This window comes from Balaenoptera acutorostrata, chromosome 16 (assembly GCF_949987535.1).
Source record: "Balaenoptera acutorostrata chromosome 16, mBalAcu1.1, whole genome shotgun sequence".
Taxonomy (NCBI): domain Eukaryota; kingdom Metazoa; phylum Chordata; class Mammalia; order Artiodactyla; family Balaenopteridae; genus Balaenoptera; species Balaenoptera acutorostrata.
Genome location: NC_080079.1, coordinates 13,194,608 through 13,266,696, shown reverse-complemented (window position 1 = coordinate 13,266,696; position 72,089 = coordinate 13,194,608). Strand labels below are relative to the sequence as shown.

The window sequence follows — 72,089 nt, the reverse complement described above, 5'->3', positions numbered from 1 at the left end:
CATCTGACCAGTAGGCACAGTGACTCTTGCCCTCCCCATCCCATATGGTCATTATGAGGATCAAGTGAGATGGGTGAGATAACAAGTGATAGTTGCAAAGCTTTAGCATCATTGTTAATAATAATGTATGAACTAGCAAATTTCTGTTTCAATGTCGTTTAAAATAAACTGTGGCTTTGTTGAGTAATTTTCTTGTCCAAGTGTGCTCAGTTGTATCTTACTATATCTAAAGAATGATTTTTCTCTCCCTAAGCCACACAAGCAAAAATGTTTTTAAAACCTGATATATTATCTGCTTAGAAAGCGACTGCAAAAGTTGACTGCACCATTGACCAGTCTGGTGGCAGCTCCCAAGGAGGGCATTTTCTAACCAAAGGAATAATACATTTCTGTAATAAAATGACCAATTTTACAAGTCCCAGGCACTGCTTTAAAAATGGTTATATTAGGATCAAAAGCTTCAGGGCCACCTGGGACCAATAAGTGGTCTGTTTCCTTCAGAAATATCATCTACTTTAGCCCCAATCCTATGGCTCTGGCTCAGTGAAATTAAGAAGCATGAAAAACACAAGGTAAGCCCAAAGAGTTCGTAGAAGAATTATGTAGGTAAAATTCAATATTATGGGTAGGGAATTTTCCTCCAAGTTTGTCACAGAAAGGAGCCCAGGTTATAGCTACAATCAGCGTGCCTTCTACCAGCGACACACTTCCAAAGCTGGATTCAAGCGCTCAGCAGCAAAATCTACAAGTGGCCTGGCTAAACGCCACTGAACTTGGTTGTTCAGTCATGCTGTCCTCCCTCATTTTTCATTGCTGATACTGTTGGGGACATGAGTTCCAAGCAGTGTCCGTTTCATCAGGCGTATCATTACCACCACTTAGGGAAAACCTCCTTAATGACAAAAGATAATTAAACTGCCACATCAGGACATCAGGTGGATGGAACGTATCTCCTGGCACTTTCTTTGGGTACACTGGGCTCGGCTGTTCTGTTGGCTTTCAAAGAAATGAAAAACTTAGACGTCCAGGTGTGTTGACATCACAGCACAGTGATTAAATCTCTGAGAAGTTTTATGCGTGGTTTAGTCAATGGGATCAAGGTGGGACACTGGAGATGGTTCTGAGCTTAATGTGCTTGGAACATAGTATGATCACCATGGAAGGGTAAGCAGTAACACGGGTGGTGTATCCTCATTACCAAACTATTATGTTGATTGTCTACCATATGCAATGAGTTTATCTAGGGTCCTGGGGAAAGACGCAAGAAAGCTGCTGGCTTGCAAGCTGCATTAGGCAAAGACCATGTCAGTCTCGTTAACTTATTTATCCATAGCGAGAAACATAGGGCCCAAAATGTACTGTTTTCAATGAATGCTTTATAAATAGAAGAATGAACAAACGACTGATGTTTAAGATATTAGGGGTAGGCCTCCAATAAGATGATGGAGTAAGTACAGATGTCTAACCACACTCTCCCAAATCCAATCATCAAAAAATATGAAAAGAAGTAAACTTACTTCTGGAAGCTAAGAAGGGTGTCATTTCCTTACCAAACATTTCGAGGTCCCTTTCACATAGATAATTATGTCTTTGCAAGAAGACTCTGTAAATGTGCTCATTCAGTATGTAACCTTTCGAGATTGGCTTTTTCACTCAGTATAATTATCTGGAGATTTCTTCAGGTTGTTGTGTGTATCAATAACCCATTCCTTTTATTGCTGAGCAGTGGTCCATTGTATGGATACACCAGCATTTTTTAACCATTCACCTGTTAAAGGACATCACAGTTGTTTCCAGTTTGGGAAATTACAAATAAAGCTGCTATAAATATTCACGTACAGGTTTTTACGCAAACATACACTTTTATTTCACTTATTTTTTTATCCTAGAACCAAAGACTTGAGATTACCTTATGGAACCAGCTTAGGCACATGCCTTCTTTAGAACCAGTCACTGTGGGGAGAGTAGAAGGAGAAGAAAATAAGTGTTGATTGGCTTCACCTGCATCAGGAGCTCCACCTTGGGGTAGGAGGCTGGGGTCAGCTTCCCAAGAATCATAGGAAACCCCAAACTGCATATGGATGGTCAGGAAGACGGCAACGTGGAGAACTGACCACGGTAACATCACTCAGTGTGGATTCTATGCTGTGAGCAGCTCACTCTCCCCGTGAAGGTCTAATCTCAACTTCAGCCTTTGCTCCAAATTTCTGCACATGAAATCTGAGAGCACGTGGAGACCAGTCCCCTCTTGTTCTCCTTCTCCTCCTTCCCACGACTACCTTCCTCAGCACACACTGAACTGTCCTTGATCCTTCGTTCCTGTCCCATAACCTGTGTTCAATGGTCCATCAGGGTGAACCTGCTCCCACCCCGTCTCCTTCTGCTTCCCACCCCAGACACTATCCTTTTGCCTCTGCATGACTGCATATTCCATCGTCTGCAGGGGCAGACTGTTCCAGAGGGCTGCCAGCCTCTGCCTTGTGGATCTCAAGGTGCATTTCCTTAGAGAAAGAAGGAGCAAGAAGGAATGGGGAAAACCAGACCATCACCAACAGAAACTCTACTAAGAGCCCCGCCCCAGGCTTCTTGGGGACAACAGCCCATCCTTACCTTACTCTGACTCGGTCTCCATTCCTCCTGCCTCCCATCAACCGGGTCCCTTCCATACCAGCAGCTGACATTTACCAAGACTACATCTCATGTCCTTTGCTAGGTGTATCACATATATTTCATTCTCACAATGACCAATTGCTCCACTTTAAAGATGAGAAAACTGAAGCTCTGAGAAACTCACTGACTGCTCAAGGCCACACAGCTAGGAAGCATCAGAGTCAGGATGCAAATCCAGGCCGTCCAGCTCCGGAGCCCATGTTCTTAACCACTATGCTGGCTTCTCCATCATTCGGAGTTACCATGGCTCATCACTTTCACTCAGATTTTGGGGAGCTAACCAACTCAGTAACTTCCCTCAGTAATGCAATTAATGATGAGAGAAGATAACAAAAGCCGGCAGTCATGGAGCACATACTCTGTGCTATAGGCTCTACACTAAGCACGTTGACTATAAAGCTGCTCGTGTCACACAGAAATACTGTGGGGAAATGAGGCTTAGAGAATGTAAGTAACAAGTTCAAGGTCAATTCAACTAGTTAGTAGGGGAGCCTGGGCTTGAACCCAGGTCTTTTGATGCCAGACCCCATAACCTTGGCCACTGGCCTGTGGAGGGGCTGCACTTCGGTCCCTTGGTCAGGCTTAGGTCCAGGGGGATCAGAGTTTCTCTCTCAGGAGGATTTTCATTACCCACAACCCCAGGAGTTCATGACACCAAAGCAGGGCCCTGGTTGCTCAACACTTCCCCAAACGGACACACCAAGTTGTCGATTTATTTGAAGTCCAGTGTTTTAGATGGCGCCACCAAACAGACTGGATTAATTCTGAGTTCAGCTCCTTAAGGGCAGGGCTCATGTTTATTTTATTCATTAGTTTATGCTCAATTATTAGCACAGTGCCTAGCATATAATAGCAGCTCAATAAATACTCAACAAATGAATAAATGAGTATTATTATAGCCAAAGGGTTAGCATTCTCTTTTTTTTAAAAAAAAAAACTTCTTCCCAGGTTATGTGGCAGGTCTGCACCTTGCTGAAAATACATGTCACAGACCAAAGCAGGAGAGTATGGAGTCATAATCCATTTAGCTCAGTGATTAGACCTTAACGTGACTAAATTCAGCTGATGGAGACTAGGTGTTTAGTAATGCTAACGCTACCTTGATGCTTTTGCAAATGATGAAACCACTGAGAAAAATAAAATAGGAGGAAAGCCAAGGAGAAAGAGATGCATACAGGAGAAGCCGCAAGAGCAGAAAACTCAGGTCAGAAGTTCAGGAGGAAAGAAAAGACTAAGACCAATAAAACAGAAAACACAGAGTAATCCCAGGCAAGGGGGTATCCGGAAGAAGCTCACAATGCTGGGGCCAAAGCAAAGATTACAGAGAAACTTTGGAAAAGCAAAAGGTCAGAAGAAAAGCAAAAGTCAAATAAATAATGAAACCTGCATGAATAAAACCTGCGCTGGGGCCCTGATAAATGTAACTTGTCACATACAAAGGAAAGGTAAGCAAAGGAGGGTGCTAAGGAGATAGCAGAGATAACCTGGGGAAGAGTTTTGCTTTCAGGATTTGATTTGCTTACTCATTTTTTAAAAGGAAGGTGAGCACAGATGTTCAATGACATCAATTTCCCAGGAGTGGCTGGCTCCTGTTTGCATACCCACAAATAAAAATAAAGAAAACTAGCTACATTCCTGGCCTATTTTACTGTGGTTTTTAAGACAGAGCAAAAGATGGGCTTTCACTGAGTATTGATGGCTTAGAAGGTCCCATCAAACACGTTGATATTTGCCTTTGAAATATTCGTACCTGTTCTCTGATGGATGTGGGGTTGTCAGGGTTGTCTCTGTGGTCCAGAAATGGGTTCCGTGAAACCCATACAGGGGCCTGGCTACTGTGCATTGATAACAACTTATCTCTAAGAAGGAATTTGCCCAAGGTCACCTGGAGGGTTCACTGCAAGATGTGGCCCATCTTGCCCCCCACCAAGCAGTCTGGCACAATCAAACCTCATGTCTTCACTGCCTTTGATGAGCCTTTGGGGTTACTTTGCTTCATTGATAAGCAACCAACAACACTGTGTTGTAGCGCCACCTGAAAAAAGCGTCTGTCGTTTTAAGGGGTATTTTTCAAAGGAGGATATTCCCTAGGAAGGTGTGGGGTTAAGTCAAACCCCACTATCCACTCAAACCACACCTTTCCCCTCTTCCCGCTGGGATTACCCTGATAAGATGCAGCCATAAGAAGACCAAGAATGACTTTGAGAAACAAATGCAGTTACCAATGGCAATCTGGGATGAAAGGTGTGGGTGTGAGCTCCTTCTCTCCAAATGGCTGTCTTTATGAGTCTCCACCAATCGCCTTCACCCTAGCCAAAGCACTGAATGAAAAGATTCGTCAAACTCTTTTTCTGCCCTTCGCCTTCACACGTGCTGTTCCGTCCGCCCTTCCCCCATCACTGGGCTCAGTCTTCCGTCTTAGGACCCACATAGAGGTCACCGCCCCAGGGAAGCCCTGTCAGATTCCTGGTCTTAAGTAGATTCCCTGACTTTACAGACTCACAGAGGTCCATTCTTTCCTTCCCAGACGTACTACTACTTGTAATCGCGAGCTGGGTTATCTGATTGTGTGTTCAGTGCCAGCCCCGGCGTCCCCCCCGGACTGGAAGCCCCATGAGAACAAGGGCTTTGCGCTCATCTCTACCACTGGATCCTCAGAGCCCGGCAGCATGCCTGGAGCATGTAGTGGGCCCATCGCACATAGTGGGTCTCCAGACACTTGCTTCACAAATGCTTGCACAATCCTAGAAATGACACTACTCACAGATGTATCCGTGACTCTGTGAAGCATTCATAAAGCTGACAAAGCAAAGCAGCTTTCAATTAAGAAAATTGTAAGTTTAAAATATAGAAAACTACACATTCACTCTAAAGAACAAATTCATCAAGGATTTACTATCAAGGATCTATGACAACATCTTACGCAACCCTTTTGTACTTGTTTATAAAGTACTTGTAATAATGTCCAGCTCACACAGCCATCGAGGGGCAGAACTGGTTTTGAACCCAGTAGTGTGGTTCCAAGACCCACTAACCTAAGATTCATAGAGTAATCCTAATTAAAACACTCAGTCTGGATTTAACCTAAAATTGAGGTACACCTGTATTTTGAGGATGGGAGGGAGGGCGCGAGGAGAATGGAAGTAAGTGTAAGATAAAATTGACCTCATCCTGCACAAGAGAAAAGTAATCGAAAATGCCTAAAAATCATGATCTGATGGAGTGCACTATACATTTAATAGAGAGAAATGGAGATCCATGTCGGAAGAAAGAAATAGAAGAGGCCTCTAGCTAAAGTAGGATTCGACAGTGGGCAAAGAGGGCATGGAACTATTATTTTTAACTTTTTCCCTTTTAGCAATTTTTGACATTTTAAAATTATTTGCGGGCTTCCCTGGTGGCGCAGTGGTTGAGAATCTGCCTGCCAATGCAGGGGACACGGGTTCGAGCCCTGGTCTGGGAAGATCCCACATGGCGCGGAGCAACTAGGCCCGTGAGCCACAATTGCTGAGCCTGCGCGTCTGGAGCCTGTGCTCCGCAACAAGAGAGGCCACGATAGTGAGAGGCCCGCGCACCGCGATGAAGAGTGGCCCCCACTTGCCGCAACTAGAGAAAGCCCTCGCACAGAAACGAAGACCCAACACAGCCATAAATAAATAAATAAATAAATAAATAAATAAATAAACCCAAAGTTTAAAAAAAAAAAAAAAAAGCAAGAGCAGCCATTTGAGAAGATAACATACCCAGATTTAGGGGTCTGGAACACAAGATTTTTAAAAAAAAAAATTATTTGCATTTATTACTTTGACAAAAATGTATTTGAGGGAAGAAAAGAAAAAAAAACTTGCACCAGCAATAAAAGACATGTTGAGTGACCTGGTTCTTAGTTTGCTGAGAATAAAACAAAGAATAATTTTGTTATTATGTGCTGTGTTTGTTTGTTTACTTATTTGTTTGTTTATTTATTTAAAGGAATTGGCTCAAGAGATTGTAGAGGCAGACAAGTCCTCCAGTCTGCTGTTGGCAAGCTGGAGACCCAAGAGTGCTGGAGGTGTAGCCCAAGTCCAAGTCTGAAGGCCTGGGAACAAGGGGCGCTGATGGTGTAAATTCTAATCTGTGGGCAGGACCAATGTCCCGGCTCAGATAGTCAGGCAGGTGAAGTTCCCTCTTACTCAGTGCTTTTGTTCTATTCAGGCCTTCAATGAAGTGGTTGATGTCCACCCGCATTAGGGAAGGGGCGATCTGCTTTACTAAGTCTACCCCTTCAAATGTTCATCTCATCCAGAAACACCCTCACCAACAGACCCAGAATAATGTTTGAACAAATATCTGGGCCTCCCGTGGCCCAGTGAAACTGACACATAGAATTAACCATCACACATGCCATTAAGAGTTTACATCTACTTTATACACAGATTGCTGTAGTTGAACTACTATACAGATTTCCAATATTCCCAAGTTCATCTGCACTTGCACTAAAACTGCTCAGCATCATATTTATTTTTAAAAATCTTTTTAAAAATCATAAAAATAAAAGAACATTAGAGATCGTTACAGTTCCATGGTTCCCCTCCCCTGCCCCACTCTCCCTGGTCCCTCTCAAAAGGCTATGCCTCATAGATTCATGAAAAAATACGTTGCATTGTTTTGCATATTCTTTTCAATAAACATGAATATTCTTTTCATAGTCATCAACAGTACCATACTACACAGGCCATTCTGCAGCATGCATTTTGCACTTAACGTGATTTTTTTGAGCTCTATCCAATTGACTATTGCTCTAGGAAAAATAGAAAAGTATGCTGCCAGGGAATTCTCCTAAATTTTCATATTTCATTCACATTCCCCCTCTCAACAGAGATTATTTCATACCTCCTTGTTTTCTTTTTTTTTTTTTTAAACCTCCCTCCCCCTCTCTATTTCTGCAGTTTCCTTGGGTCATCTCATCCAGTCCCAGAACTTTAAATACCACATTTCTGTTGATGGTGCCCATTCGTTTTCCTCCAGCTTTGACCTCTCACCTCTCCCTAGAACTCCCCATTCACACAGCCACTGTTTATTTAACTGTGCCATCTGGATTTCCTAAGGGCATCTGAAACATCTCCTGATGAAAAGTGGGGGGGGGGCCTCTTGAATTTCCCCTCAAGCCTGATCCTACCTGGGTCTCCTTCATTTCAGGGAAAGGCCCACACCCGCCCAACATGCTTTAACCAGTTTTAGGAGTTATCCCTGTTCCTCCCTTTCCTTCACTTGGTCTGGTTGAACCAAACCTCTGAGAGGACATGGCAGGAAAAAGGACGTGGAAGGCAGCTGACATCTATGTCAGGCAGCACCAGCTCAAGGCCCAGGTAGGAAACAGAACGGGAGAAGCGTCTGGTTTAGCACATAATGCAAAGGTGATTGGGAGCTGACCCTCATCCTCTGTCAGGGATGCGGTGGGGTGAGGGCTGTGATGGCCTGGAGACTGCAAGCTTATTTTAGATGGGGCAGTTGCCGGGCACAACTGGGGACTGAGACCCTCAGCCCAAGCTGGCTGGATCTTTTAAGAGTAGTTGAAAAGCTGGATTTTAAGTCTTAGTAACTAATCCAAACCATTTTTATGTATTGCATAGGCCAAACAAAATATATCCGAGGCCCTGATTTGGCCCATACGTCACCACCGGGCAATCCTGTGTGTGTGTGTGTGTGTGTGTGTGTGTGTGTGTGTGAGAGAGAGAGAGAGCTGGCGGAGAGGCGGTACTTGAAATGCAGAGGTCTGAGCTCATCATCCTCAGCTCATAGTACACCATTACACCATACGGTATTTATTGTTCCATGCGTGACCCCCTTTTTCATATTTTTTAATTACACTGTTTATTTATTCTTTATTCCCTACTCCTACTGCCCACCCCTACCATATGGAATCACTCCAATTGACTCGAAACTTTTGTTTGTATGTGTTCTTGTAACATGAATACTGTTTTGCATGTATTTTTAATTTACATAAGTAGTGTTGTTATATAGATCTTACTCTGTTTCTTGATTTTGTCAGGACTATGTTTCCAAGTTGACCCATGTTGCATTGTAGATATCTATTCTGTTATTTCCAATTGCTGCAGGGCATCTGTGATATGCCTCTCCTCCTCTCCACCCCCCACCTCCCACCATGCCCACTCTTCCCAGCTGCTTCCAAGTCCCACTATGAGAAACAATGCTGCAATGAACGTCCTTGTACCATTCCTGGAGAAACCTGTATGAGCATCTGCTTGGGACATACCTTGAAAGGCAGAATTGCTGAGTCATAAGGCACTCGTGCTTACTGTGCACGGCACTGCCTTCTGGTCTCACAGGTGGGTTAGGAAGATGCAGAGATTCCTACATCCTCACCAACACTTGGCATCGTCCAACTTTCTTCTTCCCAGCCTAGTGGAAAGTGATACTTCGTTGCTCTGAGTCCAATGAGTGCTTCCAGAATTAACACAATCATTTTTCTTGGGGACCTCAACAGACTTTAAAAACTCTTTGTGTTCATCCTCAGACCTGAAAGGTAGGTGATTCTCCCCATTTGATAGTTGACTCACTACACACCAAAAGTCAAAGCCAAAATCTTATTATACCTCTTAAATTGTGAATTCCACCTACTGGCAAGGTGGGATGGGTGAGAGCTGCCTTTCTAGCCATTGTATTCCTCCATCTATTCAGCTCAGTATTCCAATCACTAGACTGTACTTTCTGCTATGATGTTTTGTCAAATTCAAAGAAAAATGAGTTACATAAGTATTGAGTTGGCCAAAAAGTGCCTTCGGTTTTTAAGTAAAAATAACAAGAGACGTTTTTCATTTTCACCAAGAACTTTATTTAACAACGTATTCACCCTTTTGTTCCACTACCTTCTGCCATTTTCAGGCAACTTCATAATTCCATCTTCCCAAAACTTTTTATCTTTTTGAGCAAAGAACTGTTCCAGGTGCCTTTTACAGTATTCCAGGGAATTGAATTTTCTTCCATTAAGAGAATTTTGTAAAGACCGAAATAAATGGAAATCCGAAGGTGCAATGTCTGGTGAATACGGTGGATGAATCAGAACTTCCCAGCCAAGCTGTAACAGTTTTTGCCTGGTCATCAAAGAAACATGCGATCTTGCGTTATCCTGATGGAAGATTATGTGTTTTCTGTTGACTAATTCTGGAGGCTTTTCGTCGAGTGCCACTTTCAGTTGGTCTAATTGGGAGCAGTACTTGTTAGAATTAATCGTTTGGTTTTCTGGAAGGAGCTCATTATCGATGACTCCCTTCCAATCTCACCATATACACAACATCACCTTCTTTGGATGAAGACCAGCCTTTGGTGTGGTTGGTGGGGGTTCATTTCACTTGCCCCACAATCTCTTCCATTCCACATTATTGTACAGTATCCTCTTTTCATTGCCTGTCACAATTTGTTTTAAAAACGGAATGTTTTCATTACGTTTCAGTAGAGAATCACATGCGGAAATACGGTCAAGAAGATTTTTTTCACTTAACTTATGTGGAACCCAAACACCAAAGCGATTAACATAACCAAGCTGGTGCAAATGATTTTCAGCACTTGATTTGGATATTTTAGGTATGTCAGCTCTCTCCCGCGTGGTATAACGTTGATTGTTCTCAGTTATTGTTTCGATTTGATCACTATCGACTTCAACTGGTCTACCCGACCGTGGAGCATCGTCCAGCGAGAAATCTCCAGCACGAAACTTCACAAACCACTTTTGACACGTTTGATCTGTCACAGCACCTTCTCCATACACTGCACAAATCTTTTTTTGCGTTTCAGTTGCAAAACGCAGTTGCAACTTTTTCAGTTCCGTTTTTACCTTTCTTGAAATAATAAAGCATAATATGCCAAAAATGTTGATTTTTTTCTTCCATCTTCAATTTTTAAAAATGGCTACACAAAACTTCACCAATTTTGATGTCTCTTTTTAAATGCACGCTGATATGACAGCTGTCACATACAATCTAACAAAATTGTTTCGAATGAAGTTAAAGACAACTAAGTGCTACTAGAGCCATCTTACGGAAAAAAACGAACAAACCTTTTGGCCAACCCAATAGAAATCCAAAGCATAGTCTGTAAAGTGAACTTTTTCAAGTGACTTAAAAAAAAAGTCACAGTCCCAATTTGAGGTGAAATACACCCTGGACACAGAGAGGTTACTCTAATAAGAGCATATTATGATTATCTGGTCCGGAGTCTTTACTGATGTTGCCTTGTCATTACAGAAGTTGTTTTTTTCCTATTCAGTATGGCATAATATAATCCCCCAATACTTAGAACTTAAAAAATGTTTTCCCTAAAGCAGCAGGGGTGATTATCATGAATGACCAGTAAATTTGTCAGCATTAACGCACCAAAGTAACTTGCATCAATCTACATGAGACTTGTCAGAAGGCTGGAAGGGCATTGCTGACACACAGGCTGTCAGCGCTGGAGCAGGGCTGCTTGGGTGTGTGCTGTGTTTTGTTTTCCATTCTGCCATTGCAAGAATATTATGGGTAATTTAATATTTTCTAAAATATTGAAAATCCTTTTAATTGAATAAATTTACTGAAAAGCTTCATAGATTTAAATGGTCTTATGAGTCATTTACTAGGAAAGATTGATTTCTTTAAGAGGATCCAGCTGTAACTCGCCTGGAGCATTGTACAAATTCTTTAGGGGAACTGACGACTTTTTTCTTGTCAGTCTAGTTGAAAATGATGCTCAATAGTTCTATTTATCAGTGGGGAAAACTTGTTTAAACACATTCAGAATGCTGCTCCTGTTTTTACTGAATCTAATCCTTCTGTTTCCCTCATTAAGAACATTTAAATATAAACACAATCAAATTTGTTCTCTGTGAGCTGTTAAAACCCAAGTGTAATACAAAGAGGACCAAAATAGCTCTGCCGTAATTCACATTAGAAACGCAACGCCGTTTACTTATTTATAGGACACAATGATAACACCCAAAGAGATAAAAACAAACAAACAAAAAAAAGAGTGAGGAAGAACCCCATCCACAATAAACCTAATGAAATTGAATTTCATAATCCTAGACTGCAGATTTCTCAGGACAAAGACCAAGTGTTAGCCTTCTGTATAGACTCAGTTCCTGGAAATGAACCTGGCTCCCTGTAGGTACCTATTGAAATTGCAGCGACCACAATAAATAACACCCCCTTCTTCCCTGCCTGAGATACACAGAGGAGTCAGACAACTGGAGACCAAAAAATCAGCTTTATTCAAGATAAAGCTAAATTAGAGGGCATGGCGGCACTGTGAATACAGAGTGGGCTTCTGAATCCTTCACCCTGAATTAGATGGAGTTGGCCCCCCAGTCATAGGCAGCTCTGGCCAACTGGAAGTCCCCCTACAGATGTGAGTCTGTGAGCTCACTGCGTGACCTAACGCCCCAGAAGGCAGGCTGCCTGCGGCCAAGCTGCCTCGGAGCCAAGGACGCGCACCTCCCTTCCCAAACCTGTCAATCAGGTAAGCCACGCCCCCTCTTGGCGGGGGACGGGGGCGGAGAGAAGCTGGAAGCTTCCAAAGGCTTTTTCCTTCTGGAAGCAGCGTGGGAATTGTTGCCTTTCTATAGAGACATACACCCCTGGAGGTGAATGCTTAGTAAAATAGAGGGAATGTGGTGTTAAAATACCGGCTTCACTAGGGCTAGAATTCTCAACTCTATTCTTATTGTGGTAACCAGAATATGTGTTAGCAAATACCCCTCCAAACTTAAAATTCACCTCATTCCTTAGATCCATGTTTTAAATCTGCCTTCTATTTAGATTAAATTATGTAATTGTCAGAGGAATTACTTGGTCATACTTTTCTTTCTACCTTTTCATTTTACTTCTGCTCTGTTTCATGACTTAGTATACTCTTTCTGTAACCTGTTGCTGGGGAAACTCAGTAATTCTAAGCATAGGCAGCTATTTGAATCAGGACAGTGCTCCTTAATGACCTTAACAGACTAGAAAGAAAACTCCTTGTTATACTGCTTTCTGTTTTGGGTTTTAGAATTTCCGGATGTGTGACAATTTTAAACAAACGATCACTCTGATTTGGGATTTCGGGCTCAGATCAAAGTCACCATCGTCAAACACTTAGGGAGAGGTGATGAAACCAGGCAGGGCTCTGTGGTGTAGAATGCAGACATGCAGTCATGAGGGTCCAAGGGTGTTTGCAGAGTCGCTCCCCTGAGCTTCCCATCAATAAGGAAGACACCTGGGTGTCGATGCTCTGCAGGTTTCTCCCACACACTGTGGTCTTTGATTTTCACAGGGTTCCTTTTGTATCATCTTAGCCCTGGGTTCAGATCAGGGTTGACTGCTCAAAACTGAGCTTCTCAAATTACAAAAAACAGTAAGACCTCCTCTCCATGTTTAAAAGGCACTTTGTAAAAAATAGAGGGGAAGAATGTAAAACTGCAGACATGGACTTTTAAGTCTGGGGGAGACTTTGGAGATCATCAAATCTACCAGCCCTCCAACCCACTTCCTCTTTTTATGAAATGGGGAAACAGAAGAAATCAAGTTTAGGAACTTGAACAAAATTGCAAAGCTCATCAGTGGTCAGGTCAGGGCTAGAACTCAGGTTTTCGGATCCTCCATCCATCTTTATTCATCTCTGTTTCTCAACTGTTGGAAACTTTAGGGAGGAATATCCAAGAGTCAAGAGAAGAAGGCAGTGTGACTGCTACCTCGTTACCTGTAGCTGTGTTTACTGCTCATTTGCTAAGTATTTCACTAAGGTCAGCAATAAGTTGTAGATTGCACGTTCTGGCCCAAAGCATGACTGTCTCTTGGTCCCCATAATTTTCCAGCCTTCATTTCTCTTCACAATACACTTTATACTATAGTCACCGTACTAAGGGTCCAACCCCATCGGCCAGATCACAGCTCAAATCTGGGAAATCCAGGTAAGAATTGATCCATGAGTTGGCTTCCTTGCTTGAATGGACCCAGAACGTAAATCATTAAATTAGCCTTGACTGTTTAAGATTTATTTGTTTTGGGTGTTGTTTTGGGGGTCCTGGGGATTCCAGTGGAATGACAGGAAAGCTTTTGGCATTAAATTTCAAAGTGTGAAAGTGAAAAGGTCAACACCAGGGTGAGAAGGGGCAGGAGGGCCCCCAGGGAGGAAGAGGCAAAGGCACCCCTTCCAGCCACATAGGCTGACACACACACACACACACACACACACACACACACACACGTGCCCCAGCTCGAGCAGTCAACCTAACGGGCACCCATGTTTGGCATCTGTGTCTGCAAAGGCGTGGAGGCTGTCCCAATCGGGTCTTCCTGGTTCTGAAAAGGCCATCAGCAATTTCCATCACAGCTAAGAACCGGACACCTGGGGCAGTCACAGGGCCAGCTTGCGGGGAAGGGAGGGCAGGAAAGGCCAAAGATGCTGACAAGAAATTCATGACAGCCCCCGAGGGGGAAAAAGGGAAAACCCACCCAAAGAGGCCCAGGAAGGAAGACTTGGCCAGGTGGCACCACTTCAGTTTAATTAGGCAAAGGCAGGAGGAGGGGGAGAGGTCTGAAAGAAGAGACACCTGGGGAGCCAAGGGGGTCGGGGGCAAAGGTTGAGAAAAACAAGCCACCTGGGACCCTGATAGACACACTCTCCACTGGGATGAGGTGTAAAGGAAGCAGGTCAAGGAGCCTGGCAGAAACCAGAGTGCAGAAATGGAGGCCACGGAGGGGTGGGGGCTGCCCATTGGGCAGAACAGGCCAAAGGAACTAGGAGTGGCAGGGACGTTACCAAGAGAACGTCCTCACCTGGTGACAATAAGGGATAAATGTCAAATCAGGAGGATGGCACAAAGAAGCCTAACCTAAAAAAGTCTTCTTTCTTCTTTTATTTTATTTTTTTGCTATAACTGTTTAGGAACAGTATGATTTTTTTAAATTGAAGTATAGTTGATTTACAATGTTGTGTTAATTTTACAGCAAAATGACTTAGTTTTATATATACACATTCTTTTTTATACTTTTTTCCATTATGGTTTATCACAGGGTATATTGAATACAGTTCCCTGTGCTATGCAGTAGGACTTGTTGTTTACCCATTCTATATATATAATAGTTTGCATCTGCTACCCCCAAGCTCCCACTCCAGCCCTCCCCAACCTGTCCTCCCCCTTGGCAACCACTAGTCTGTTCTCTGTGAGTCTGTTTCTCGAACGGTATGATTTTATGAGTCAAATTAGATTTTTTCTCTCCACTTTTTTCATTTAAAAATTTCAAACTTTCTTAGAAGAGTTGAAGGAAAAATACAGTTTACACCCATATATCCTTCATCTAGATTTACAAATTGTCAACATTTTGTTAACATTTGCTGTAGCTTTCTAGCTGTAACCTTTCCCCCGAGCCATTTGAAAACAAGTTGCAAACACCAAAATGCTTCATTTCTAAATATTTTAACATGCATTTCCTAATAATAAGGCTATAACCATCACATACCTGGGAAAATTAATATTAATTTTATTTAATAATATATAGTTCATATTTAATTTTCTCAATTGTCCCCCAAATATCTTTTTTTGGCCTCTTGTTCCTAATCCAGAGTCTAATATTTGGGCAATAATATTGACCAATACATTTGGTTGTACCTCAGGAAACTATTTTAATTTGTAGCAACCTTTTTTTTTGTTGTCTATTGTTTTTCATGGCATTGAGGTTTTATAAGATAACTGACTAGAATAAACTAGGTTCTGGATTTGTCTGATTGCTTTCTCATGATTAGATTCAAATTAATTTATCTTTGGCAAGAATACTATGCAGGAAATACTGTCTTTCCTAGAAGGAAAACATGCCTTAAAGGTTTCATCTCACCTACAGCACAGAAGAGGTTCTAGTCAGAGTAGCATTAAACCTGTTCTTTTCTTTACACTTTACACTGATGTCATGGTTTCTCCAAAAAAAGATTTTCAATAAATACCTTGGTCATAAGCAGATCATTAAAATAGTTATCAAAAAGCCAGTTATGAATTGAACACTGATTTTGATGCTAAGATTCTAGGCAAAGAAAGCAATGTGGTAAAGAAAGTCAATTCTAGAACTTCACTGTCCAACTCCTATAGAAAATTACAAAAGAAATTCCTGGGCTGAATTCTACCAGAAATGTATCATAAGAAACATGATGGGCAGCACCTTCCACTGTGGTTCTCCAGCAGAAGCAGCATCAATCTTCATGGAGAGCCTGGGTCATGGGGATTCTGTTTTCTAACGGGAAGGGCCCCACGTGTTCTGGATGCCAGATGTGTGAGTGGGAAAGCTGGCAGTTTTGCAAATGGAGGAGCCTGGCTCGTCTTCTTGACCACATGGTGAACCACTCACCTCAGCAGGGCAGTGGTTTACTTGAGGCTCTGATACAGACCCCCAAATCATATAAGGGTGGCTGAAGTCTAAAATCAGGCTAAAAGTCAAATATTCCTAAATTAATCAAAAGATGTGTCTTATTTAATTCTGAAAATGGCACAAGAATATGATGAAAGACTAAAACAAACCAAAAGGAATTTATGAGAAACTAATTTGTCTCCTCTGCAAACCCAGCATATTCTTCAGAAATAACCACCATCTCAATATTCTTCCAGCAATGTTCCTACAAATGCATACATACCCATACGTATTTTAAAATGCAGATTACTGGGGCTTCCCTGGTGGTGCAGTGGTTGGGAATCTGCCTGCCAATGCAGGGGACACGGGTTCGAGCCCTGGTCTGGGAAGATCCCACATGCCGCGGAGCGACTAGGCCCGTGAGCCACAATTGCTGAGCCTGAGCATCTGGAGCCTGTGCTCCGCAACAAGAGAGGCCACGATAGTGAGAGGCCTGCGCACCGCGATGAAGAGTGGCCCCCACTTGCCGCAACTAGAGAAAGCCCTCGCACAGAAACGAAGACCCAACACAGCCATAAATACATAAATAAATAAAATTTTAAAAATAAAATAAAATGCAAATTACTAGAGCACTCTATCTGTATTTTTCTGTTGCCTTTTTCTACCCCCTTAACAAAGTAATTGGGTATTTTGGCATACCAGCTTATGCATGGATCTTGTGCTTTTTACTTGCTTCATACTATTCCATTAGACAACATAAAGTGTTTGACTAGTGGCCAATTTCTAGTATTTTGTTACTATCAACAGTGTTGCAGTCAACATCCTGACAAATACATGTTTGTGTACACTTTCCAGAATATTTGTAAGATAAATTCCTGGAATAAAATCGCTGGATTAAAAGGGATGCACATTTAAGATATTCATAGATATTATAAAATTGCCCTCCAAAGAACTTGCTTCAAGTTACACCCCAAATGACCTAGTATCCGTGTCCCCTTTTCCTGGCAAGCCTGTGCTTTAACACAACTGAGCAACCTGATGGGTAAAACATGGCATCTTCTTTGTCTATTCTAATTTGCAGATGTTCATAAGGCTATTTGGATTTTTCTTCTGTCTGCCTTCTGAGTATTTTCCTAGTGGTCTTTTTCTTATGGGTATATGAGGGCTTTTTATATTATAGAGAAATCAGACCTTGTCTGTCATTTGTGCTGCTATCTATTCCCCTTTTTGCCATTTGCCTTTTGATTTTGTTTATTGGATTTTTGGGTGGTGTTCAAATGTTTTAAAAGTTGTCTGTGGTCAAATATATCTATCTTTTCCTTTATAGCTTTAGGTTTTGTGACTTGAATAGAGAGATCTTCTCTGCTGTAAACCAAACAAAACAGAACAAAACTCCCACATTGTTTTGATACATCTCATATTTTATGTTTAAAATTTTAATCCATATAGAATTAATTTCGGTATAAAGAGTGAGGTGTGGATTTGAACTTGTATATTTTTCCAAATGGAATTCAGTTGCCTTAAGTCTATTTATTGACTGACCCACCTCTTCCCCATTGCTTTGATGTTTGTTTTTCGTCTTTTGAAGGTAATTACTCTCAATTAAAAAGCTAAATCAGACTCATTAGATCCTGGGTATGAAAAATTTTCAGTTAGTTTATTTGATTTAGAAGCTACTGACAAAAAACATCCTTTTAAATACAATTCTAAATCCATTCAGCAGTTGGTACTTATTTTTCTCCAAACCAAAAACTCACGTGTCATAAATGTTGATGAAGTTTTCTTAAATACAATTTACTTTCATTCATCTTTCATTTCTCAGTGATATGGCTGCAACCCAAGTGGTGAATGAAAATGAGTTCTCTGCAATGCAGAAAAGGATAACATAGACCATTTGCATCATTACCTTTAATTATCCAAGAAGTGTCCCTATACTGGAGATAATTCTGTGGTTTTTTTGTTTGTTCCAATCTTGCTTGGAACACCTCTCAGGTTTCAACTATATTTTTTTAAAAAATTAAACTCATGGGTTAACAAAGAGAATCATGGAAAAATTGCATATGAGCTCATCATTGGTTCTTCATGCTACCAGATACATCTACCATTACCTCATTGTCTAGGATCAGTATTTGTCAGATGACATGAAGTTCTACCCTCACAAGAAGGTAACACTCAAGTGCAATCAGTTGGTGCTGCTATGATTAACTTGACAGTACTTTACTGGTTACTTCAACTTGAATAGGCCTTAAAAGATTCAAAAATGCTCCTTAAAAAATGGGGGCGGGGCATGGACTTCATGAGCCCTTGGTAGACATCACTGATGGATCAGGGCCCTATTTCCGTTTGTCCATCTTGCTCAGCTCTATCATTAGCATTTAGAACAGTGCTTTGCACATAGCAGGTATTCAGGATGGAAAGAAGGATGGATCAATGGAGTGGCTGGGAGAGCCCAGAGGAGGCTTCACCAACTTCCTTGACACAGCAGCTGTTGATTGAGCAATTAAACACTCAAGATGAAATCTATTTACAGCGCTGCACTAAGGCTTTATTCTGGACTCATTTTTCCTGACTAGTCAACGAAAGACATGTATATTAAAGAAAGCACTTCAATTAGAAAAGCCTATCTTGCTTGGTGTTCTTATCGAAATGATTTATTTATTTTTGTATCATGATATAATTAAGAAAACTGTTTTTATATCTAAACTTTCCATAAGACTCCTAAACAAAAGTGGATCAATGTATTCCCTGTTTTCAATTAGGGACCACTCAAGGTTTCTTTCTTTCTCATTAATTACAAATATAAGCCAAATTAGAATGAGAACTCCTCCCTTCATCAAGGACAATGGAAAGTGTTTTTATAATAGCCATGGTTGCAATATTTTAAAGTACAGATAATTAAAATCTCAGCATGCTGCCAACCAAATCACATACAACGAAAAAGTACAACCTTCTTACACCATATTTCAAAGCACCAGCCACTGAAGTCCTCCCTCCTCTCCCTCCTCTAACAGGCATTTACTGAGGACCTGGAATGTGACACGTGAACTCTAAATGGGAGGGCAGCAAAGGTGACCAGCTAGCTGGTTCTGTTGGGCTTGCATACAAATGAGCAGGGCGTGTAGACAAGTGAACAAACATGAAGAGTTGCAGGTGACCAGCCCCCACTAAAGTAAAGGAAGGAGTGAAGTTGACTAAGCATGCTTCTTAAACTCTGGTAGACAGCCTATAATTTAAGACAAACATTTATTTCTGCCTGTTCCCAGTTTACACTGGCAAGGTTTTGGTAGCAATCATGTCTCCTCTAGATCCAACTTCCACTGTTTGTTAAAAACCTTTATTTTTATTCATTTCAAAGGGGCTGGCTCCCTTAGAAGATAACATCACTGTTGATAACAGATGTTCATAACAATAATATAGATTTTAATAAAAAATAATCTGATCACTCATTCAACAAATGTTATTGAGTACCAACTAAATACCAGGCACTGCGCTACGCATCGATGTTGGGGATACAACGACTAGAGGCTCAAAGTCTTTGCCAGGAATTCTTTGTATATAGTTTTTAAATAACTAGTAGACTCAAAAACAAGGACAAATAAATGTACAAGACGGTGGTTTGCTGGAGGTCAGCAAAGACCAGCTGGGGCACTTTGCATGCAGTGGAATGAGAAGGATTGGAAGAAATGCCAAATAAAAAATTTATTCATACGATGCCCCGTCCCACAGAAGAGCTGAGGTGATTTACAAACATACATACAATTCAAAACGATGAAATAAATGAGTCAGGACAAAGAGAAATATGGGTATAAAAATAATAAAGGTAGGAGTAAGTTTACTATGCATACTGAAATGCATTCAGCTACTAGAGAGTGCCGAACACTACTGACTGCCAAATGGAAGAGAAACTTAGGTGAAGCTTGTTCAACTGGTTGATTCCCTCCACAAATAGGAAGAACTCAGCACAAAGGCAACTGAAAGGCATTTATAAAATGATTGGCCACTCTGTGGAAATCAACAGAAGGAAGAGTCCCAAATTATTTTAGGTGGATAATAATAAATACCTAGGGTGTCTGTGATAAAAAGAGTAAGGATCAGACAAAAGGTTGAAATAATATGCTAATATCCCCAAACAGTGAGTTCTATGCAATAGTCAATCAGAAATTAAGATGTGGTACATAGCTGTGGTCTTATTAAGGCTTTTGACAGACGTGCCTTTGGGGTTTGAGGTCCACCCAATGAGTGAGGTTACTCCTGCTATTGTGAGATCAAAAGGTTAACAATCACTAAACAAAGAGAAGGTTTGATTCCGAGGCCATCTGGTTTAGGCATCAGAACACAAGAGTTGAAAGCAGTTAGAGAAGGCACCGCTAAAGGGTGAGTACCAGGCTTAAGACTTACCGTTGGCCAGACATTCCCGTGGCCTGGTGGGAACTAAATTTTGTCCCACGTATATACCATTCTGGCCCATTCTTAGAGGCAGGAGGCATCATGACAGGTGTCTAGGCTACAAGCTCATCAGGTGGTGTGACCCTTAAGTGACAACAAGCCTCCTGGGAGTGAGCGAGGCTCCTTAGAATCACTCCCGACTAACAGGTGGGGGGACTAAGAAGCCAGGTGTCTACATGCAGCTGAGTGACTTAGGAAACCTTTCAATCTTTCACAACAAGGTCCCTTGCTCTGGGGAGACCCACCCAGGGCACCAACCTGCCCCCATCCTCCACCCGTTCAAAGGAAAGAAATAAAGAGCTTCAACCTCCAACAGGATTAAAGTACCCTCCAAGGCCTAGGATTTCGCTGAACCCAGCTCAGTGTTTCCAAGACTATCAAATTCAACCTGATGCTCCCCCCAAATCCGTCCTCCAGGGATGACCCCGAGGCACCCAGGTTGTCCTAGTCCCAGCCTCCCTCTTGGGCCCGCTTCACAAAACAGCCTGCTTATTCTGGTTCCCATGCAGCTGCCGCCGTTACTCTGCAGTAACTTCTCACACTTAATGAGGGATGTTCAGAAGGACAATTCTAAGTAGTACTAATGCCAATATTTTTATTTACGATCTATTCACTTAAAGTCAAAGTGACATCTTAAGGCCACTCAGCAGAGCAATTTGCCCAGAATAAGAAAAGAGCTTCAGTTTTGGAAAGATTTCCTGCTAGATTTCAGACCACATTTTTTTTTTTTAATTAAAATTCAAGGATTGTCTTCACAAACTCTTCCTGAATATTTCATGTGTTTTCTGCTTTATTTGCTGTACATATCTTCACAGTGTGCATATTATTCAAGTATTCCTAACAGATGGTCTCAAGTGCTACATATTATATAGCATTAAGTGAATAGCTTGGTAAAAAAATGAGTCAAGGATTAAAATATTTTATAGCTTCTAAGTCATGAAAGATGTTCAGTAACAGTATATTAATAAAAAATCTTTAAATGTAAACATAAAAACACTAAATACTGCTATTGGATCAGTCAACTGTTTATGACAAATGACTTATTTCTTAAAAGTGCTTGTCCTATATGGTTTCAGATTATAACCTAAATTAATCTGAGGTTGGCAACTAGTTTTCCTGTGAGCCTGGCCCACTGCCGCCTTCCCCACCCAATTCCCCAGGCTTTTCCTGCCATTTCCCCCTCATTAATGCCTCCTTCATAACTAGGAAAGGAAATGAAATTCATAAGCCAATGTTGTTACTCTTTGTCTAACTTTAGCAAAATTTTGCTGAAAGAGGTTGAAAGCACAGGGTCAAGTTGAGGATTCAGAATCAGCCGTGATTTTAATGACCTGTGCTCTCTAGTTCCCTTTCTGCCAGAGGCTAATCTAATGTTTGGCACTGAAGTTTCCACTGAGGGTTTGAGAGTGATGATTGAAACAAACAAGACAAAAAAACCCAACAACTTTTGCCAGTGTTCAGATGTCTCTGAATCCATGTTACACTGTTAATGTTCTAGCCATTTTTCCACCGAGGAATAAAAACCAATAAAATACTCTGCTATCGGATGTTCCTCTCTCATACCACCCTTATTTTAAATTATGTTATTTTTAACCTAATGCATAATGGTCTTTTCCTAATCATCCAGTGTTTCTAGTATCTGATGCAAGATCTAACAAGACTCTTACATTTCATTCTAGATTTCCCTAGAAACGAGAATTCGACTCAGTTTTGATTGTGAAAATAATGTAAGCTTTTTATGAACTATTTGACAAAATGATTGTAACTAGCAAAGTTACAAAATGCCTGTTAAACAGAACCTCTCACTTCAAGTCACAAGTTGGCTTCACTTGTTATATTAAGGTTCATTGCCCAATTTCACACATACATTCAAAAACTTTATTCTACCGCATTCCATATGTGGCTGCATTTTCTGTTTCCTTTCTACACTAATATCTTTTACCTCAGTTTTCAAGGCCTCTGTGAGGCTGAGAAAGATGCCCTCCTTAATCAAGCTTGGCCGCCACATCAGAACAAAGGAAGACATTCTGGCAGTTTCGCTTTAAGGCCCATGTGCATTTTTGCCTTCCCCGTCACAACAGCAAATCTTACTGCACAAACATCGTTATCAAAGAATCAACGGTATTAACTATGTATCTACTCTGCATAACGCATTGTGCATTATCTTACAAGCATTCTATCTATATGAAGTTTCATCAGACTTAAGTTTCTTTAAAACACAAAATATTCATTTTATCAAAAAACTAAAAAAACAGGTTCATAAATAAATTCAGGACTGGCAAGGAAAATTACATTAAGTTAAAAAAAAATTCTCTAAAGTACATTAAACTAAGAAAAAAGGGGGGGTGGGTCTCTATCTCAATGGTAGTCAGATTTGAATGTGCATTTGAAACACCGGGAGGGCTGGTTAATAGAGCTCTCTGGGTCCAACCCCCAGAGGTTCTAATGCAGTAGGTCTGGAGTAGGGCCTGAGATTTTGCATTCATTCTCCCAAGTTCCCAGGTGATACTGCCATTGCTGCTCTGGGGACAATACTTTGAGAACCAGTGATCTAACCATCCAGCTTTCCTGATCTGGCTGGCATCCAAAAGTACAGTAGAATTTTAAATGGATGTACAAAATCAAAGAAACTACGGAATCCATGACCATTATATTTCAATTGAAATATGTATTTTATACCCTAAACACACACACACACACACACACACACACACACACACACAAACACCACATTGACTTTAGATGACTGGAAGTTGTCACATACCATACGTGATGTGACCTTAACACAGGACAGTATTAAGTGCTAAACTGATCTTTGGGACACTAATAGTTTTTATACAGTTTTTTACCAAAAGGCAAGACCGTCATAAATAAGATACTGAAAAATCATAATTACCACAAAAGGGTATGTATCAGATACTAGATAACATTCTAAAAGGCTCTAAACACCAGAGCGGTGGCCCTCGGGCTGTAGCTCAGATTCACTGTGCTGTTCTCCCTCTGAAAAGCATCTACACTGCCAGGCTCAGGGGCAGGCCTACCTGGGAAAGGCTTTTTCTTTACTGCTGTCAGAACATTTCAAACGAGCTCTACCCTCGTAACAGATTTTTACATGCACAATACAGTATCGTTAACTGTAGGCACCATGTTGCACAGCAGACCTCTAGAACTTACTCATCTTACATAACTGAAACTCTAGAGTCACTGAATACTTACTCCCTATCCTCTCCCCCCTCCCTCCCAGGAGTCTTGAGCTGTAATTCCGTCTTACACATCACACATGCCCCGCACACCCCTTGGCCAAGTCAGGTTTTGATTAAACACAAGATCGTCTGTGGGGGAAGTAAACAACTACACTCTGCACTGTTCTGATGATGATGACGATGATGGTACATGAGAAACACTGACTACGGAAAAGACTGCGCACTAGTGGCCTGCGGTTTTGTGGGTTTTTTGTTTGTTTGTTTTTTTAAAGAATCAGTTGCTAACACGTGGAAATCATATTTCACATTAAATCTATATTTTCAGTCTCTGAGATGATCGGGTTTAGCAACCCTGGCCTCGCTTTCACTTCCATCTGGCCTTTCTGAGAGAGGCACGGCATTAGAACAAACCTATGTGGAAAACAGCCACTTTAACAGAATAATAACTCTCTACTCTCAAATTACCTCAAATATCTCTGTCTCAGTAGACTAAGAAAAAATAAACGTGTGTGCTGCAGATAGGCAGAAAGGGGAACAATCCAGAGAAATACCAGGGGAAGTAAAAAGATACAATAAATGGGCCTCTAAAATTGAGGGCAATTAAGGACCAGGAAGGTGTTCTGGTCTGCAGAGAACTCCCTTGTTCCAAGAGTGTATGACTTACCTTCAGGACCACTACGTGTGGATCACGTCTCATAATCTAGAATAATACAACTGCTTAACACTCTGCCACACCCACACCCACACCCACACCATCGTCCCAGGCCCTTAGATTCCTGCTTCCCTCAGACAGCGTCTGGGACGGACAGGCATATACCTGGACTGCAGGCTCAGAGGGCTGGAAGTGGCATGAATTAGTGGTCTCTGCCATGAGCTGGACACTAACAAGTAGTGAGAAATGCCATGGCTTTGCCAACTCTACTCTACTCTTGAGTTCCACAAATAGCTGTTTTGTTAGCTGTCTTCAATTTCCTCTGAAAGCTTGTACAGTCCTTACCGTAGAGGGCTGTTGTGAAGAATAAATGAAATAACACATAAAGAGAAAGCACTCAGCATAGGTCTTAGCCTCTGTATAAATACGCAGATGTAATTTGCTACCAAACAGTAAGTTCTGTCCCTGTGAGGGGACATCTTATACACAAAGGGCTGCTAAACAGTGTCCACGCTAAACCTTACTTCCCAAAACTATTTTCATAGGAAGTGAGTCTGTAGGTCTTACAGAATACTTGCTGCCATATATCAAATAATAAGAGGCATCCTACTGTATTTTTAAAAGACAAGGAGGGCGCATGTACAAATGAATATTCATGCTGTTTTATCTGTGATAAGAAGTTATGACAACCAAATTAAGATTAAACATTTTAATCAACTATAATAAACCAATAATCATATATAAAAATTCTGATTCATGCATCCATCAGATTACATAAATTATACAACTGTCATGTTACATAATGCTTACATACTTTGGAGTTTGTACCTGCAAAAATGTATACAAGTTACTAGAGCATTTTACTAAGTGTAATACTCTTCAGTTATAAATAACGCTTGTATCTTTCAAATACCTGCTAAATATATACATTTCTAGATCTGCAGCATTTTTTTTTGTACCTCAAAATCAAACCACCCCTAAGATCGAAGATTGACAGGCCAAATGTATCATTTGTTACAGACTTCAATTCCATTGTAAGAGTGTATTTTTTGACATGGAAAATAAATGAAATAAAATGTCAACTCCAGTTTAATGCTTGAAGAGCTTCTACACTTCTTATTAAATACACCAGAAAACCCTTCTTATGCAGATTAATTAGTTAAGATGCTACCTATTGCATATTAAATACCTCTAATGATTGCATCTGGATTATTAAACTTACAAATCTGGGAGAATGGGGGCTTTCAGTGTGTGCTGACAGACCCTTCCAGGTACAATCATGAACCAGCAGCACTGCGATCCTTTCCCTTTTACTTCAAAGAGATCGAGGGAATGAGCATGCTTCATATTTCATTTACACACACACAAGTGACACCAACCATATCTATAAGACATATGGGCACACAGACATCAGAAAGTTTCACCTTGTTTTACAAATCCAAGGTAGGCTGCTTTTCCTAAAAACCTAAGAGGAAAAAAAAGTTCTAGTGTAACAATTTCTAGATATATTAAAGACAGCAATTCTTCTTTTTTTTGAGATTCTCCTTGCTAAAGAATAAGCACCCTTATGGGGATGGTAGGCAGTGGGGTGTGAGGGTGGAGGAGTTGGTGAAGGATGTGAGGAAAGCAAGTCTGTCACTAGCGAGCTGAGTTTTACTTAGGTTTCCATTCATGAAACCCTTTAAATACAGGCAACATTTTCACAGCCGGAAAATTACAACAAAATCTTCACTTACTGCTAAAAGCAATAGACGTAGTTATGTACAATCTATGGATAATACTACATTCATGGGAGGATGGCAAAACTAGGCTCAATGCAGAATACAGCAGCAAAAAGCAATACTTAAATATTTTTCGTGAATGGGTGACACATCATTTTATATACAATTCTAAGATTTATTCCCTGGTATTTAATAAATGAACTTGAAGCCTAAGTGGTAGGACAGTCATGTTCAATACTTTGAAGCTGAATTTTAGAACTGGGAGGGGAGCTGGTTGTAAAACTATACTGTTTTAAAAATATTGGCAGAAATATTTCTAATTATGTAACAGAAGTATGTTAGCTTAAGACAGGTTTGAGACTATTATAAACTCTGCAATTTAAAAAAATCCTCTTATTGGTGGAAATATTTTTGAGCATGCCTTTTTTAAGCGTAAAAGCAAAAGTAAACTCTGTCTATAAGTCTATTGTGCTGCACATTATTTAATGAGTACATGTTTTATTTCCTTGTCTAAGTTACTAACAAAATATACCATTAGAATACTTAAAAGTTATAGTTTGCAAAAATAAACTAATGTGATCTTTTGGCCTTTTTTTCTACAACGCTGAAAATTAAAACTACTCTATTTGCACTTCTGCCCACAAACACAGGAAACACTGTTATGTTTACTTAGGAACTCATTTTTACTTTTTGTTTTTAGTTCCTTATATTGACCGATCGATTATGAAAATATATATATAGTCAGTTTGATTCCAGGTCACGAGTGAAAGAAAGTTCATAAACATCGGAACAGAACATTTCGGGCAGTGATAAATGCAGATTCAGTTTTCAATACAATTCTTGTCTCAGAATTAAAGATGAAAATATTGATGCAGTTATAACCAAATCATTAACGTATGGATAAGCCTAATCCTTAACAGTTTTTATACAGGCAAAGAATCCTCCTTAAAAATGAATTTCCTCATAAAAAGAATGGCAGTCCCTTAACCATACTTTTTCATGAGCTCTATTTACATAAAACATATCCCCAGTACAACACGGGCATCGTGGTTCATTCTATAAAGAGTAAATTTGGCCAAAGCATATTAAAATATCTGCAGATAATGTCATAATACTGCAAACATGTGGATTTTAGTACTTTTAAAAGTATAAGAAGAGCCTCAGTTATACTAACAACAGAAAAAAACAAATACTAAGAACTGTGCAACATTTAATAAATGTTAACTAAAAACAGCACCATATTAAAAAGAACTACCAAGACCTCAAATGGGAAAATAAAATTCTATACCAGATTGTGAGGTTTATTACAGAAATTTAGAAGTGGAGGGAAAAGTTGGTGAAAGCTATTTTTCCTTGTCTCCTATTAAAAATTATTTAATTTTTTGTATTTCAGAAGAATTTTCAGAATTTCAAAATTTATGCTCTCATAGAAAAACTGAAGAAACTCAGAAAAATACAAATAATACGGGATTTTAGCTTGTGAATATAAGCTTGGCCAAGTATTATCTGATTCAAAATATTAAACTGAGCAAAACTATTATATGTGCTTTGTATTTAATTCTCAATGAAGTCTTAGTAGAGATAAATATTAGACAGAAATGCAAAGATTGGGGAATATATGTCTCCATATACAGGTGAATTTTTCATCTTAAATTTCCTTTGGAAAACACAGATTCAGTATTTCATAGTATGTATTTCAGACTTTTAAAGTTAAAAAATCAGATGATTAGTAATATTTTTATATCATTTTCACTTTAAAGACTAATTTTGTACAAATATATAAAGAAAATTCATGAGAGTAGTCAACATTTTTGGGGAGCAGACTTAAAAACAAAGCTGACACAATTTTGTGATACTGATTTATTCTTCCAGGGTGGCTGTAGAATAGTGTAAAATGTCGTGCTAGTAAAGATCTATTCTAAAAACTCACCCCTCCTTTAGTAACTCTTATTTTGGTTCAGAAACCAAATGCAACCATCTGTTCCATTATTTATGTAACTTGAAACCAAGCCTAATTCTTCATTCCTAGAATTTGTTCATTGCTTTGGATTATCAGGCATCAGAATGATCACCTACTTTCCACCCCCCTCCAAATTATCTTCAGATATAACTCCCTAATATTTTCTTTGCTAGTACTGAATATTTTAAAGACATTCAGAATCTCAACAAATCACGTTTGCTTATCTTCTGCTTATAGCTCAAACAAAACTCAAATATTAAGATAAAAAATTAATTCAAGAAATTCATGCTGTTGCAAAGTTAATGAAGTTTCCTAAAATACATCGTTCTTTAAAAAGGGGCTTTAGATCATTACTTTTGGAAAAAGAGAAAAGATTTGATGCTGGAATAATATATAGTAGCAGCTTATTTTGAAACCAAGGTTCACATAGTCAAGAGTGATTTGAAGCAGCTTCTGTGTAACAAACCATCATAGTAGCAATGATGATTTGTTTTGCATTGATAGAGCACACATATATTTTCAAATTAAGAAATCCTAATTGGTATCCTAATTTTAGAGGCAACCAGTTGTCTTTAAATGTTCTAAAAACACATGTATATATGAGGTATATGCATGTATTTTATATACAAAGATACATGAACAGATTATTCATGTACATATATGTATATAAAATATGAACTTTTTTTTTAGTAGTGTTTATAATGAGCAGTATTCCTGCAGCTTAATCTGTACAAATTGACTTCTGAGAAACCAACCACAGTATCAATTCTGCTTGATGAGAAACCTGTTCCTGAGGAATAAGTCATGTACCTCTGGAGATACTTCTAGGCCTATGGGCAGATTAGTGGGCCGGCACCAGCACCTAAGTGAATCCTAAGGAACTGCTTGTTCACGAGAATCTGGCCCATTTTCACTTGAAAGGTTTAAATTATTTAGCTCACTTCAAAGGTCACTCTTGATAGTCCCTGCTAATATTTACAGGTGAAACAATTCTTCACAATGAAGGAGAGTATGTAACAAAACCTGATAGTGTGGTCTCTCTCAGTAACAAGCTTTTCTTCTATTTTTTCTCTCTCTTTCTTCCTTTCTTTTTTCCCCAATTATAAACGCAGTACCATTGGCTTATTAACTATTGGAGAATTTGCCAGCTTTCCTGGATGGTTCGTATGGCACTCTGAGAATACTGGGCGTTTCCTCCATTACCCTTACAAGGAGGTTGTCGATGTAGTCCTCCAGCTCCCGGATGTGGGAGTCTTTCCTCCTAAGGAGCTCTTTGTGTTTTACCAGCTCCTGTAGTACCTCCTCGTAGGTCAGACTACGATAGCCTGCAGTGGCATCAAAAGGGTTGCTGTCCTAGAATAGGATAAAGACGGTCACTTTAATAGATAGCACATCAGGGGCAAATTATGAGTTATTTTGAAGTTCAACTGTTTCAAACCCTCATCAAACTTTTCTCTATCCTTGGCTAGAACCAATGTGACAGTTCACAGAATGGCTAGCCAGTTCTGAGGAAGGGACTTAAAGCAGATGCACCAAAGCCTTGATCACAACTCTAAATTCTTAAATATAAGAAACTGACCATGTAATTTAAGATTCAGTTAAGAGATAAAATGTTCAATAATAAACATAATTAAAATAGACAAAATCAAAAGATCTGCAAGAATTAACTTTAGGAAATATTAGAAGCTATTGAAAACTATACATTTGGATATTAGTCTAGTCCTCGTGGAATTGCTTCCTCTGAACTATAGTTTAATGTTATGCCTTTGCCTTTTTATTGAAGATGGTAACAAGAAACAGCAATATCAACTCTGCCTCTCCAGTTTGCTATGAAATGTTGATGGCATTCAGAATTAAATCCATGAGCATCCCTTATAAGAAGCTCCATGGGAGTAACTACTCTTTTAACTTATAGGCAAATAGAACCTTTTCTCCTCTGAGTAACTAGTCTATTTTCTCCTCCTAGTACTAATACCTATACAATTTATTTTATTTCCCTTTTTGCCTTGGTTGTCAGGAAACTCAAGAGTTCAACTACAGTCATGCTAACACTTAAGATTAGTATATCTGCATTCTCTCCCATTTCACTTACTTTATTTTGTTTAACCTTATTCTATTGGTGAAAATTCTCTTAACACAAAGGTACAAACATAAACCAAAAAAAAGGCATTGACTCAATTCATTTTCATTACAAAGCATTCTAATATTAAAAGAAAAATATTTCTCAGAAATTTAATCAAAAAGGCACTGTAACATCATCTATTTAAAGTGCATATTTAGATGTTTCATTATGTAAAATATAATGCCAAAATATAAAGTAGCAATCTTTATGCCTTCTTATATATAGTTCTATCACTACATTCAACAACTTAAAATGGTTTTCATCACTTTCTTTCCAAACATTTCCATTTGGCTTTAAAGAAAATATACTAAAATACTGAGGAAATTGCCCTTGCTCTTAAGGACTAATAGTATCTAATCTATTCAGAGGAGGACGGAGAACGAGGACTGGTGAACGTAGAAAGGTCTTTTTTTTCCTTTTTTGTCATAAGAATTAAATTTGTCTGTATTCATTTTCAGGATCTATTTTAATTTGCTATGCATCCAGGAGTTTTCATCAGTAAAGCCAAAGTGTAACTTTTTATCCCCTCGTCCCCAGGCCCCATGACTTTGCTGCACCAGAGAAACAAGCTAGAGCACAGATACCAATTTGATGTTTGTGTTACCCAAGCACACTCCCTTCTCTAGGATAAAGGCAAAACAATATTCCTGGCTGAAAACTTCTCCAATCCATAGAATCTCTCAGGTTTTGCACAGAAGATATAGCTTGCACTAGGCCTTCAAAGATTTTGCCAGGCAGAAATGCGTAATGGGCATCTCAGGCAGTGGCTCTGCTTGTTCAAAGGAGGAAGCAAGGTTCAAGGCACAGTGGCCAATAAAGGTGATCAGTGGAGTACGGCTGGGAAATAAGGTTCAGGGCAGGGCACAGAGAGAGAGGCTGAAACAGTGGGTTCCAAACAGACCATCAGGGATGTCTGATGCTATCACACTTAGTGTTATGGGAAACAGAAAGCCCACTGAAGGTTTCTAAACAGAGGAAAGATGATTAAAGCTAAGCTTTAGGAAAATGGCAGCAGTGGGTAAGATCATTTAGAGGGACCACGATTAGTTACAAAGCTATGCGATTAGTTACAAAGCTATTTAAATAGTAAAGACAAAAGTTAGGAGGAGCCTCTACTAGACTAACAGAATAGAGAGGATGCTAAAAGGAAGTTTAAAAATGACTTATTTTACCATTAGAAACTGGGTATAGATACAACTTTATGAATTAGATTACCTTTGTCCCCCAAAACATTTCAGAATATTGCTTTACGACAATTAAAGGACAATTCTGGAGATATGTGTTGGTTTACTTTTTATTCTCTTCTCTTTCAGATCAATTAACTTTTTGTTAGAATAAATATACACACCTATTTACTAGTTTAATTGGTCATAAGTAGTCTAGAGATACAAAACTTAGATTTTCCTAAACACATTCCTATTGACATTTATTATACTCAGCAGGTTTCTGTAGAAAAGATAAGACATACCATAGAGCTAAGTACATTTTAAACATCAATTAAAAATAAGCTAAAGTTTCTTACTTTAACCTAAGTAACTCTGCACAAATTTGAGACAGAAACCCACCTAAGTCTCACTTTCCTTCTCTGATAAATGAGATGTTCTCTAAGGTCCCTTTCAACTCTAACATTTCCTGGTCGGCAAAGAGGTTTTTCAGAACCGCATTCTAAAAAAGTGATTATGTCCAACTAATGTGATTTCATTTTTCTAATACAATATTTACTGAAAAATAGCAGTTCTTGTGAGAACTGCAGGGATTAATGAAATTAAACTAAATGGGATTCATTACCAATTGATTGTTTTACTTTTTTTCTTAATTTAACATAATAATAGCATCAGACTGGGCCTCTCTTAATCAAATTATACATATATGAGCTGATTTCTCCAAACTAATTAAGTGATAATATGCAGTTAGAAAATCATTTATATTGTTACATTTAACACTACACCAGTGCTACCACAGAATGCAGTTAAAATAATTTTTTAACATTTCTCTACAGACAATGAGGATGGAAGACATGTCAAAAACTTCTTATTTTGACATAAGGGGTTTAATTTAATGCCATGATACAAATCAATCTAAAATTTAATCTCTCAAAATAATCAATTATTATCCCACAATATTGTTCAACACTTAAGATATAAGCCATAATCTAGGATATACAAATCCATTATTTGGCTTATTTTTCCCCCTCGCAACCATCTAATACTTATGGATAAACAGATTTCTTGGAAATACAGTTCTGACCTTTTCAATAAATTTTCCATTTGTCCTTTTATGTGAAAAATTTACCCCAAATTTCTGCATCGAGTTTTTATGCAAAAAAAATCTTAGAAACACATGTACTATAAACTATATTCTGGAAAAGAATATAAAATAATTAAAAACAGTTTTATGCTTAGTTCCAGATTTTATCCCATATTTGAAAATCATGTAAACCTTCTAATTTTAGGCATAAGATTCTTAAATTGACTAATATACTCAATAAATACATCTATCCTTCTGTTTGTTGATATAATTCCAAATAAAATAAAGATTAATATTAACTAATACAGTAGGAAATTAAAATATTTTCTAGTCACAAAAATTATTTTGCTTAAAGAGGAAAACTCTCAGGCAAATATAAAAATGAATTATTTTTTCAAAAGATACTTTTAATACTATTCTTGGAAAAACTAAAATTGAGAAATCTCCAAACTGGTAAAGACTCAAATAACCTAACATGGGACTCCTAAGTACTCAATAGTTTTTCCTCTAGCACTCGATATAGATGGCACATATGTTTTTAAGATGTCTTCTTATATTGAAATTTAATGTAAATTTTTCTTCTCTCTTCCCCTTTCATAACCAATCCTTTTTCATTCCTACCCAAACTCTGTTAAAAATTTCCATATGCAGATATAAGAAAATAAGAGTTGGGTGAGTGAACAGAATTATTACATTAAGTTGTCTAACTGGAATTTTAAATAACAGTTGTGCAAAATACTTTGAGAATTACTAGTGATCTATTTTTACTTTACTCACAGTCTAGCCTTTTAAACTAGGAAATGTATATTTTTTACAATATTTAAATTTCAACAAAAGCAAATTATCAAGACTCAAAATAACTGAAGATTTAAAGAAAGGTTGTCCTGGTAACCAAATATTGGTGGGGTACTAACTGACATCCAAGGCAACTAGAGGAGAGAGAGAGAGATAAGATGAAGGCTTGGCATTCTCTGATCATCTCATTATTGTTCTAATGAGGAACTTTGCTCTGGGAATATCATCTCAGCTACTTTCACATCTTTTGTGCTACTCCCTTCATCTCCCTTTCAGTTCTTAATTAGGCCTTAAAGAGCTCACACTGCCCTTTCAACTGGCTACTGCTCCTGTTTAAACACTGCTTTCACAGACAGGTGTTGGCACTAGCATATAAGACATACAAACTTAATTACAAAATACTATGTTCAGAAGGGGAAAAAAATATAACTTGGTGGACAGCTATTATTGAAGAACTTAACGTAAATTACTTCAAACATCTTATAATCTTCAACATAAAACTTGTTCAAATACTTTTTTTCAATAGCGATCAGTATGAGGATGAGCTTTCTCCTCTTAATTGTATCTTGCAGTAAATTAACAACACCTAGTAATCCTTTAACTGTCATTTAGAATAGTTAGTATTCCAGAGAAAAATAATCACACATCAAGGATTCTTTTATCACCTTTAAATCCCTTAACTAAAACAATTTTCACATTTTATTTCTTTAAAGAATTCTAAGGATGCTTTTACAGCAATAAATTACAAGATTTGGAAAAGTACATTTACAAGCACATAGAAATTGTAATTAAGGTTACTTAATAAACAATAGCTGCACATTAAATCGATTTTTTGATGTCGCATTTTGTTTGAGATTAAGTAACCGCCTGATAGAATTCATTTTACTATCTGATCAAAGGCTGACTTCATATATTCTGACGTTTCTCGCCAGTCTGCCATAATATAAAGACTTGAGTATTTATGAAACATCAAAACGTACACATCATGTACATTAAAACAGCAAAAACACAGTACAAAGTCCTCTGCCTCTTAATGTTTTCTACCATTTTAAAGACAAATGACTGCATTTAGAATGGTTTACACAACACCATGGTTTCTTCTCAGCCTATCACACCATAGAAGACTGTGATATGTTATTGCTTTGAAAAATTCTTATTATACATCTGGATCACACACATTAAGGACAGATGGTTCAAACAGCAACCACCAGCCTCTTGGAATAAAGGCTCTATTTCTGTTATTCAGTGAGAATTTAGTTTCCTACCAAGACATGTGACCATATTTTTGTAAAGCAACTTATTCTCTCTAGGCTTAGTATAGTATTTAGAATAGACTGAAGACGTACTGAAACTCGGAACAGAGGTCGAAAACCGGACTTCAAATAACAACGAAATGAAGTTAAGATATCTGAATAATCCTTGCAAAATATGTGAGTTAATTTAGCTGGTCGCTACGAAGCCTGTTAATATATTTGGTTTTGTTCTGACTTGGAAGGTAAGTGTCCTAAAGGATCTTTCACACACACTCCTGGTTAGATGGGTCTCTGGCCAGGAAGCTCTTCCTACTGTTAAATGTTCACAAGCAGGTTTATTCTCCCCTCAACATGATTTACAACAACAGTAACAAAATGCTAGCTTTCTCCACATGCTCTTATTTCACAACTATAATGTTGACCTGACATACAGCTTTCATATCGATTTTTAAACAGTCTGCAAACAAAATCTGTATATTCTAAATTGGCTTCAATTATAACTATAATGTTTGCATACACTTCCATAGATCATACATAAGTCACACCCTATGGTATATTAAAGATAAAGTTTGAATTTTGCTTTTTTTCTTTCTCCCTAAATCATCACACTAAGCTATAATCTGTGGGTAACTGAGGGATTCAAGGAGACAGAGGCCTTTTTAGAAATGTGCCCCAGACAGAAAGACAGCTTGTGGCTTGGTTTTTGGTAATTCTCTAACCCCCTCTGCAACTTACCGGGATTTTCCTGAGGTCTTCATTACTTGTCGGATTCATATGAAAACTGAGCAATAAAAGACAAACATAAATGTTAAAAGCGTATCATAGTACACGTGGGAGGAAACATAAAAACAGAACATTTTAACCAACATTGCAATAACAATTTCTAAACTCCTATATTACCTGAGTGAAATTTAATCCAGGATGTAAAAGAAAAACAATATTTACTAAACAATCTAAAGCAGCTACAATTTTCAACTTTGAAGGAAAACCCTTCAGTATTATTAGAACTGAAGAACTATACCTCTAACATGTAGTTTCTAAACATCTTTAAATATAAGCGATTTTACCTGGTGAGATATTTTATAAAATTAAATTCTATAATGTTATTATTCATTTTATATACACACACCCACTTACCTTAGGCCTTCTGATATAGAACTATAGAGACTTAAATAAATTTAGGTTAGGAAGACTGTAGACTAAAAGAGTTGAAGCAATCTTTTAAAACAATTATTTCTATAGGTATTAGAAAAATTAACCTTTAAATGTTATCCTATCAAGGAGAATGAATTCGGAGCTGTGTGAACCATTTCTGTCATTAATGAATTTCTAAGTAGCTGGTCTTCAAAATTTAAATACCCAAATGGACCAAAACAAAATGGATTTCTTGCATGCACACAGGACGAAAACATCACAGCTGAATGCTATAATCGTTTTCTTCTCTGAAACATGTCCATTAGGAAGGCGACTGGAACCAAAAAGAAGCTAAACTTCAAAGCCATCTGGTGAGTAAATATTTCATCGTTGCTATTCAAGTTTAATTTTTACCCGGCACTTAAGAGTATTAGCCATTAGAACCTCTACAAAGCATTACTGTCCTAGGAACCTTTTTATTCCAAAAAAAAAGACTTAACTGTAAAATATATTTTTTCATTATCTGTGCTTTATCAGCCAAATAACTGGAATCCTTTGAAGAAATTCACTTTTAAAACTTTTGACTGTATGCACAAAAAGTCTGGACACTGAGAAGTACCTATTATTACAAGTACATATCCCCAGCTGTAAACCTACAGGGCATGCAGGCATGTACAACCACCTCAAGAGAATTTCTCACATATCCAAGGTTTCATTTGTTATGACTAAGATTTGTAGTACTAGCTTCCAGAACCGGTTGCTGACCTTTTCTACCTAGAACTCCTGTGGATAAATTTGGTACTTCAGTAGAGCTGGGTGACATGGTAGGGAAGATTGAAACATGTTTTAAATACCTACGATGCACCATTTACAGGCCGACTCGGCCGACACATTTTCTCATTCCCTGTACCTCACCGTGTTTATGGTGTTCTGTATGGTCCCAGACTAGAGTCACTGTACCGGCAAAGTCTCAAAAGCCTGACAGAAAAGTGGCTTAAAGGAAAACAAATACAAACCCAAAATACATTATCCTGTGGTACCCCTAGGCCTAGAGTGCCGGGGGAGCAGCTGATAACACGCACGGTTCCCAGCCTCCCTGAGTTTCAGTCCAAGGACGTCAACATCAGGGACCAGTGGGACTAATCTCTCCTTGCCCCGTGATCTCACAGCACGTTGCTCTCTAATAGGTCAAGAAACGCATTCTGCTGCCTCTCTCTCCATCCGACTGTGACATTCTCGAGGACAAACTGATTTACATTCAGTGTAACGGCACACCGTACTGGTTACAGGCAGAGAAGTGCTTGAGGGGGCCCTGGAACCAGGTGGTGTGAACTCAAATCCTGGTTCTGCCCTCTACTTACTTGCCTTTGAGTGTGTCTGGGTTCCCTCCTCTGTAAAATGCGGATGGTAACAGGATCTACCATGTAAGACTGGGAAGATTAAATGAGTTGACCACATGTAAAGCACTCAGCACAGTGGTTAACGGACAGAACATGTTCAGTAAATTATTTTATTTAATAAACATCTGCATAGCACTTAGAAAGTGCCAGATACTGTGCTAAGCACTTTACCAAAATTAACTCATTTAATCTTCACAACCCTTAAGGTAGGTATGATCTTCATTTTCAAAAGAAGGAAATGAATCACAGAGAGGTTAGGTAGCTTGTGTGAGGTCGTCCAGTGGGTGAGTGTTGGAGGTGACACAGTCCTAGCCCTGTGTTCTGCTCATAGATCTACCTAGTGAGCACAGGCCGCACTGCTGAAGCCCTGCACACACAGGACACGTGGATTAATCCGATGTTTTGAGTAAGCACACAGGAGAGGTGCCCTTGCAGGGCAAGAGCACTCCTGAGAGTTAAATTCTTAGACCACCCGGAGGAAGGAAACGTTCCATCGCAGCATTAGTCAAGGAAGGTCTACTAAGTCAAGGAAAAAGTAGAACTTAAAATGACATGACGGTTAGGTTAGGCAGGCCAGAGAAAGAGGCCTCTGAAGACACATGCTGTCTGGGGCTGCCGGACAGCAGCGCCACTGCAGGACACGGAGGAGCCTGGCACGCAGGCAGCAGGATGGGAAGGAGCCCTTGAAGGGCTGTCATGCAGAAGATGAGGCTCTTAGAGCGGGTCCATAGAGCAATAGGCCATTTTTGACAAATTTAATCTTTCATAAATGTTATTTAGATGTTTCATTATCTATCCTATCACATCCTTGAAGAGTAAACAGTATTATGACTGTATAAATTTCATTATATGTCTCAGGAAGAAATTATTGAACTGAGAAATAGAAATGCTGGTATTATATTTATTATAATAAGAGTTTTGAAGGAACAGACATTTAGGACAAAAATTTTATCAAAATCACAAACCTAACCATATGTACTATCCAACGGCTTTAGCCTGTGGGACTAAAGTGAAACTCAGTGACAACCTGCAAAGTGTCTGAGAATTCTCAAGAATGGTCACAACTGTAAGGGAAGGAGGTATGGAGCACAGCGAGCCCCAGCTCTTTGCCACTGACCCTGAGTGTAACCTAAGCTCGCCCACACTCTCCAGCAGCCCAGTGCTGCGATCTGAGGCCAGGGCTCTGGTACTGGCCATTGTCTGGAATCTAAAGGCAGAACCCCTCCCCTGTGTTCGGCTTTATACTCACAAACTGACGTGTCAAATACATGACCAACTCAGTCATTCACAGCTGCTTTTTTTGATCTGTCCTTAAGTGGGAAAAAAGAGGTAACTGAACTGGATGAATTAGCTTGGGGAAAAATGTCTCTATCGAAGTGTGGCACCAATTTGTGCTATCTTTCTTTTTGGACTGCTTCCTCATGTCAGACAAGATACTGAATAACGTAGTCTGCTCAACTGAGTTGCTGACAGGTAAAGGAAAACGGTGTTTTTAATCAGGTATAAAAATAAACTTACAGACATGCTCACACTGAAAAAGTCTACACAAATTTAAACTTCAGAATTCAAAAAAATTAATTTTTGAAATCAGAACTGAAAGAGTTTGGTGGCAGCAGAGGATTTTAAAGTAACTTTGAGACCGATAAAAATATTTTTTAATTCATATTTTTTAAAATAGTTTAAACTAATAAAATGCCTTACCTTAACATTCTGAAGTTTTTAGGTTTAATAAAAGCTTATTTTTTACCTTGTGATATTTCCAAATTTTAAAGAATTTTTCCTGGTAAACTCTAAATTTTAAAATTAACAGTACTCAAATGTATTTCAAGGAATCATTAGTATCTCTTCAATAACGTCACATTAATTTACTTTGAAGTCAGGATAAATACTGAGTAAGTAAATTGGTGAAACTTGAAACTGTCCTTCAATTTCTGCTGTGGACTAGTCTTCCACAGATCAGCCAGAAAAGCAAACCAACATTTATAAAGTGATAAAACTGACCACTACAGAAATCACTAAAGCATTTGTCAGTGATCAGAGTTTTCTTCTATGTCCTTCCTTTTCTCTTTTTAAAACTTTTTGCTCTCTTTTGAAGCAAGAATACCTAAGAAAGGGAAGAGACTATCAACAGTGAAAAAGTCCGTCATGACAAAAAAAAAAAAAAAAGCCCACAGAAGAACAAAGATCTATTAAAACTGATTAACTAGCTGCCTTGTCAGTATAAGACAATGCAAACTGTGTAAATTCCTGGCTCTAGGATTTTAAATCTTTCAAGGAGAAGTCACGTAACAACACCTGAAGTTCTTTCCAAGGCATTTAAAAACAACTATTATTATATCTTCCATGCTACCTCTTTCCAAGCCCTGTTACTGCTGGAATTATAAAGCTAAGTCCACTTTGGCCTACAACTTGACTCATTTTGTATTTAATAAGTCAATTCAAGTTATTTGCAAAATTCAGGAGGTGTCCTGCTTGTCTGGGAGGGGGGGCAAAGAGAGGAAAGCGGAGTGGAGGAGTAACTTTCTTAAACACCATTCAATTTCTTATGGTGTACAGGAAATAAGTATAACTTTATCACAGAAGAACTTTGGACATTAATTCTTTTCAAAGGAGAGTATCCTACTGATCTTCTTGTTTAGCTGACAGAGTGGGCTCTGGAGACCTGGAGCTTCACTTTGGTGACAAATGTAGTTGAGGGGGAGGGGTGTAAACTGAGAACTATAACATAATACAAAACCTTTAATAAGTCTGAAAAGAGGAAAAGAAAAATACACCATTTACAGTGAAGCAAAGGCAGAGAGTAATGACACCGGCCTAGCAACGACTGGTATTACTGGACTTTAACCACGGTACCAAGCACCTTGGGGAGGACTTTGCATGTTAACCCACTTAATCCTTGAACAATCTTACCATGTGAATTACAGAAGAGGAAACAGGCACAGCAAAGTCAAGAAGCTTGCTCAAGGTAACACAGTTACTAAGGGGCAGAGTCAGTCAGGATTCACAGACAAGCAGCCAAAGACCACCATCCAAGCTCTTTAGCCATGAACTGCACCTCTCCCACATGGGGGTTCCAACGTCCTCAGTCCTACTGGGAGCTCAGAGACAGCTGGATTCAAGGAGGCCAACACAATTTCCTGAGGATTCTTCCAATCAGAATGACTAAGAAAAGTGCAAGACTTAGACAATCTTAAAGAGATAGAACAAAGGCTGAAAAGCAACAGGTATTGAATTTTTTTCTGTTTGTCCCTCCTGCTCCATTCTGCCCCTCCCTGCACCCCAGAAGGCTGATCTCTGGAAAGGGCATCGCCTGGGTCCCCTTGCCCATTGGCTTCCAGTTGTGCTCTGCCACTGGGAGGCACCTGCAAGAGACTGAGGACAGAAAGAAGGGGAGACAGGGTATTTATTCCAGCCCCATCCTACCAACCTCTTCAGCCCCCCTGCGGCACGGCAGCTTTACCAGTAGCTTCTGTACCCCGCAGCGGCTCCTTCACACCGAAGCATGGCAGCCCCTTCCAGACACTGCCGGTCCCTAGTGCTCTACTATCCCTTCCTTGGTGTCCTAACCCTGGCCACCCCTCTATAAATGATATCTTCACTCAACTTTCTTCAATTACTCGTTTTGAGTGTGTCATCTGTCTCCTGCTAGGACTTTAACTGATACAAGAATATATAATAAATGCCAAAAACTATTCACTTAATAATTTAAAATAGGCGAGAAACGAAGGAAGCCAAAGAAAAACTGCAGTTTTGAAATGGTATAACCGAAGTGGCTGGGATTTGAATACTACCACTGCACGTTTATACACTGCCTTACAATTTATAACACGTCTTCACAAACGGAGTTTCTCTCAACTGAGGAACAGCAACCAATAAGGTGGGATGCGATCACTCACAGTAAGACATCATACAACTGAAATTCCACCTGATCCACCTCACCTTCCGATTCTCCCACTCCCTCGCCCCATCAGACCTGCTCTGTGGGCCCCCGCTGTCATCCCAGTTGTTTCCTAACCTGTTTGCATTTCCTCACCCGTCTCACCAGAGCATACTTATAGCCATTACCCCTCAGATGTTCCACCACTTTTATCTTGCCCAATCTCTAATCCCTCCCAGGTCCCTCCCAAGTAACTCCCGCTGTCTTCGTTACTTCACTGCCTCACCTGTTATAACCTGAAACACATCCCCCGCCACCGATACTCACTGCCAACAAACGACTTTTACTTAAGGTAACAGCCTCATTCTCTTTAACCTCTCAGCTCCCTTTGATGACTGTTCTTTCTGAGACTCTCCCCCTCTGTGATATGTGGTGGCCCAAATTTTCTCCTATGTTTCTGATTACCTGTCTTCTTCCCCGTTTCACCCTAGGTGGGAAACACTAGCTATTTCTTAACGTTCTGTTTTCAAACCTCTTTTTACACTCTATCTTGGAAATCACTACTTCAACTGCCACCACTATATGGACGGATGACTGCTAAATCTTTAATCTTCAACCACAATCACTTTATCCTTTGCAATACCGTCTTTACACATGTCTGTTTAAAGTCTCAGACTGGATATCTTACCTGCACTTAACTTACCTCAAAGTTCTCCCAAACCAGTCATCATCTTGACGTTTCTATCAGTTCTGTCTGATTTTCTTCCTTCAGGTACAACCAGTCTCCTGGTCACCAACGGTGAAGTCTCAGAGGCACCCTTGACTCCAGCCTCCAGCTTGTAGCCTCATCAACAAGCTGCCAGATTCTCGCCATTCAGCTTCTGGACGTGGGTCTCTCACCGTTTCCTCACTACTCATTCTCACAGCTACCTTTCTGCTCACGAGACCACAAGACCACCTGGACTGACAGCCCAGACCACTGTGACAGCCTCCTCGCAGTCTCTGTCACTCCTCCTTTGCCCCATCCAGCCTATGCAACATGGCTGGGTAGGACATTCTAAAGCTGAAGTCTAACCTCATTATTCTTCCGTCAAAAAACTTCTGGCCTCCACCTTCCTCTGGAACAATAACAAAATTTCTTCGCCTGGCTTTCAAAGCCTACTGGGCTTGACTATATTTATCTTTCCAAACTTACTGCCCACCACCCAGTACCCAGGTACAACCTATTAAATTGCTCTAAATTTCATATTTTTTTTTAAATTTCATATTTTATTTTTAATCAAGAAATAGAAATTTCACCACCTATTTCGAAGAATTAGGATTAAAAGAGAGTTAAAATGGAATATTTCGTATGACGAGGTGCTATTCCAATGTCAGATATATGAACCTAGATACAGACCTTACATAAAAATCAACTCAAAATTGATCACAGACCCAAATGTAAAGCACAAAACTATAAAACTCCTAGAAGATAACACAGAGAAAATGTAGATGATCTTGGGTATGGTAATAATTTTTTAGATACAACACCAAAGGCAGGATCCACGAAACAAAGAATTTATAAGCTGGACTTCATTAAAATGAAAAATTTCTGCTGTGCGAAAAACACTATTAAATAGAATGAAAAGACAAGCCACAGACTGGGAGAAGATATATGAAAAAGACATATCTGATAAAGGACTGTTACCCAAAATATACAAAGAACTCTTAAAAGTAAACAATAAGAAAAAAAAATCCAATTTAAAAATGGGCCAAAGATCCCAACAGATATAAAGATATACAGATGGCAATAGGCATAAAAAGGTGTTCCACATCATATGCTATCAAGGAAAAGCAAATTAAAACAATGAGATACCACCACACACCTACTGCCATGGCCAAAATCCGCAACACTGACACCACCTAATGCTGACAAAGATATGGAGCAACAGGAACTTGTACCATAGGATCCAGCCATTGCACTCCATGGTATTTACCCAAAGGAGTTGAAATTTATGTCCACACAAAAACCTACACACAAATGTTTATAGAAGCTTTATTCATAACTGCCAAAACTTTCAAGCACCCAAGATGTCCTTCAGTAGGTAAATGAATAAACTAGTACATCCAGACAATGGAATATTATCCAGTGCTTAAAAAAAGAATGAACTCTCAAACCATGAAAAGACATGGAGGAACCTTAAATGCATATTACTTAGTGAAAGAAGCCAATCTGAAAAGGCTACAGACTGTATGATTCCAACTATATGACATTCTGGAAAGGCAAAAACTATGGAGACAGTAAAAACATCAGTGGTTTCCAAGGGTTTGGGAGGAGGGACCAGTCAATAGGCAGAGCACTAAAGATTTTTAGGGCAGTAGAAATACTCTGTATGATACTATAAAGATGAACACACACCATTATATTAATACATTTGTCAAAAGCCACAGAATATACCACACCAAGAGTGAACCCTAATGTAAACTATGGACTACGTATAATTATGACGTGTCAACATAGGTCCATCAATTTTAGCAAATGTACCACTCTCGTGGGGAATGCTGCTAACGGGAGAGGCTATGTGTGCGCAGGTTAGATGTATATGGGAAATCTCATACCTTCTGCTCAATTCTGCTGTGATTTCAAACTGCTCTAAAAATGAATTTTTTTTAAAGTTTGCATTTTGGGTATCTATCCTAATCCCTGGCCTCCCCACCTCTTTCTACTACAAACTGCTTAAAGGAAGGAATATCTCAATCTTTTCAGTCCTAGCATCTGACATAGTACCTAGGGTATGGCAGATGCTTAACAAATGTATGCTGAACAAATTAACAGCCAGTGCTTAATAAAAATTGGGCTAATAGCTGACTGAGTAAATCAACAGTAGGTCAATACAGGTTTCGACAACAAGGTATCAAGTCCCCAAAGAGCAGAGGATATCGTTTTTCTGAATAACAAAGATCACTTTTATCTAGACCTGACAGCATATTAATGGAATATTTTTCCATTCTTTTTAAGACAGAAAGAATTACTGTGATACTTAAAACTGCCAATATGAATTGAAATAAGTTTCAAATTGGTGACTTCTAATATAATCCATTCAACTAGCCAGTTTATCCAGTTTACCAACCAGGTCTACCAGTTTAGGTATTTGACCACAATACAGATTCAATTGAAAATTTTCTGGTAAATCCTGAAAACATTTATTCCATAGAGGTTCAATGTTAAAGGAGTTTAAAGAAATGTTCTTAATGATTCCTTTTATAAAAGCCCTAAAAAATGAAGTGTCCAAAGAGAGATTCCACTAGTAAACTCAACCTTTAGCACATTTCAATTATGTCTATTACACATGCAAATAGGGCTTAAGAGCCACAGTGCAACTCAATACTGCTTTTTTCCTTTCTGTTTTTTTTGGGGGGGGGAGGGGAGGTGAGTGAGTACCAAATCAAATTAATGCTATTATAGATTAAAATACTCCATTATCTCTCCTGGGACTGGGCATGCACACTAATACCGCGATGGCAAAACAGAACCTAACTCATAAATGTCTATGGGGATTAACAGTAATTTACTTATTATTATTCTCACAGGATATCTTTTATGAGATCTTGTAGGCAAGACAATTAGGAAATTGTGGTCAGTGACACCAAAGATCATGGACAGCAAATTCAGACCTAGCTACTTTTCCATCATGAAATGGTAATGACGATACTGTTGAAGAAGTCCTAAAACTTGAAGACTGAAAGATATCCATGAAATTAAGGCATGTTTCATCAAGAATATCACGTTCAATCAAGTTTAACTTACTATTTTCTCCTGGTGAAGAAAAGAAATGATTATTTAAAATACAGTCAATCAAACAATTCCCAAATTTCCAAACATAATCTCTATGAATTCCAAGATTTCTCCATTTCTTTAAAACTAAGCTTCTCAAACTTTGTTCTCTTTAGTACCCCTGATCCATGAGAATAAATCGGACAACAAGCATAAAATTGCCTTGACATCTCAAATTTGACTTAAAAATTCAGGTAGATTTTTACGTTTTACTCCCTATCATAATTGTGCTTCTCTTAATAGATAAAGAATCTTTTCTCCTTTAATCTTTAGGAACCTTGTCACTCTGGGAAATTGTGTTGTGATTATCCTGTTGCTCTGAGTAGGCCCTGGTCCACTGTCTGCCATATATCCACTAGAGTCTATTTGAGGGTACAGGGGAGTAGAAAGCAAGTTCTGTTTACTTTGGAAGCCAAACAGTGAAACTGGACAGATGCGATGAGAACAAGGCACCAGGGCCCTTGACAGGGCCTGACGGAGCACAGGTTGTGTCTGCGATCAAGGCCAACCCAGCATCCTTGATCAGCCTTTTCCCGTGAGGAGAGGTTGAGGACAACCTGGGCAGAGGTAACTCTTCCAGGAAGGTGGGGGGCGAAGCAAGTTGGCCCACAACACCCTTGGCCAAAAGTACCACAAGCTGGCTCTGTACCCAGGACAAAGCCAAGTTCTGGAAAAGAAGCCTTGGTGCCCTCTGGTCACCAGGAAGGCCTCCAATGTTCAAGGACACCCTGCAATGAGGCCCCTGGCTGGAAAGCAACTGCTTCCTTAACCTGTCATCTCTGCAGACCCTTCAAGGAGAGGCACTCAAGGCAACCAGACTTCCTGGGGCCCCTCCACTGGGTGACACAAACCCCAAACTCCTGTGTATCCTCCTTGGAAGCAGAGCTGCTGGGGTGACTGGGGGATTTCTGGCCATGCTACACCCTAGGCTGAAAAGCCCAGCCTTAAAACATTCTTGGCAAGTAAGAGCTGGTTTCACAGGGCTAAAAAATTAATAAAACTTTGCTAGAAAAGAATTTACTGTTTTGTGTAAAGATACACTCTCCAGCCCCCTCCCCAAAACAGATAAGTACAATGATTTTACTGGAAACTGTACATTATACTATCTCTCAGAACATTGAGCTCGGAGACTACTCGAGTAGAATCTTATACTCTTGGTTAAAAAACAAAGACAAAAGAGTGTACTTTCACTGACAAAGAAATGAAAGCGCCAACTTCTAAACCTTGGTTAGAAGGGATATACTACTGCCTACTAAAGGGCAGGGACCCTTTTCCCAAAGGGGACTCTGAGGAGTTTTTAGTAAGCGGCATTTATCCTTCTTACTATGATAGTTTTGAACAATTTAATTTGAACTCAAGTCATGTGAGTTTATGAAAACCTCATCATGCTTTAAGGTAAAGCCACAGCTTAGATATTTACCCTGCACTGTCCTTATTAGTGCTATGCGATAAGTTCTGAACACAGGATTTTATAGCAATACTGATTAGAATACCTTTGCCTTGAAAGTCATAAAATAAATTTTCTACTTAATACAGGGAATACTTTTACTTAATTTCAATGTGGTTTAGTTTATTTCATCAAAGATTATTACTGAACATACATCTTGAAAAAAACTTTTATCCAGTTTATTGTTTTCTACCAAATGTATGTCCTTTATCAGTCAGTGAAAAACATGAGCTCCTAAGTTCTTTTATTTACGGTTTTTAAAGTTGAGAATATATTGTTACTTGTAAATAATTTCATTTAACTTATTTAAAGCAATTGTTACAGATTCTGTAGATGCTTTGTAATAAGATCATAGCAAGAGCTACCATTTCCAGGTTCACGATGTGGCAAACCTACCTTCAGCACTTTATATGCCTTACATCATTTAATCTCTTCCACAACACCAAGGCTGTTATTCCATTTTACAATGAGGCTTAGAAAGGCTAAGTAAGGTCATATAGCTATTCCAAAGACTCAAATCCAGACCTGAGTCCTAAACCTGAATTCTTAAACCTATCCTATACTCGCTTTAGGATATTCTACTATTACTGTATTTAGATATTCTATTACTATATTTATACTTTCATGTAACACTGAAAAATCCTCAGGTAGAAGTAGTTAATCAAATATACCTTCTGAATCAAATATTAAATTACGTTTGGTATGATTTCCATTTTAAATTTATTTGGGGCATTTAATTTCTTTTAAAGTGAAAAAAATCTACATGAAACAATATATTGTACACCTCAAGTAAACAAAATATGTGATTAACCTGAATACCCCCATTCCCACACCAGGCTCCATAACAAAGAGGTTGTTATATTTAATGCAGAGCTGCTGCAGGGCACTCACTAATTGGCTCCTGGTAGCCTAAAGTATAGCAAACATACTTCCTCAGGAACCTACCAGGCAGGGAATGACAGACAAAGACTATAGCTCCAACTAGAAAAGCAATGGTAAAATTACTAAGTAGTTAGCAGACAACTAATGATATAATAGTACACAGTCACAATTTATAAAACATTCCTTCAAAACGCATCTCACAATTTTTAAAATAAGCTTTCTGGCTATTTACTAAAACAATTGTCTATCTACTCATTCCCCAACGTAAAAAATCATGTTCAATGGTCAGGAACAAAAGTTCAAAGGCCTCTTCCGTGAAGAAGCATTTCCCAATTTCTAGCAAGCTGTTCCTCTCGCTTCCCGCAGCAAATGCTGTGTTCAACCCAGTTCACTCTGCCTGGATTACAGGTCACTGCTTACACATCCCTCTCCCTAGTTTATGAGGCTACTAGTAACCTATGAATCTTATCTTCAACACATCCACCCCTAGCCCTAGTAGAGTTTTACAAACATGTTTGTGAAAATAATTTTAAAAATTGGCAATTTGAATTAAGTTTTATCCTGGACAAGTTGATCCATGTAATTGCTATTTAAGTGGTATTAGCACTTTTGTCAGAAAGATATCTAAGCTTAAAATAAATATATAAAATACATAAAACATTTTTACTTGATGTATAATATATTCAAAAAGTTACATCATACTGTAGTTTAATATTTATATTAATTCTTACACATTTACATTATAATTATTATGTCATATAATAATACTGAATTATATTTAACGCATCAAATAATCAGGTAACACTACCACCATATATTAAATATATAGAAACAGCACCCGTATTTTAAAAATTAAAGCTTTATTGCTATGAAAAAAGGTAACCATAGGTGATATGGTCACAGGAGTCCAAAAGGAAATGTTCTAAACATAGAAGCAGGAGGCCTGGAAAAGTGGTATACAGAAGTAAGGGAAAAGTATAAAAGAAAGAAGTTATTCTCTTAGTGAGAAGCTAACAAAAGGGGGCAAGGTTTGGTAAAGCCAAAAACCACTGGAGAGAAATACATGGAGTAATTACAGTGTTAAGGTGAACACATTTTAAATGCATTAAGTCCACAAGCAGTTACAGAAATTTGCATTCTTGGGTTCAAAGAAGCCAAAATATTTTCCAGCTTTCAAAAACAAATTCTCAAGAACTCTTATTATGTTGATACTAACTTGCTTGTCTCGAATAACTCAAAACACATAATTCCTATTCTCTATAAACAAAATTCTAAAATAAACAAGACAGCACCTCATTAAAAACACAAAAAAAGTAACCATCTCCATCAAGACTGAAATGCCAAGTTTGATTCAAGACTACATATTGATCTACTATGTAGATCTGACATTGCTGTAATACAGTTTTTACAGTACTGTGATTCATCAAATGGAAGACACCGATTGAAGACACATCATTGGAATAATCCCCCTTGTTTTTTCTCCTTTACTAGTCCCCCACCATCCCTCCCCTCCACACACACACACACACACACACACACACACACACACACACACACACAAGCAGAATGGTTAAATCCCATCTATATTAGCCCAGAGATGTATCTCAGAGATGTTCCCTTCTTCTCCATCCTCACTGTCAAGTGACCTCCATCAACTCTCACCTCAACAATCATAGTAACTTCCTAACTTGTTCTCTTGCCCCAAAGCCTCCTCCCTGTCCCTACTCCTGGCCCCAGCAGACGCCGCACCCCCCCCATGCTACAGAGTTATCTAAGATATTACTCTGATCATATCACAACCCAACTGAAAAGTCTTTCATAGTACCCCAATGCCTATACAATGTCCAGTCCTGAGCATGGAATTCAGACCTAATATTTACATGCCTGCTTTTATGAGCTCTAAGAGCAGGATTTATATCTTAATAACCTCTGCTGTCCTTGTCTATAGCAAGTATTGCTCTATCTTATTCAAGTACTGCTGTTCATCCGAAAATATCATTTGATTATCAGATCTGAAATTCGGAAAAAGTCATACTGATGGCCCGGAGCAGCCACACACCAGAAGCAATGGAATGAATCAGACCTGCAGGGCTTTCTTCATATTCTCAATCTTCCGAGTATAACATGTTTATAGTAAAGGTTCGCTGACTGGGAGTTTTCTGAACCAGAACTCGATTCATACCCCAACAATTTCAAATTTACACTGGAAATAATTAGACCAAGTATCTGAAATTGGGACTCTCGAGTCTCAGACTTAAAGGTACCATAAGAGCATGACCGGAGGGACCTTTGCATATTATGTAAAAACCAAACTGAGGAAGGACAGTCTTCTCTCTGCCCTAGATCCTGACAGTCTTAAACTGGACAAGGAAAGTAGACTGCCAATTTGGAATAGACAATTTTAGCTAAGAGGCCACAGGTGAAAAGTAAACGGAATAAAAGTCTAAATTTAGAATCACGTAATTTATGTCTCTCCAATGTATTGCTCTTAAAATATACATGTTCATTAATGGCAACTAACGAAGATTATTAATCTACATGTAACAAGCTTCTCTGCTTGTTGATTTTACAAAGACATAATCCTCTCAAATTATATCTTAAAGCTAAAAAATTATGTATGATTTACAAAAATTAGTGCACTAAGGTCACTGGAATATAATCTTAATACTCTATCAGAAACTTCAAGAAGACTTACATACTACATCTTGTATTTGATCATATCATAACAACCTGTTCTCTTTAACTATTGGACTCGCTATGTGTTATCCTGTGTCCAGTGCCTAAGAGCTCGTTAATTACCTAAACTATATCTCCATAGGTCTTGTTAATTACCCGTCTCCTGTCTCAGAGGACCTTGTTAATAACTTGTACAGTCTCTCTAAAGAGGTCCTAACAACACATTAAAATTAAAGATGCTTTTCTTTTAGCACCTGTCAAGTGCTGTAAATTGAGAAATTTTCACATCAGTTTATTAGCCTACAGTAGTTTCTGTGGATTTTTTTGGCTTGTTTTCTTCTCTCACAGATTCTCTGTGTATCTCAATCTCTCAGCTCAAAATAATAATAATGATAATAACTTAGCAAAGTCTGTCTTTTTGTTAGAGCTTTTATTGTTTTCAATTTTGAAGTCTATAAATATCAATTTGCATTAGTAAGTTAGCAAAAGGGTGGCATGGCTGGTGTCTGCAAATTAACCCACGGGGATATGCACCAATTAAGGAGAGCTATTAGAATGAGCATTAGGATGACAAAGGGTAAAAAAGTTTCCAGTAGTGTCTGGGGAGTTAAGCATAAAAGTTCTAGTTAGTGTTAAGGCAACTAATCACATCACATATTTCATGCTCCTAGTCATTGTTTCATTAGATACATTCTGGAAATCCCTGGGCACTAATGGATTAATGGCTCCAAAAATCATGTCAAGTTTTTGTTTTCTGTCTCATAAATGAAGCTACAAATTTTCAGCTGTGTAAGAGTTATAGGCTGCTATGAGTAACAGGGAGATTATCTTTAATATTAGACAAATAAGGATAAAAAATAAATATTGCTATTAAAGTAAACCTTATGCAGGATAAGGTTTATTAAGCCAAAGACTGAGCTTTAAACTTATACAGGAAAAAAAAAAAAAAAAAAGTCCGTAAGGAGCATTATAAAAATGAAGGTTTTAAAACTATGAATAGGTCTTTTCTTTAGGATCATCTGTTTACTATAACTTTTTAAAATATAAGTCTACAGTAAAGTCTTTTTTATGGACATATTATACAACTTCATTAATAATGGTTACATGCTTAAAAGCCTATGGTGATTTTTGATTTGAGAAAATTAGAGACACATTTAAATATACATTCTAGATAACTAATTTTTTTGCAGCTTTTAAGAAAGGTATGGTACAATCATCACCGGAATTGATTAAAGAAAGCAGGGACAGAGGAAGGGAAAAGAGAAGCAGGTTAACCTGATCTGGAAAAGGCACACTGTCACGCAAAACTATAAAATATTAGTGATAAATATGAGAGCGTCACCTCAGACACTATTTTTTTTTTTTAAATGAAAGCTTCTTTGTTTATTTATTTATTTTTGGCTGTGTTGGGTCTTCGTTTCTGTGCGAGGGCTTTCTCTAGTTGCGGCGAGCGGGGTCCACTCTTCATCGCGGTGCGCGGGCCTCTCACTGTCGCGGCCTCTCTTGTTGCGGAGCACAAGCTCCAGACGCGCAGGCTCAGTAGTTGTGGCTCACGGGCCCAGCCGCTCCGCGGCATGTGGGGTCTTCCCAGATCAGGGCTCGAACCAGTGTCGCCTGCATTGGCAGGCAGATTCTCAACCACTGCACCACCACGGAAGCCCTCAGACACTATTTATGTACTGCCCTAAAAAATACCTGTTTGGCCTAAGTTCAGAGCAAAGAAGTAGACAGGTTCTTCCACAGCAAATACTGCAAAAGGAAATATATGCATACATGCTCTAATAAGATCAATGATACTAGGCATGTTATTATACAACATACCATTAAGTTCTCGTAGCACAGCTAGGAGTTTGCTATATGGTATTCACAACTACAACAAGGCAGAAAATAATGAAGGGAAAGTGTGTTCTTTGTGCGGGTCATAAACAGAAGGATGTTCCCAAAACAAAATTCTCTGGTAAAAATATCTCCCGTAAGGTCCTGCTCTCTGATGAGCTACCTGTACCATCAAACATTAGCTCCTCCTACAGAGGATGCTTATATTATTGACTATGTTTTTTTAAATTTCAGAATAAGACATACACCACAAAGCTCCTCATACCAATGAACTCTCTTAATTAACCAGGAGGTATTCTTCCGTCCTAAACTGGAACCTCAGAAGAATATACCTCACAAATGAAGTCTCTCTTCAATTTATTATAGGTAGCATACAAACACAAGCATATTTTTAAAATGTTGTTCATCACTACTGATGCCTTGGTGTTACCTGAATCCTGAAAAACAATCCATCCACAGATGCCATAAATATTTAACAGTCAGACATTTCTGCCTGGTCTTCAACGCCTAAGTGAATTTAGATGTTTCTTAGCCATTCAAGCAAATCCATACTCTTCTCCACACCCCTGTTTTAGTCAAGCCGATCTCCTCACTGATCCCTTTACTTAGTTAGGGCCCTGTAGACAAAGCTAATATGACTAAACTGTCCATTCAACTATGACTTTACCAGCACAACTCCTGATTCCTATTCATAAATAAGTACTTACTGAACTTTTATGAAATAGATGACATAATTTAGATCAACAATTTTTAAGCCTGAGAATCAGCAGGAAGTTTTTTTTCTTTAAATGTTGACTTTTATTTCAGGGCCTACTCACTGAAGATTCTAATTCAGTCTGAGGTAGGACCCAACAAACCGTAGTTTAAAAAACAAAATCCCCAGGTGCCCTCAATGATCAGCACTGATGACATGCAGTGATCTAGGTGCTGCAGGCACCCACAAAAGAAGATTCAGCACAACTGTCAGCAGTTGATACAGGTTAGTTGGGACAACTAAAACTGAGACACAGTGAACATCGTACAGCAATTATGTTCTATATCAGCAGAATTCCACAGAAGGGAACACTATGTTATCAATCAAAACAGGATTAAAGAGTTTTCAACATCAAGGACAGCTAGGCTTAGGACACTCAGAGATGAGTGAAGAGTGCATTCCACAGCTGAGCCAAGGAATAGAGTTGGCCAGGCTTATAGGGACCTCAGGGTAGAGAGGTGCAGTAAGGAAATGAACTCACCTGGCACAGAAAGGTGAGGAATTGTAAAAGAAAAGTTGGGTAGTTAAGAAAAGCCTAAAATACAATAATCCTTGAAAATTAGGAACAGGAGTTTGGATTTGGTGTTGCACACCAGTGGTTCTGAAAGGTTTTTGAATTAGGCTTTCTTAAAAAGAACAAGAGGCACTATGGCCTCTGTGCCGTAAATGATAAATAATAATGATGCTAAGTGCTATAATAAATAAATGCAAAAATCACAGTAACTTAATATTCTGAAAATTAATCATTCAAGACAAGATTCAACAGTTATTCTTGTTTATCAGGTGGCCTTCCACATGCATTCGGGGACCCAGGTTGTCCCTATCTTATGGCTCTGCCCTTCTTAAAGACCTCCATCCAGCTAGTACAGGGTTCAGCAAACTATCTCTGTAAAAGGTCAAATAATAAATATTTTTGGCTTTGTAGGTCATACAGTCTCTGTCATAACTAGTCAACTCTACCATTATAGCACAAAAGCAGCCATAAACAAATGGGCGAACTGCACTACAAGAAAACCTTATTTGGGAAAACAGGCAGCAAGCCAGATTTGGCAACCTTCAGCCTAGGGTATGGAGGAAGACAGGCAATATGGAGGACTGTATAGGAGGTTTTCATGGGACTAGACCTGAAACTGGTATACAGTCATCCCTCAGTATCTGTGGGATACTGGTTCTAGGACCCCAGGAAATTACTCAACTCTCTGGATGCTCAAGTCCCTTTTATAAAATGGCGTAGTATTTGCAGGTAACCTACACACATCCTTCCCATATACTTTGTTAGTCACCTCTAGATTACTAACGACACCCAATACAATGTAAGCGCTATGTGAATACTGTAAATACAATGTAAAGGCTATGTAAGTAGCTGCCAGCATGCAGCAAATTCAAGTTTTACTTTTTGGAACGTTCTAGAATTTTTTCCCCCAAGTATTTTCGACCCGAGATTGATTCCATGAATGCGGAACCTGGGGATATGGAGGGCCCACCATACATCTCTTCCACTAAGTCTTCAATAAGCCAGAACTTGGTCACATGTCCCCACCTAAGTGAACGGTCTAGCTGCGTCTCTGTAAAAAAAGGGAAATCTGGTTTGGTGAACATACCCACCTATTTCCACTTTCCAGAGGGAAAATAACCCAGTATTAAAGAAGAACTGGTTGTGAACAAATTACTGAAAATGGTATAACAAACATTCAGGAATATTTGTTTTTGGAAAGTTAATTACTGCTGATGCAAAAAATCATTATTTTACAAATTGTAGGGTTAACCACAAAACAAATTAGTTGATACTGATTCTGCTAAACTACCTGTGATTTGTAATTAAAAAGCAAGAGGAACAGCAATTTTAAAATACAAACAACTCAATACCAATAGTAAATTAAGAAAACATTTTCCTGAAAATTATAAGAATCCCAGCTACCCTTTCACATACATGTGTAGTAGGACTTTTACAGCATGCCAAGTGTTAGACAGTGTCCAGACTTCTTAGGACTGGCCTCCAAGACACACACAATACAGTACACTCACCACACCCAATTCAGTGTTCTCTGGGTCCACAGCTAAACCATGTTTCTTAACTGGCTGCACTCAGGTTGGGACATGACTGAGCGCTGCCCAATGGGACACACGTGGAAGTAACGGGTACCACTGCCAGGCCTGGCACATAAAGACGTCCCACATGGGACCCTCCACCCTCTCTCCCTGCTGCACGGCCTTGGAGGATGGGTGTTGAAGGGTGGCATCACAAGAAGGAAGGCGCCTGGTTCCTGAGCAACTGCGTGGAGCTGAGCAATAGCACAGAACAAAGCAGCCACTTCTTCCAGCCCCGTCTCAGAGAACTCGATTGTGACAACAAGGAAAAATAAGCTTTTACTGGAACAAACCAGTAAGATCTGAGGTTGTTTATTGCAGCTGATAACCTGTCCTAATTAATACAGCGTTCTTAACAAACTCCAGAAATATGTTAATTAGGATATGAATATTAAATTTTGGTAGTCCCTTAAAACTCACTTAGATTTCTAATCATGTTTAGTTGTATATAAAAAATGCACACACCTGTCTTTATGGATCTGTTGTTGGTCTATCAGAAAGACCTTCATAGCCCACACTGAGCTGGAAGCAGGAGACTAAGGGAATGAGACAATGAAAGTAGCATTTTAGGAAATCCATCTGCTATACCGTGTTCATTTATTCAAAAAATGCTTTCCAATACCAGCTACCTCCCATCATGCTGGAGATGAAGGGTTGAAAGATGAATGAAATGCAGGCCCTGCCCTCATATTGTTCATGGAGGTGAGAGGGAAAAAAAGTGGCTGGTCACATTAGTGAACAATGAGATGCCCACAGAAAGGAAGATCTAGGTAGGAACATGCTGCAGCACAAGGAACAGCTACCTCTTCCTACAAGAGTAAGAGAGGCTTCAAAGAAGTGGGGGTAGGTAAGAGGAAAGAGACTGAGAATTAGTAACTGCAGGGAAAAGTGTTTCAAAGAGCCCTGCTCTTTGTTGAAGTAACCCAACAAAAAGCCTAACTCATTTCCTCTCTCAGTTTTATGTAAGACTATGGGATCTATTCCAAGAACAGAACCAAAATGCAGTAATTTTTGTGATTACTACGTGATTTCTTCAGGTGGACTTTACTTACAAAGAAATAAAAACTCTAACTTTCAAGAAAGCGTTCCTTAGTATTTAAAGTTTTTTTGGCATAAGGAAAATTCTCTGGTTGTAATCATACACATTATTCACCCAGAGGGTAATAAATATGGTTCCTGTGTACCTGCAATCAGAGCGGAGACAGTTCACTAAAGAAAAAAATCCAGTTCCACAGCTACATATTTTACCCTTCACTTTGTTCAGCATTCTCAAAAACATCAGTCACAAGTGTTCAGAAGAGGACTTCCCTGGTGGCGCCAAGTGGTTAAGAATCCGCCTGCCAATGCAGGGGACACGAGTTCAAGCCCTCGTCCGGGAAGATTCCTACATTCCGTGGAGCAACTAAGCCCGTGCGCCACAACTACTGAGCCTGCACTCTAGAGCCCGCGAGCCACAACTACTGAGCCCACGTGCCACAACTACTGAAGCCCGTGCGCCTAGAGCCCGTGCTCCACAACAAGAGAAGCCACTGCAATGAGAAGCCCATGCACCGCAACAAAGAATAGCCCCCGCTCGCCACAACTAGAGAAAGCCCACGTGCAGCAATGAAGACCCAACACAGCCAAAAAAATAAATTAATGAAAATAAATTTAAAAAAAAAAAGAGTCCAGGAGACTCTGTAAATGGATCTATTTAGCACTACAGAAAAAAATAATTCACAGCAGGTGTCCTAGTGATGTGAGTCTATAGCTTCAAAAGTGCATTTGGTTTAGATGTTAAGGTGAGAAATATAAAATGTCCCATATAACTGAGGAATGATACTGGGAGGATAAATATGAATAGACCAAACTACCTCAGACTATATCCTTCCTAATTCCACTCGAGACAAAGTTGCTTTCCAAAAATTTGAACTGCACTTTCTTCCTAGATCTATTTATATTCAATCCTTCTTTTTTTATGCTATTAATTAGACCTACCCCTTTATTGCAAATGTTTTACATTTATCACAAAGATGGTTTGTGACACAAAAAGGAAGAGTAACTTCACAGGAATCTACAAATGTTTTTGTCCTCATAGCTGGCATCTCATGAATATGAAGAAGAGAAATTCTTAAAGTTAAAAAAACCTATTGTTTTTCACATATTTGCAATCATTTTATACAAACACCATGAAACAGCTCTAATTTTGATACAGTATTAATATTGAAGTAACCCAAAACAAAGCCTGAATTTCACAAAATGCCACACTCGCTTTTAAAACATTAATTTTTAAGTCCACGTAAATAAGCCCAAGTATAAGACAATTAAAAATTTGAGGATACCTATTTTTCCATATGCTGCCATAATTTAAAAATTATTTTCCTATCATTTCCCATTTTTCTTGCTTTTCTTTGACTCTAACATTATGTAAATTATCCAATCTCTAAGTTATCTCAGTTCTTTACAGTAATCCTCTTCAAAAAAAGTTCAGTTAAAGAGGGGAAAAAAGCAAATACATTTCTATTTACCTCTGTAGTTTAAGACTTAACGCAATATGTGAAGTACACTATGTAAAATACCAAAATGAAATGTCTGAGAATAGCATAACAAAACCATGGACTCTTCAATAAAATATTAATACCATATGATAAAAACATATTTCTTTGGAGGACGGTCTATAAAGAAAACTGAACAATACTTTCTAAAGCCACAGCAAATACCCATTTATTGATAAAAGAAACACAAACTTTCCCTGGAAAACTCTAAATGCATGTTTTAGAAGATCAGAAGACAGGCAGGAGATCACAAGCCTAAAAGGGCAATTGTTAGTACTATTTTCTGTTTATAGTGGGACAAAACAAAGCACTGTTCTTGAACAAAGTATGACATGGCAATGTAAACAGCAACCACCATTTATGGGTTCCCTATTTGGGGCCTGGCTTTGTACCATGTACTTTATCATTTATCGTCTCCCAATCCTATCAAGTAGGTATCATTTTCTTATTTCAAAGATGGAGATGCTGAGGTTGAGAGAGGTCGCAGAGCTACTAAGCCAGGTATCCCACTGGGGTCCGAACACCATACGTCCTTGCCTTGGGAAAGAACGTCTATGTTACATGGCAAACAGTCTACCATGCTCTTCCATGATGACTGCTTAAGATTCCAATAAATTCATCTTACTCTTTGCTTGAGGTTTCCTTAACCAGCTATTCCACCATTAACTTCTGCAAAATCTATCATTTTATTTAAACCATACAGTTCCAACCTGTACTAAGAAATTAGAAAAGTACTATTACATAACTGAGAACAGATTTTGAAAATCTAAACCTTATCATGATAGATTATTTCTATAAGTCATCATTACAGATACTCTTTGATGTATTCATAGTACCCACAAGGTTCACTGAATTCCAATAAACATTCACAAATAAAAACTACTCTAAGTAGCCATTTAATAAGGATAGTTAACACCTATTATGAAACCCATTAATACTTAAGCCAGCATCTCTTAAAGAATAGTCCATAGGCTGCTACTGGTCCATAACTAATCTCCGGAAAATAACATCTAGAAACACAACTTATCACCTAAATTTCTGGCTTGAATTAACACCTACTGGTGATTCACTCCCACTATGTCTCATCAAAAGCTATGCTGTTTTCTCTGTAAGTTTCGGTGAGCTTCTGGCTAACATAAGTAGAAATAAACTACAGTGGGGATTAAGAATCTTTTATCCTTCTAAGATAAAAAGTTCAATTCCAAAGATGTATGCAACACTGCCCGGCTACAAAATTAATTATAAAAATAAGATAAGAATTTTTTTTTCAAGTAAAATAAAAGGAATTTAAAAAGGATATTTGATACTTTCAAGTACAATATTTTCCAAAATAGCACAATTTCCCCCCGTTAAGCTTACCTTGAAGATGGCATTATATTTGAAGCCCTGAATTTTGTTGTAAACGGATTAGTTGACTCATAATCAAAATAGTCCTGACGATTTTCACTAAATGCATTAGGTGATTTCAAGTCACAAGGGCTATCAGATCCCCCATTGTTAAGTCTATCAGATCTTCTGCTGTCTTTTTTTCCAGTCACTCTTTCAAACAGGCTAACTTTCTCCCTTTTTTCTCTTTTATTTTCTTTTCTTATTTCAGTTGATTTTGAAAATAAATTCATGCTGCTGTCCCATGATTCACTGCTTTCTTCAAATGGATTTTTCTTCCTTGGCAGTGTTGCAAATTTTTGGGGTAATGAAGCAGTCACATTTGTAAATGGGTCATTTTGTCTTCCGAAAGACGATTCACCTTCACCCGCAGTGCTGTCAGGTTGGTTCATTTTAGAAGTATCAAAGCTTAATGTTCTTCTGTGTGGAGATCTGAGACTTCCTGCAAACAATTTTGTAGTTAGTACATAATCAGTGACACATTACATCACACTATTTGACACGTTCTGTGTGCATACTGCTGTTTTTAGAATGAGAGCAATTAGCTATTTAAAGATATTAACCTTTTAAAGTAATCAAGGAAAACAACCTTAAAATGCTAAGGTACAGCGGTATGTAGGCTAATAACAATTAGTATCTTGCTAGACAATTAGTAATTTACTCAGCTCAGAAAGAAACAATCACATAAACAAATTATAATGTCAAAACTAAAGGTTCTGCTTGGCATCATAGTGCTATAAATTCTCAGACTTTTTTCATCATTAGCATTAAATTTACTTTCTTACTTCTGAACATTAAAGGTTTCTTTTCTAGGAACTTTCTGATGAAACGGAATATTCATTTATGCTTCAGGCTTTTGAGACAGGAGAAACGGCAGTTAAGAAAAAGAAGCCTGGCCATGAAAAGAAACCAAGACCCATTTTTATTCTCTAATAATATAAATACAGTACTGAATGCAGACAAGCTCTGCCTTTAATAAACTTACCAATTTTGAGTACAGTAGGTACTCAATAAATATTTGATGACTAAATTTAGAAAATACTAGCAAGAAACTCCAATTTTTATTCTCTAACTTTGAAGTCAAACTTTAAAAATTAAGAGGGTAGTTCAAACCACGGAGAATCAACAAGAAAGAATGCATGAGTCACTTACCACTTTCCGGAACTGCTCCAAAGGAATCTATCTGGTGTCCGAGAAGATGCGTTTGAGCAATGGTGCCAGACTTCAGCTTCTCCGAGGATACATGGGCCCCAGTTAAATCAGACATTGAATGCGCTGAAGAGAGTCGCTGAGGACCCAAAAGGAAAGGCTTTTTTGGTTTAGATTTCATCTGTATTTCACTACTTGAAAATTCAGTATTGGCATCAGGCATGTGAGAACTTGGAATGATTGCAGAAGATGTATCAGAAAATGTCCCATCATTTTTTCTACCTTTCATCTTATCTTTTAATTTTGCAAAAGGAGATCTTGTTTTGTCCTTCATTGATAAGTCAAACATACTTGCTGTCATATTGTTCCTCATAAATTGAATATTGACCTTTATCTCACCCCTGTTTTTGGCTCTTTTTCCTTGTTTGGATTCTAAACTAAACCACCTTAAAGAGAAGGAAAAACTGGGTTGTAACATGTAATGAAGAGAGGATTATTCAGCTCTGTTGTATACATATAGCTTTTTAGGTAAAGTTACTCTACATCAAGGCAATCTAAGCACTAAAGGAGAAATTGTCAGCCAGAGTGCTTCTGGTTTTATTCAATGCTTCATTTAAAAAACAGGTAAGTCTCTGTCATGTGGCATATACAGAAGGAATCAGTCTTTTTTGAAAAGCTACTTAGACAACTTTTTCTTTCATGATTTGAAAATCACTCATCATCGAAAATTCTTACCAACCATAGCCTATTATGTTTCCATCTGGGGTAAGTGTTGCTTATGGCTGAAGAACATTTTTTAGCATTAAAAGACACTAAGATAGAGACCCTGAAATAATTCATCAATACAAACTATTCTTGAGCACCATAAAATGATAATGACTAATTTTTTAATAAAATAATAAATATTTAGCCTCTATCTCAAAATAGTTCCTCTGCAAAAGCTATTAAAAGAATTTTGTTAATATGGGAGACTACTCCATATAGTTTGCTAATCATGAAAATCGCATATGATATAATTTACATTCATATAAAATGGGTCAAAGCCTCTTCCTGAATAAAATATGCAAATTAAATAAAATGCAAGAAGTGACAAATAGTAGTAAATCTCGTAAAGCATTTTTGATGAAAACAGAAAGCTTACATGCTTCCTCTTAGAATCTATTTGTTTGTTTCATTAACTATTGCTACTGTGACAATACCAAATAAAACTTATTTTAACTGGAGCCATATCTTATGCTTTTAGTCACTTCAGTGAATTATACTGCCCATTTTTAAATGATGTGTAAGAAGCAAAGTTTATTTTGGTTTTGTTTACAGTATTTTTATCCATGAGAACTTCTCCAGCTGTTGGTGTCACAACTGGTCAGTCTACAGGGCAAACAGCCAAAAAAATTACAAACTCCAGCCTAGAAGAGAGTTTCCACAATGTTTTCACATTACTTAACAATGAAGTATATTATCCATCCCTGAGACAGGTCATCATTTAAATACAGCTCTGCAAGTGTTAAATTTTCTTAGCTACAAAAGGAACTCTGATCCAATTTTACAGGATATACCAGAAGAAGCTACATTTACTATCAATTGGAAGACTGGTTCAAAGGCCTTTCCAGGCAAAAGAAAACTGGCACATAATATATATACCAGCTACATCTTAGCAAGTAACATGCAAGAGAAATACTTTCTATTTAATTTGAAGCAATTCAATCAATTAAGATCTAGTTGCATCAAAACAAGCAACTTTTTTAAAAGAGAATATCTTATAATAGAAAGCATTAACCTGAGACCCTAGAGAAAATCCCTTATCTGAGGCAAATGGTGAAATCTGAAAACTCAGAGACTAGAAATAAAAAATTACAGCAATAAATTCTGTGGAATAGAGAACCTTCAACAGAACAAAGCTGAGCACTCGAAAAGCCTGGAAATGAAGTAAGGTTATATACCCAATTATTAACTCACAGTTTGGGGAAACAGAGCATTTTCCATGGGGGAGAAATCCTTCCGATGGATGGCCCATGAGAAATGCTCTATTAACAACTCAGGTTATATAGAAAATAGGTGAATCCACTTTGCAAGAAATGCACCCCCCCAACCCCACGAATCCCCAAACAAAACGAACCAAACAAAAACTCCAAGCATATAGGGTTTGCATGTGTATAACAAGTCAAAGCAAATCTGAGGAAAAAATGAAGCAATAACCCAATAAATGTAAGGGAGTAAGGGTAATCGAAATTCATAGAATTTTAGAAATGAGACCAAACAAATCATCCAGTCTAACATCCTTATTTCACAGATAAGGAAACTGAGGCACAGAGAAGAAGTAACTTCTCAATGTCAGATTGGAGTCAACAAGGAAAATAGCCAAAATTGATGAATAACGGCTGCATGAAAATAGTAGTTCTTTTGTATCTAATGAATCACATATGTTAATAAGGTTAAACACATACCAGGTTGTACCTTACAGGACACTGTATTTAATCAGGAGACAGGAGAGCCAACAAAGAAGGCAATGTAGGTTTTGTCCTGCTAGAGTGTAAGCTCCTTGAAGGCAGTTTGCCTTGCACTAAATAAATGTTTACTGAATTTTCATTTCTAGAACTATATTCTTAAAACAGCCATGCTACAACTCTGTGTGCGTGTGTGTGTGTGTGTATATGTGTTGCACTGTTTTGTTCTTTGGTAAGGAAAGATAAAGACTCAGGTAAGCTTTAATGGATAAAGCAAGTCAGTGTTTGAATATAAACTGTAAAAACAGTATTTTCCTTCCTCCTAGTCAAAAAAAAAAAACCCTCCAAAAACCCAACTGCGAAGAACTTTAACAAATATACCAACTGAAAATATAGGCATGACAAATAACTCTAGCTGCTTTGTTTTGAAAGTGATATAATAGGGAAGTCTTAATGAGACCTTCAAGAATCATTCCAGAGATAGCACTTGTTTTCCCAGGCTTCAAAAAGATAAAATGAAGACATAGCATTTGAGGCTTAGTGGATTAATGCTGATTTTTTTTTCACCTCTGGAGTGCTGGATTTAAACTGTATATGGCCTCTGTTCAATTTTTAGTGGGCACAGGTCCATGTTCAAAAACCACCACACATGTGGGAACTATTCCCAAGCAATTGGTACTGTGTGGTCAGAAATGGGACAAGATTGGCAGTAAGGGTGCCAGAGGCCAGGACGCAGGTGCACTGCAGAGCTGCACACAAAAGTCCTAAAATCTGCATGTGTTTGAGTCATACCTAACTCTAGGGACTCTGATGGTTACTACTTTTCATGAGCATTTTTTTAAAAAATCAACATCACCCACTTCTGCTGTTAAAAAAAAAAATCAACATCACCCACTTCTGCTGTTAAAAAAAAAAATCAATCAGTATTACATAACAGCATGAACTATTTTACCATTCTATTATTAAATACTGTATTGTTTCCTTAAATCTCGTGCCAGAACCGACCCAGACACCCATTAAAGTGGGAGATACAGAAGTTCTCTTTCCATGCCCCACTCAAAGTGTTCTGGCTCAGGCCCCTCTTCCCCTCTCCTTGAAAGAAAAAAAAAGGCTTTTAATTTCAAGGTATAAAAATAAGTAAAATGATAGTTTTAGCCACCACACTTCTTGGCCTATCATAACACAACTGGAAGACAAGCTGTAAATACTTGTCTTCAGTGTCAAGAGTAGAAAGTGTCACACCCAGCAGTTCCATGGGACTTCTAAATCAGCTGGTAGCCTTCATCACTCATACCGGTTTTCTAAAAAGCACTTGGGAATATGCTGACAAGGCTCAGCAATGTGCAGAATATTAAATATCTTTCCTGCAATACACCGGTGACTTAAGTCTGTCTCTTACTGGGCCATATGTACAGCTGTGCTGGAAAAGGAAGCTATTAACTATATTAAAAAACTAGAAATATTACCAATAAAGAGATCTCATCAAATATGTGGTCCCCATTTATCCACAAAGAAAGAGAATGTTAGGGATTTAATAACATATGAAAATCACTTTGAAGGCAATAACATCACAAGCGCTCTTGATAACATTTAGAAGCATTTTCCTCCCCGAAAGTTCTAATCCATTCCATATAGTAGCCAATAGAGAATTTCTGTAGGGAGACTACGATATTGGAGTATCGCTTACAGCCAACTTTATTGTAATTGTGATCCTGCCAAAGATAAGGAGTAAAACAAGAAGAAACTTTAAAAGCTTATTTCATACTCAGAATCTCTGGGTTCACACAGTTGGGCCTACTTTCACTTGGAAAACTTATATTTCAGAGAAGGCCTGTAGTATATCATCCATTCACACTAAAAGTACTGTAAATGCAGTATGAAATTTGAAGATGCAATATACTTAAAAGTTTACATTCAAAACACTTCTAAATATTATTTAGTAAGGTCATCTAAAATTGGCAATTTGAAATAAATTATTTGGTGATTATCCATTTTTCAGTTTAAATTTGATGAAGAACTCCTCAGAAGTAACTGAATGCTACTTTGTAGGTATCAAACAGTGTTATTAAAATCATTGATATATATTCAACTTTACACTTTCTTTAAACTTTTTTCTCTCCTTTTAAAATATTTTCATCTCTTCAGTTAAATATTTACCATTTTCCTCCAGCATTCCTAGTATTACTTATCTCTCTACCCTTTTACCCTACATATTTTAAACCTTAGGTAAAGACCTGATTAAAAAAAATTTTTTTCAATAAAAACTCCAATCAACAGAAGCTTGCAGGAAGATATGTACAGAAAGAACATGAGATGGCTGTTTTAAAATATAAGAACATGAACTTCTAGAAAGTTATTATAGAAGTTCTTCTTAAAAGCATAAATAAATTTCAGTTACAACTAAAACAGCAAAGCTATTTTGAAATCTGAAGTCCTCTTATAAATTCAACCTATATTTTTCTCACTAATTCCATCAACTTTAATGTTCTCTCAGACTAGAGAAATTATAAGTTTAAGCAAGGGGTGAGTATCTCTATCTCAGAAAACATACTATTTTCAATTTAAGACATATATCCTACTTTTAACTTATATTATGGTTTTTTAAATTAGAATATATCTAACCTAAGTTTGGAAGTCATATTAAAAAGCCCATGTTTTTATTGAAGATGTCATTAAATCATTTCATCACAAGAATTTAATCACTGTCTCCCATCTGACCAGCATTTAATATGGTCTAAACACACTGGCTTTACAGAACTAACTTTGAAGTAATTGCATTCAAGGTTGAGGATATCTGTACATACTTTTGAAGCTTTTTTCTTTTAATAGCTTTAGACTCCATCAAGATGTACTGACCCTTAAATTTGAGCTAAAATAAAAGCCAACTGTGTTTATAATGATGAAATAAAATACTGAGTTCTAAATTTGGTAATTTACCACTTGACAGCTTCAGAATTCAATTAAAAATATATATATATATATATATATATATATATAAAAGACGTCATATTGGCAGACTTAATTTTCTGATGTTCCATTTTCTGAAAAACTGTTAATGTTTAAAGATTGTAATAATTTACATACATGTTGTTTTAACTGGTCAACACTATGGTCCAGTCCTCTTATTAAGTAGTGAAACAATGTTTACTTAAAATCCTGCGCAAAATATTCAATTATTGAAGATGTTTACCTCAAACAAATGAGAGAGTAATGGATCATTAAAGACTCCACTTAAAAAATGTTTCTTCACAAGGGCTATTTTTACTTCAGACTCATGCAAATATAGTGTTTAAAACTGGGTCATATTTCAGTCCAAAAACCAATGCCCCAGATAGACAAATAATTTCCAAGAACAGGAAATCCATAAATGAGATAATACTTAAACTCCCCCCAATTCAAAATAAATTACATAACTTACTCTGTTTTCCTTCTTTGTTTGTCCTCAAAGATGTCATTGAGATTGATGGCCACCTGCCCTAAAAACTTATCCAGACCCACCAGGGACCTGTGCATAACTACGAGGAAAAGGATGTATTTCTCTGGATTCCCCTGCATTAGCAAACCAGGCAGCTCAAAAGAGGCCTCTTCCTTCCAGACTGGCTCGAGGGTTTTCTCAGCTACCGAGGTGGAGTACTTCTCCTTGCCCAGCTGAATTATAGTGTACGTGTCATTGGTGCCACTTTTGCCTTTTGGCTTAAGAGCTTTGGCTTGGAGCACTGTGACCTGCACGTGGGTCGGAAACCACTTTTGGGCTTGCTCGGAAAGCATCATTCTGTCCTTTTTCTCTGCACCGAGTTCACCAGCGCAGGCAGGGCCCCTCCCGCAGGGAGAGCCTGACTCCTTAATCACTGCATCCTAAGGACACTTAACGGAGACAGGCAAACTCACAGCTGCCCGACTTCCCTAGGGCTGATGTCCAAACGCCTTGCTGGGGCAGCCTGGGGGCACAGCTGCTCTGGGGGTCCCCTTTCCTCTGGAGAAGCACAGGGGCCCACCATCACCTGGCCGCGCAGTCCAGGCCTCCGCGCGGAGGCCCGCGCCTCGCGTCCGCACCTCCACGCTCCGCCGGCCCCCGGGACTGGCCCTCGGCGGCGACTGGTGGCTCCCAGGCCTCCGGGCAGGTGAGGCCAGGCCGCCAAGGCCCGAACGGAGGGCGGCGGAGGTGGGAGGGCGCCCCCGCCCCAATTCGCAGCCCCGGGCTTCCCGCCCGCCTCCTCCGCGCCTCCCGCCCGGCCGGCGCTGGTCCGCGGGCCCGGCTGGGCTCCTCCTCCCGACCCCGGTAATACGAACCGCCGGCGGCTCGTGCGGCCTCGCTCCCTCTCGCAAACCTCTCCCTCCTCCTCCCCCTCGCCTCGGCTCCTCCTCTCGGGGGGGCCTGCGGGCGGGGGCGGGTCGCTGTGGGGTGGAGTGGGACTGGGGGCGGGGGACGCTGCCGCTCCGGCGCGGGAGGACCGCGGGGTGGGCCGCTGGCGGAAGGACGGCGGGCGCGGGGTTCGGCCTCGCCGCGCCGGCGGCTCCTAGCACCGGGCGGGCGGCGGCACTTCCGGGTTGTCCTTCTCCATCTTGATCTCGGGAATGCGACGGGGCGGGGCAGGGCCGGGCGGGGCCCCGGGGTCAAGGGTCAGCACCTCCCCGGTTGCCGTGGTGACCGGGGGCGTGTCGCGCGGGCGCTGAGGCCCTGAGCTGGGCGTCCAGTGCTGGATGTTCCTCGAGCAGTTTCGTACCCGCTTTGGGCCTGGCACCGTGCTGGGCGCTGGGAACGTGGGGATCTGCACGGGCCGGCAGGGGGGCTCTGGGGACAGAGAGAGGAGACTGCTCCGAGAGGAGGCAGTCAAGGCCCGGGGCACGCCCGGTCTTGGGAGAGACCCAGTTTCAATCTTTGGAAGCTGTCTTTGCTGTACCGTGGATGCCCAGTGCCTGGCACCGAGCGGGTGTTGGATGAATGGTGGTGAAATAAATCAGTCCCTTTAACTGGCCGAAAACATACTTTTTCCCAACCCCTTATCCACTCTTCTCTTTTTGAAACGAGAGAAGGCTGCTAATTGCCTGGAATGACATCCCCCACTCAGACGACAGGAGAAAGGGAAGCGGATAAAAGATTCCAAAGCTAACACAGGGCTTAATAAATTAGATCCCGGGAGGCACTGGGCTGGAGTCAGAAGACCTGGTTCTGATCCCACATCTGCCACCATCGAATGTATGACCTTGGTCAAGTCATTTCCCCTCCCTGAGCCTCGTTTTCTTCACAGGTAAAACAGGTCTCCGTAAAGTCTGAGACGCCATCGCCACTCTGTGGGCTTACGCGTCCAAAGGACCCCCTTGGACACTCATAGTCTGTTAGTCTATCTAACATCAGAAGCCAAACGCAGAGGTGATTCTGGTCGTATTCAGCTAAGTCAACTAAGAAAAGCAAACAGCCTCCCTCACCAAGGGCAACCGACAAGTTCCTTACCTGCCCTGAGGTCAAGTCCTGAGGGACACCAGCGCTGTTGGAATGCAAGGGACGGTGTTAAGAAAATGTGGATGTGTTAATACTGCATTTTTTCTGAAACCAGCCTGATCTAATGGGAAAAGTTTGGGTAATGGCTGATGAGTCAGGAGGCTTGCTTGACGTCCCGACTGCCAGAAATTCAGTACAAAACTTGTGATGGGCACTTAGCTTCCTGAGACAAGGAACTTAGATTCTGGGAGCCTGGATTTCCTAGTCCATAAATTGTTGATAAAATTGCTACTATAGAGTTCGGAGGGGTATTAAGAGATTATACATATTCATTTCCTGGCATAGTATGGAACATAATTCTAAGTCTCCCTTCCTCCCTCTATTTATTACAAGAGACATTCTATCATTATTGTATTTATTTCTGTTCATGTCTTATCTTCCCAAGGAAAGTCTAACCTCTTTAGATTGCCTTGTGTATCATGGATCATCCCTTCACAGTGTTTAGCAGGCAGTAGACGCTCAATTATTGAATGCCCTTCTCCCTTTACAAGACTAATTTTGAGAGTAAAACAATATAGATGTGCATACACTTTTCCAACTTAAAATGACTATAAAAGTGTATTGTGTTTATTATTTTCAGGCAATGTTTAAAACTTTTCAATTTGGGGAGAACATTGTGTTCTCCATGTTTTCTCGCTATCCTCGTGGATACAAGCTGCAGCACTTAAAACTCTTAAGAAACAAGGGTCTTTTCATTATTTTTTGAATGGAGGTATGGGAGGGACCAATGCATTTGTGTCAGAAGAGCAACCATACAGTTGGAAAACCTTAGGGGGAGAGGGGATAACGTTATATTTTATTTTAATCTTGTGGAAAGAAGATACTCTCCTGACTCTAAAGGACAACACCACAAACCTCAAAACTACTCAGATTCCAGCACATTCTTTCAAGGACCCACTGACACTTGCTCGCATCTATAGATTTCATTTATTGGAAACCACAGTTTTTTAGTGCTGCTTACACACAGTGGCTGGTGTATGCTCTGCATGAAGTAGGCACTCTAAAAAGAGACATTAGATTAATTTACCACCAAGACATTCAGGGAACCAAACTACAGATGAGTCTTGAATAATCTTGAGCCATCTGGAATGAAAAGACCTGGTTTTAGGTCATTCTGATGAAAGTTTACTATAAAATGTAAAAAAGAGGCAGAATTTTCCATCTCTGAGAGACAGTATATGAAAAAGCCATGTGTAGAAAACAGAACAAAATCATCATACTGTTAATATTGCACCTGGATCCCAGAGTGGGCAGCTGTCAACCTGAAAGAAAAATATTCTCAGGGATTTTTAAAGGGTGCATTGGAATAGTCAACAGTGAAATTTCAACCAGGATGTCCAGGGAGAAATAAATTGACACCTGAAACTTACAAAAACAAGATAAACATCATGAAAAAAACTTAAGTGTAGAATTGTTATAAATTGCATTTTAAAAGTCCTCATGTCTCTATTAAAAGTTGTAATTAAATAAGAAATAGGCAACTATAATAGTGAATGTGTGTTTCTAAAGAGTTTTAAATTGTTTGGTAAGCTTTATTAATGATTATAAACTTGTTTACAAGTATCATTTCACCCATCTGAAATATAGCCATCTCTAGGGTAGAAGTTGGCAGCAATGGTTCACAGCAATGCAGTAACAGACTCCAACAAAATTCAGGGAATACTCTAAAAGCAAGAGCTGAACAAATGGAATTACTAACATCTCTCCTTGTTGCACCTAAATTTCTTTTGAGTTTTCCCAAAACTTGGCTAGATCCAAAATTGTTTAGTTTTACTATCTGGCAAGATCAGAAGTCATGACTTAATGTTCTAAGCCAAAATAAGAAAATAGCATATTCTTGCCCCGGAGAAAGCAAATAAACAAACAAATCAAAATGAACTAAATAGAATCTTGAATTGCATTATAAAAGTGTTTTTCTATAAGAAAGTGGTTTTTTTCCTTTTTTGATTATTTGTATTAAGAGTAAAAACATGTCAGTCGAGTCAAATATATGGTTGGCTCATTGTGAAATATAATGGTAATTATGTAAGATCTGAGATCAAAGTGGTTCTACAAAAATGTTTATTGTCTTACAGTTTAAAGATTCTTTTTACTAATTTTAAAATATACAAGAACCATAATTTAAACAGGGCAAAAGGATTGCATTCATAAGGACAACATACCAGAATTAAAGGAGTCACTTTTTACAAATTATCCTATGACTAATGATATGTCCAGATATGTTTGGTGTAATTCCAAAAATCAAGGGCTTGGGAAAATAACATATCTTAAAGGAGGAAAATGCTGAAATTTCTAACTGTTAACAATACTGCTGCAATGAATAAAAATGATTTGGCCAGAAAGTAAAAATAATCAATATTTATTCTTCCATCGTGGAGGATTCCACAGATGAAAATATTTACTAAGTGCTGCAACTTTAATAAAATCCCATAAGGAGACTTATTCTAAGCATCATCGTGAATCTTTCCATTTTTTTCCCCCTTTGGACATCAGCATCTTCAAAATTAAGACTTGCAAATCTATTGTAGGACAATTATAGTGCTCTTAGTTTTTAAATAGCCCACATATACATTGCGTAACATATACATTATGTACCAGATATTGTTTTCCAGATGGAGGTTCAGAAACATAGGGCAACAAGAAGCTTTCCCAATGTACCATTACAATCTTCAGACTTCATATACACACACACACATGCTGCAAATATACATACAACTCAATGTATATAAAATTTATATACATATACAATATGGCAAAACTCAGGGTTATGTTGCAGATACGTACATAGACAAACTCCACATAATCAGTCGAAAAGTAAACTTGGCAAGCCGATTAGAAATTATAATAGCTATTAACTAGTATTGGGGTTTTTTGGTGATTGTTTTGTGTTTATCACTGATTAATTTGTCTCTGGGATTGGGCAGAGTACGGACACAGTTTGTGTTGCAGGAGAAGCAGTGTGGTGTGTAGTTTAAAGTGCTCTAGTCAACAGCCTGTGTCTTAATCCCAGGGCTACGGACTCCTAGCTACATATCTTTAGGGAAGTAATTTTCCTTCTTTGGACCTCTGTTTATTCATTTGTAAAGTAAGAGTCTATAATAGGAAGCACTTAAAGCATTTTCTATCATTTAATAATTTTAAGTAGTACATCCATAACACAAAGAAGCAAATTGCATTATCATTATCTAATTGAATTTGGTCAATATACTAAAGAAGATCCCCTTTTTATGTAATTTATTAATGAAGGATTTTCTAATTCAGGAGAAAAAGATCTTCAAAATGAGAGCTCTCTCTCCCAGATGAAAATGATCATCACAGAAAGGAAGTAAATATAACTTTTATTTATAGACTCTGAATGAGGAAATTGACACTAACAACTCAAGATTTGGAAGAAATTACGTAAAGCGGTTTTGAAAAGTATTAAACTTTTCATTTGTAGTAATAAACCTAACTTCTATTCATATTACTTGTAGCTTTTTCAATCTATGAAGACATGCTGAGAAGGGTAAGAATTTGTGGACCAGAATACATATTTGTTCATAAAAATGTTTTGTATGGATGTTTTTTAATTTCCTCTTCATGGTATCTTACTATTATGTTGTGCAATTTTTGTTTCCTCAACAAAGTCAATACATGTTAATGAACAGAACGTGAACTGATTTACTTTAATACTTTATCGTATTGGGTCAAATGAATAAGCCCAATTTGATCTTTTCTCCTTCCAAAGGATGTTTAAATTGTTTCTAATTTTTCAGTATCATAGACAATGCTGCAGAGATATCCATATATGTCTCCTATGCACATGTGCAGGGAATTTTTTTTGGTAATCATGCCTCTTTTTCACAACTGACAATGAAATTATTAGGAGTTTGTGAATGATAGTGTGAAAAACCCATGGGCCTGAGCATCAGAAGACATGAGTTCTAATTCTGGCTCTGCAACTAAGGAGTTGTAGACGTGACAAGTCATAATCTTTCTGTGCCTCTGAGGCCCCTTCCACCTCCAGAATTCTCAAAGTTACATATAAAAATAAATAGATACAATACTTTACATAATATATTATATATTACATATATAATAAGCATATTACATAAATTTTACATGTTGTATATAGTATATAATATCTAATAACATATATATGCATACATAATTTGTATAATTTATAATATAATAGATATATATTATAATGTATAATAATGTTATATGTTAATATATATGATTTGTTTCTATGTATACATATATTGTATATATTGATAAAATAAACTAAGTTTATATATGTATACAATTACTGAAAAGCAGAGATTATTGCTATTGGAGAAAGATTTTGCAAATACACAAGTATCTGTCTTCAAGTTGTGATTGTCTCACCATCATGAGTCTTACTGAAATCTTCCAGAACATTGCTACTTTTATGGATTTACATGGAAGTTAACAAGGATGGGATAACTTTGATTATTATTGAAAGAAATGTTTATCAGAGTTACATAAACTTATCATCCTTGTACTTTGTAAACATCTGTTAATATTTTTTCATGACCAGTTAAAATCCAAGATGGAGGATTTTTAAAAACAAATAATAAGGGATTAGAATTACAATATTTCGGGAACTAATATATATGTTCTTTTGGAGAGCATTAAACTGGCGAGCAGCTGGCAAAACCATTTGATGGGACGTTTTTCTCCCCCCACATAAGATCTAGAGCTCTCTCTCCCTTTCTACTTATTTAATCTACCCAAAACAAAGTAG

The 72,089-nt window shown here is 38.6% G+C and overlaps 1 protein-coding gene across 2 annotated transcripts; it reads right to left on the bottom strand.

Moving 5' to 3' along the window:
* Nucleotides 1-25,017: 25,017 nt before the first annotated feature.
* RAB11FIP2 (RAB11 family interacting protein 2) lies at nucleotides 25,018-66,174 on the bottom strand. 2 transcript variants are annotated; one of them, XR_009005681.1, is made up of 6 exons: nucleotides 65,261-66,174; nucleotides 59,402-59,844; nucleotides 58,223-58,691; nucleotides 54,795-54,865; nucleotides 35,157-35,202; nucleotides 29,281-29,357 (listed from the first exon to the last, which is right to left on the bottom strand). XR_009005681.1 is itself a non-coding variant. In XM_007173168.2 (5 exons), the coding sequence occupies exons 1-5, from the start codon at nucleotides 65,611-65,613 to the stop codon at nucleotides 29,130-29,132; spliced, it is 1,539 nt and encodes a 512-aa protein (XP_007173230.1). In that variant the 5' UTR covers nucleotides 65,614-66,171; the 3' UTR covers nucleotides 25,018-29,129. The 2 variants fall into 2 exon arrangements, 1 of the variants encoding a protein (XP_007173230.1); XM_007173168.2 differs by lacking the exon at nucleotides 54,795-54,865 and having other exon boundaries at nucleotides 25,018-29,357; nucleotides 65,261-66,171.
* Between the last annotated feature and the right edge of the window lie 5,915 nt (nucleotides 66,175-72,089).

Coding starts and splice junctions, on each gene's coding strand:
- RAB11FIP2 (XM_007173168.2), bottom strand. CDS start 65,613: ATGATGCTTTCCGAGCAAGCCCAAAAGTGGTTTCCGACCCACGTGCAG. Junction 35,203..58,222: donor AATATAATGCCATCTTCAAG/GTAAGCTTAACG, acceptor TTTATTGCTCAG/TTTTCATATGAATCCGACAA. Junction 29,358..35,156: donor AAGACCTCAGGAAAATCCCG/GTAAGTTGCAGA, acceptor ATCCTATTCTAG/GACAGCAACCCTTTTGATGC.